This window comes from Nelumbo nucifera, chromosome 4, assembly GCF_055504915.1.
Source record: "Nelumbo nucifera cultivar China Antique chromosome 4, China Antique-T2T, whole genome shotgun sequence".
Lineage (NCBI taxonomy): Eukaryota > Viridiplantae > Streptophyta > Magnoliopsida > Proteales > Nelumbonaceae > Nelumbo > Nelumbo nucifera.
Genome location: NC_142652.1, coordinates 81,079,300 through 81,151,388, shown reverse-complemented (window position 1 = coordinate 81,151,388; position 72,089 = coordinate 81,079,300). Strand labels below are relative to the sequence as shown.

The window sequence follows — 72,089 nt, the reverse complement described above, 5'->3', positions numbered from 1 at the left end:
AACTCAAAGACTACGTAGGAAGTTGATGGCCAACATACTAAGCAGCTCTACCAACTTTATTTCAACTCGGATAAAGCCTCATCAGTCCGCTCCGCAAGGTACCCTCTACAAACATGAGCTCTTCGTGTCTTCCACGAGAGTAGGCAGTCAACAGACTGTATGGACGCCCCTGCTGGTCGAGCCTTCCAAGGCTCCCGTGCGAGCTGGTGACCTAAAGTAAGTAGTGTTGCCCCCGTAAGTCAAGCTCCTAGTAGCATCTTGTAGGAGTGGGTAACCGATGTCACTAACGAGGCTGATGCAGCGCAGCCCTGGCACAGGCGCATCCTGGTGGCCTGGCCCTGGCCCTGGCCCTGGCGCGACTTGGCCTTGGCACAGGCGTGAGCTGGCAGCCTGGCACAGGCGCGACCTGGCGGCCTGGCCCTGGCGCGGCCTAGCACAAGCGCGAGCTGGTCAGCTCGGCACCTGGTCAGCTCGGCACTATAATCAGCTCGCCACCTAGCCTGCCCAGCTCGATTCCGCTCGGCAGCCAAAGTTCTCCACTTCGGCCTGAATCATCGGCCACTTGGAAGCAGACCAAATGACGAGGTACTTAACCAAAAAATCGGTACATCAATAAAAATTGATCCATCAATTGGCGTTGTCTGTGGAAAATGCTACAAAAACTTAAGTTCTCATCCTCCGAAAGGCTAAGTCCTCTTCTTCCAGAAAGCGAAGTTCTACTAAAAGCTCTCACTTTCTAATTTCCATTTTATATGAAATCAAAGACTATGTAGGAATTTGATGGCCAATAGACTAAGCAGCTCTACCAACTTTATTTCAACTCGGATAAAGCATCATCAATCCTCTTCGCAAGGTACCCTCTACAAAGATGAGCTCTTCGTGGCTTCCACAGGAGTAGGTGGCCAACAGACTGTATGGACTCCCCTGCCGGTCGAGCCTTCCAAGGCTCCCGTGCAAGCTGGTGACCTAAAGTCAATAGTGCTGCCCCCGTAAGTTGAGCTCCTAGTAGCTTCTTGTAGGAGTGGGTAACCGACATAGGCTGATGCAGTGCAGCCTTGGCACAGGCGCGTCCTGGCGGCCTAGCCTTGGCCCTGGCCCTGGCGTGGCCTAGCCTTGGCACAGGCACGAGTTGGCAGCCTGGCACAGGCACGACCTAGCAACCTGGCACAGGCGCGACCTGGCGGCTTGGCCTTGGCGCGGCCTAGCACAGGCGCGAGTTGGCAGCCTGGCACTGGCGACCTGGTGACCTGGCCCTAGCGCGTCCTGGTCCTGGCACCGACCTGGCGGCCTGGCATGGGCGCCGACCTAGTGACCTGGCCCAGGTGCGAACTGACGAACTAATAAAAGACCTCAACACTACGATAAGTCTCAGTCATCTCCTCAGCATGGGCAGACAAGTCCCAGTTGCCTCTTCGGCATAGGCAAAATCAAAGATCAAGGAGAGTGGACTACGAGTCGCTCCCAAAGCCTAAGGTCTAAAATACCACATAAGACCCAGTCACCTCTTCGGCATGGGAAAAATCAAAGATCAAGGAGAGTGGACAACGATTCGCTTCCAGAGCCTAAGGGCCAAAATACCGAACCAGTGAAGACCTCCTCACCATGTAAGACCCAGTTGCCTCTTCGGCATGGGCAAAATCAAGGAGCGAACTACGAGTCGCTTCCAGAGCCTAAGGAATTGAATCGACGCTTACGATCTCATCGAATTATTCATTCTGGGCCAAAAGGAGAAATCTACTCCATTCGCCGAATTACTTTCGGCTTGGGAGTGGGGGGGCAAATGATGAGGACGGATTTGTCCCTCCAATGATATTGTGACACATGGCACCTCAGAACAACTAGGTGACACCTAGAACCACTTTGGCAACAACTTGCCTTAGCCAAGTTGCTGGTGTCCCACCACAGGCGCGGCCCGGCACAGGCGCGGCTTGGCATAGGTGCGACCTGGCAAAGCCGCGACCTGGCAACCTGGCACAGGCACGAGCTGGCAGCCTGGCACTGTTGTGACCTGGCGGTCTGGCCCTGACGCGACCTGGCAGCTTGGCACAGGCACGTGCTGGCAGCTTGGCCCAGGCGTGGCCTGGCGGCTTGGCCCAAGCATGACCTGGTGGCCTGGCACAGGCGCCAACCTGGCGACTTGCAAGACGTGCTCGTCGACAAATTCGGCATGCATATCCTAACATTCCCACAATCCTTGGAAATTGGCCCACGCGCCGAATGATCCGGAGAGTGGTCAACGTGCATGGCGGTTACCTCCAGGAATCTCGAACCACTTAGACGACCTCGTAGAAATCTCGAATATGGTGCGTGAAGCCCACACCAAACAATGCCTATATAAAGGCACCAACCCCAATGGCAAGGGGGCGAACAAGCAAGCAAGTAAGCAAGTTCTAGCTCTCAGACTTTGTGATTTTTAGCTCGCAGTCTACTATGAGAGTATTGACTTAAGCATCGGAGTGACCTCATCGGGTTAGCCACCCCGGGTCCTCTGACATGTGGTTCCTTGCAGGTCTCAAAAGAGCAACGAAGCTCATCAATTCAGCTCGCCGCCAAGCAGCTCGCCACCTGGTCAACTCAGCACCTAGTTAGCCCGGCACCTCACAGGCAGCTTGGCACTATAATCAGCTCGCCACCTAGCCTGCCCAGCTCGATTCCACTCGGCAGCCAAAGTTCTCCACTTCGGCCTGAACCATCGGCCACTTGGAAGCAAACCAAATGACGAGGTACTTAGCCGAAAAATCGATACATCAATAAAAATCGATCCATCAGATTCTTTATCGGATCATAAAAACCCACTTTCCGAATATCTCTTCCTTCTCTTCGGGATTGAACATCAATTGCAACGATTTGATAGATGGCTCATTGGGATAGATGTAGATGAACAATGCTCCTTCTAGAAACGTATAGGAGGTTTTCCCCTCATACGGCTCGAGAAAGAATGATTATATCGGCAAACAAATTCATAAAATCATCAAATCAATTAGACTATTATGATTTGAGTAATTTTTTTGTTCTGTTCTTCCTTCACGAAAAATAAAAAATAAGAAAAGCATTCAGTGGGTTATGGCCCTAAAGTGTTTTTGCCCACCTCCGGCGGTGCTGGTGGAGGCAGAGGTGGCGGTGCCTCCGCCCACCTCCAGCAACGTTGTCAAAGGCGGCGGCGCCGATGAATAGATTGCAAGAGGAAGAAGATGAATAGTGTTTTTTCCCTTAACTAATATTATTTCTAAAAATTTAACCTATTTTTGAAATTTTTTAAAATAATATTTTTATTGATATTAGGGCCTTAAACTTGCCCTTATCTGTTATAATCCCAAAAATAAATCGTACCCGAATGGCGATTGTATAACCCACTAGGATTCACTGGGTCTAATTTTCACAAAATCAGGACCCCGCAATGAAAGCTTACGACATGGAAATTACTGAGACTAGAGTTAGGTTAAATGGTTAATTGAGCTTGGTTTTTCTCTTTTTTTTTTTTTAATTTGCTTTTAGGGTATGTTTGATTTTTGGATTTTGAGAGGGGAAAGTTGGTCAATGAATTTTGGTTTCCAATGATCAAGAAACCCATATCATTTTTTATGTATTATTTATTCAAGTAAATGATACATTTAGTGGATAAATAACTTTCTTACCCTAGATAAAAATTACTAACACTTAGATGAGACAAAAATATTTTTTTTAATAATAGATTTTTTATGAATAAAACTTTTTTTTTGAAAGAAGTCCATAATCAGAATTCCATTAGTTCGATGAAGAGTCCATTTCAATAATATTACATAAAAAATGTGGAATAGTAGACCAAGTAAAAAGTATAGACAAAGATAAAAGGCTAGAATGAAGGTTAGATAAAAGGCAACTAAATGAGCAGCAACATTTGTTGTCCGTCGCACACAGTTCATCAAGCAAGAATGAAGGTTAGATAAAAGGCTCTTGCAGGCAGTAATGATGTGGATCAACTGCCACGGTGGATGGAGATCATCCATCAACATGAGTTTGAAAATACTATAAGCATCACCTTCAATAATAACATATGATAATTGCATCTCTTGGACTAAAAGTAGACCATGATAAAGAGTCAAAGCTTCGGCCATAATAGAGCTTTCACATTTACTAGCCAAAATTCTTTCGAGAAGAAAATTACCAATATGATCCCGAATGACTAATTCAACAAAATTCATACCATGTTTAAAAGCAACATCAACGTTCACTTTTAAAGAATTTACAACAAATTTAAACCACACTTCCGCCAATCCAGGGCTAAGAGTGTCGAAGTTGCAGATGACTAAAACGGTTATTGTATTACTTAACTGAATAAATAACTTAGGGAAAATCAAACAGGCGTTAGTTTTACTCCTCGTTAACTTTCTTTTACTCACTTTATTTGTCTAATAACGAGCCACATAGAAAAAGTCAAAGGTCTATTGTGCCCCTTTTTTTGGACATCTGTGATAAATAACTGAAAGGTCTAATAAAAAACCCCATAACTTAATGAGGTGGTAAAGAGTAACATAGTCAGGTACCCAAGTGGGAAGTGTCAAACAATATATAATTTCTAATCCTATCGATGGCAACTCATCCAAGTCTATGCAATCTGTACGTAGCCCTAGGAGAAATACATTCCTTTGAAAAAAAACTGGTCATTTAGAAGACATGCATGGCTAGACAATGGGCCTGCTTGGGGTTGGAGAGAGGGAGACCCTCAACAAACAATATATAATTTATGTTCAAGTAATTAAAGGGAGTGAATATGGAAATTAAATTGTTTTAACCAAGGTTCAAAGTATTGACATGTATCGGTCCATATTAGTTGATATGTATCGTTCCAGGACCCCTCCAATATGTTCATATAGTAGATGTATCAGGCGTATCGATATTTTGAACCTTGGTTCTAACTCATACCTTAGCAGTAGGGCTGTCAATGGACCGATTTTGAATTGGATTCATTTAAATCAAAATCAACTTAGATGGATTTGACAGACCAATAAAACATTTAATTGGATCAATCCAGATTTAATGACAATAAGTATTTGTTGGATTGGATTACACCTGGTCCAACCATAATGGATTTAGGGTCCATTTGATTTGTAGTTAGAATTGGAATCAAAATATTTTGGAATCGGAATTGGAATGACCTATTCCCATGGTCTCTTTGGTTCAAATAAGAATGGAAATGAAAATTGGAATAAGTATGAATGTGATTTCACTCCCAAGGATAAGGCAAGGAATTGCCATTCCCTCAAATAAGAGAATGTCATTTCAGTAAGAATGAGAATAGAACTCCAATTTCACCTAACCAAACAATTAGAATCAAAATAATTCATTGCGATTCCAATTCTAGACCCTATTCCTGCAAACCATACGGGGCCTTATATTAAATTGGGTAGGATTGAACCAATATCCAATCCATTGATAGATGATCATTGATAGATGTTTGAGTTGTAACCAATCTAAACTAAAATCAATTTGAACAAATGGGACGGTTCAGACATTAAATTGTACTAATTACAATTGACCAGTATATGTATTATATGTTGATAGGTCTAATTGGCAACTTATATATAATTAATTAGATTGTTAGTTAGTCCCATTAATTAATTATGTACGTAGGATCTTACTTCTTATGTGTGTACTCTATCTAGGAATGTATCATGGCATTGCACGTGGTGCATATGTTGGGAGTTCAATGAAACCAACAAAAAGTATATTCTAATCAAATTCCATTTTATTTTATATATTTAATTAGAGGGGATTCATTTGATACATGGTCTTTGTTAAAATAATTTGAGGCAAAAAGAGTTAAGGTGTAGATTGAGTACGTCTAACCCGAGTCCAACCCAACTCAATCAAAGATTTTGAATAGGTTGGGTTTGAGTTTTCAATCTTTAACCTAGACTAAAACTAAAAAACTGAAGTCTAATCTAAATTCAGGCTGAGCTTGGGTTGAGGGCATGGGTAGCCTGAGCCCCATTTGATCAATTTGGTCCTGCCCAACATTTTGTGATATACATATCTACATATTATCAATTAATGTATTCTACCTAGCTAGAAAGTGGGACATAAAACTCAATACATCCAATCCTAAGCCCAACCCAAGATGTTGGGTCAAAGTTCAAGTTAAGGCCAGGTTGGTAAGAGAAAAATTATTGGTAATTTTCAATAATTATTGATAATTTACTAATATATAACAAAAATAGAATGACAATAATTACTGGTAATTTACTAACCCAAACCCTGGTTTAACAACCCAGAGTTAAGTCCGTGCTTACCAACTTAGGCCCAATCCGAACTTAACATAACATCTTAAGCTAGATTTAGACTTGGGCATATTGAGCTATATAGCCCAGTCTATTATAAAATGTTGGCATGAGCTCAAATGGGTCGGATCGAGCTCCAACTATCTGAGGCATCAACCCAAGCCCAACATGAGTTTAGGTTAGCCTTTAGTTTACAACATCTAACAGTAACATAATTGATTAAAATTAATGTATTAAACTAACAATTTAGTTATTTAAAGTCAACAATTCATCAAATAGCTTTATATCAAACCCTACATTCAAATATAGATTAAATAAAGTAACAATGAGAAAAGAGAGACGCAATAAAAAATGGACAAAGAAAGGATTTGGAACTTAATTAACTTGAAATGTAACAAGAGCGTCAATTAAAGAGGTTGTTAAGAGCTCAAGATAAAAGAGCAATGTTGAGTAGGAACTAGATGGGAATTAATGACTTTGACTGCGTAATGAGTTGCATGCATGATGGTGAACAGTTTCGATCGAGCATAACCTATTGGATTTTAATTCCATTAGAGATTAAATCTAATGGGTTTGATTGGTCAATTATATGAGAAAATATACCTGTACATTTGTTTTGGAAAATAGCTTTTCTCTTATAGAAACCAGTTTTGAACTTGTTACACATTAGAAAATTATAAGTTTTGTTTTGGGTATTTTAATAGGAATTAATTTACACTCCTTAGAAATAGAAGATGAGAGTATGGAAGATTACTACCATGCAACATGCGCGTACACGTGTGCGACACAATGAGGCACTTTAGAGGCGCACTTTGTTCATACCCGCGTGGCTTGCGAATGACAGCTTTGATTTTGGTGCAATGTTAACAATCACAATGTCTGAAATTATGACTGTTCAAAGTACCATTCTTTGAACTAGCACCTTCCTTTTTTTTCATAACTCTTCAGAAATTATTTAAGGAACATGAATAAGACATCTCACACACAATAATTTCAAAACTATTTTGAAATTGTACTAGTTGCAGATTCTCGTCCAAGGCTCTATTGTATTCTGAGAACGGACTAGACTATAACCCAACAACAAACTCAGTACAACTGAGTGGAGGCAAATAACATCCTAAAAATAGTATCTTCAGATATACCTCAAAACTTCTCCTCTAAGTTTCAATGACCCTATTTCCCAACACAACCATTTAGTACCCTACATAGAGGGTACCATTTAGTACCCTACATAGAGGGTGATGATCGTATGAACAAAAATTAAAGAGTCTTCACTCGACACATATGTAGTGTTATTTTCATAATTCTAAGCGACTACAAATTAAACAAAAGAAACACTAATCTAATGAATGCCGGATCATTCAAGTTTGCACAAAATTTGATTTGATTGTCAATAAAACAAACTTTTCTTTCTAAGAAATTAAGATGACGAGTACTATTTATCCCAGTGGTATACTTTGGATCACGAGTACTATTTATCTAATACGCCCAAAGTCAAACTAATTAATGTTGCTTATATATATATATGATCTATCATTATCATGTCTCCTCTCCCTCTCTCATATTGACATCTTAACATGCCCGTGCCTCTCTTTTGTCCGTTATTTTAACAACTCTCTCTTTTTCTCTCTCTCCTTCTCGCCTCTCTATCTCCTGATGCATTATGCATTATTGTGTGTAGGACTCTTACGCATAAAACACTTTTAGAAGCTTAGCTTCTAAATAGTTTATTTCTCATTTCCTATCAAAACAGTATAAGCAGAATATACACCCAAGCAAAGCTAATGATTCTGTAAACAATTGGCGTCCCATCTCATTCTCTATTACTCTCTCCACATTACTTTGCGGGTATGCTCCTTCCTATCGAAACAAATGCAATTAGGTAGAGATGCATATAAAATGAGATTCGAGTCTCTGACACGTATGCTACCGCGCAAGAGATTGTTAGGATTGAATTGAGAGTTTTCGGGATCAGGAGACTCCGCTGAGTTAGGACCGAATTAGGAGTAGGAGTTTTAGTTTTGAGTTTGAATTCCTATAAATTTAGGAGATTTGATGTCTGTGTATGGCTGTGTATATATATCTGAATCTTCAATGAATGAAAACAAGAAAAAGAAGAAACCAGAAAAGCTCTGGTTTTACATGGTATCAGAGCCAAGGCACTCTGGAGATCAGTGGCGGCAGCAACGATTATTTGGCGCCGGCAAAGGACCAGTGATCAGCGGTGACACTCCTTCGGTGATCAGCGGCAACACTCCTTCTCGTTTCATCGGGGTCGCCTGCACCCGTGGTTTCTAAAGTATCACTGTTCATCGTCTCCTTCGGTGAACAGCGGCGGCACTTCGGACAAGTGATCAGCGGCGACACTCCTTCTGGTCTGCTGAACTGCGTTTTCCTCCGAAGGCAGCAGTTGATGTATGGTCCGCTGAATTGTGTTTTTCTCCGAAGGCAGACTGAATCCCTGTAGCAGAGCCAGATTGGAACCCCCAAAATCTCCACCGATGTTCATGGGCTGATTGAACGATTGGAGGGCTGCCAAGGAAGGCAAAAACGACCCTCCACTTGGGTAGTTCACGGAAGACGGGTTTGGTACCAACTGAGGCATCGGAGAAGAGATCATCGAGTCTGCCTCTTTGGTCCTCATATTAGAATTACTACCAGTGGTGGTCATGACAGTTGAAGTGGAGGTCGTCGTGGAGCTGAATTGTTGCTGCTGTGATGATTGCTGGGTTACCAACGGGGAGTTGACTCTGTAGATTATCGGCCGGAGAAACTTCCTGTACCGAGCGAAATTATTTCCGTCTTCTTTAGAAATTTTACCTTCCTTTCTCGTGAAGAAGAAAGGTTTGATTCTTCAGAAAAAAAAAAACCGGCTGTCTTCTCAATTTCTTGTCGAACAGAAAAGGTTTGATTCTGTTCCTTGTCGAACTGACTCGAACAGAGAAAGGTTTTGTCTTCTTCGCGTAGCGGGAGAAAAAGGTTTTCATTCTCTGTTCCTGACGAATAGAGAAAAAGGCTTTCGCGGGACAAAAAGTTCGGATTTTCGCCTCACCAGGTAAGAGTAGAGAACTCGGGGGTTCATTCTCGATCAGAACGTCCTGATCTTTAACAGGTTTCCAGCGAGTCGAAGTTCTGTGGCAGGTATTAGGAAGATCCGAAGATCGGTTCTCTGTCTTTTGTGGCGATTCTGCCACCAATTGTGGGTTTTTAGACACAATAGTCGGCATGACTGAAAACAGAGAAAAAGGAGCAGGGGTTGAAGGAAAAGGTCGTGGCGGCCAAGTCAAGGCCAATATAGCCAAAGCCTCTGCGCAAGGCAATGCATCTCAAGGAGAATCAATTGATCCAACCAATACTGGGTTAAATGGACTAAGTAGTGAGCAGTGGAACATATTGATCAACCTTTTGAACACACAGAAAGAGGGGAGTCAACGACTAAGTGGTAAGCAAAAATTGTCAGAATGGATAATAGACACAGGGGCCTCTCATCATATGACAGGAAGCCTCCAGTCGATGAGAGACATAAAGAATGTCATTCCGTGCTCTGTCGGGCTACCAAATGGGAAAACGACAATAGCAGAGAAAGAAGGCATAGTTGCACTGGACGATCATCTGAAACTGACTAGTGTTTTATATGTGCCTAGTTTGAATTGCAACTTACTTTCTGTATCGCAATTGATCGAGGAATCAAATTGTATTGTCTAGTTCACTAATAAACTCTGTGTGATACAGGACCGCACTACAAGGATGCTGATTGGAGCGGGTGAGCAGCGAGAGGGACTCTATTATTTCCGAAGCATTGCATCAACAAGAGCAATGAAGACTACAGAGTGCAGGACATGTGATATTTGGCATCAAAGGTTAGGGCATCCTTCTTATGGAATTGTTAAGTTGGTGCCTTTTATTAGTACTAAGAATAATAATGATGACAGTATTAAGGGTTGTGATGCATGCTTCCGAGCTAAATAATGTCGAGAAGAGTTTGTTTCTAGTAATAATAAAGCATCCGATATTTTTGAGTTAATTCATTGTGATTTGTGGGGACCTTATAGAACTGCAGATTCTTGTGGTGCTCATTATTTTTTGACCATAGTAGACGATTTTTCTAGAGGCGTTTGGATTTAACTTTTGGTTGATAAGACGGAAGTGGGACGAGTTCTTCGAAATTTTTTTTCTATGGTTCAAAGGCAATTTAACAAACTTGTAAAGGTGATCCGTACTGATAATGGGACAGAGTTTGTATGCTTGGCTAGTTATTTTGCTGAAAGTGGTATTATTCATCAAACCACTTGTGTCGGGACCTCTCAACAAAACGGGAGGGTTGAATGCAAGCACCACCAGATACTCAATGTTTTCTGAGCTTTGCGCTTCCAAGCCAGCTTACCTACTGATTTTTGGGGGGAATGCGTCCTGACCGCATGTTATTTGATCAATCGGACACCGTCCATTCTATTAAAGGGAAAGACTCCCTATGAAATGTTATTTGGGCGACCTCCTTCTTATGATAATGTGCGAGTCTTTGGTTGCTTAGCATATGCGCACAATCATGGTCATGGAGGGGATAAATTTGTTAGTCGAAGCAGACGGTGTGTTTTTGTCGAGTATCCTTTTGGGAAGAAAGGATGGAGCTTGTATGATTTAGAGTCTGGCATGTTCTTTGCTTCCAGAGATGTTATTTTCTTTGAGCATGAATTCCCGTATGCACACAAAGATGATGCACAGCCGAACAAAGCACAAGATTGTGGAATAAGTGGGACAGATGAGATGTTGGTACCATCCACTTATTCACCTGGACTAGCAAATGGCGAGATGGAGACTAACCAGCGAGGTGAACTCACAGAAGAAGGAATCAGTGTAGAAGAATGAACCCACGTAGACCCGAATGCCAATATTAGTGAACCCATGCATTCTTCTGACATCACCACAGAAAATGCAAGCGAAGACAGTCCTGACGTCAAGGGGGTGGTGTTGAGCAACGACAACACTCTGATTCTCATTTAGGGTGTGGGCATCAATAGAAACAACAGTCCACAAGGTTAAGGGACTATGTGCTTCACACCACATAGTGCTTGAGTTCCTCTCCGCGTCCCTTTGCAAGCTCACTCGGCCAATCACATCCTGCAGGTAGTCCTTATCCCATAGATAACTATGTGAATTGTAACAGTTTTTCTTGTTGACTTCATGCTTTCTTGGTAGCTATTACTATAGGAGTTGAACCTACTTCTTTTGCTGAGGCCGTAAAGGATGAAAAATGGAGGGATGCAATGCAGAAAGAAATACAGGCACTTGAGAATAATCAGACATGGACCGTAGAGCCTTTGTCATCCAGAAAATGAGCCATAGGATGCAAATGGCTATATCGAATCAACTACAACGTTGATGGGACAATGGAAAGATACAAAGCCCGTCTCGTGATTTTTGGGAACAAGCAAGGGAAATTGATTATAATGAAACTTTTGCCCCAGTTGCAAAAATGGTTACTGCCCATACCTTTCTTGCAGTCGCAACAAAAATTGGGAGTTTCATCAAATGGACGTATATAACGCATTCTTGCACGGTGACCTTCATGAGGAGGTCTACATGAGAATGCCTCCTGGTTTTCAGTCAGATAAACTAGGTATGGTGTGTCGATTGCGAAAGTCTCTGTATGGCTTGAAACAAGCGCCAAGATGTTGGTTTGCTAAATTAATTGCAGCCTTGAAGACATATGGGTTTCAGCAATCAGGTTCAGATTACTCCCTATTCACCTTTCGTCGAGACAGGGTACATGTGCTTGTCCTCGTGTATGTGGACGACATTATCGTGTTAGGTAATTGATCGTATGGCAATTCAAGTCTTCAAGAAATATTTGAGTGACTGCTTCCATATGAAAGACTTGGGACCATTGAAATATTTTTTGGGCATTGAAGTTGCCCGAAACTCAATCGAAATTTTTCTGTCTCAACGAAAGTATGCTCTGGATATTATCACTGAAGTTGGATTACTTGGTGCAAAACTTGCTCATTTTCCTATGAAGCAAAATCACAATCTGGCCTTGACAGATGGGCCTCTCTTATCTGATCCTGAGCGATACAGGCGCTTAGTGGGCAGGCTTATTTATCTCTCAGCAACTCGTCCTGAGTTGTCTTATTGTGTCAATGTTCTGTCCCAATTCATGCAGCAACCGCAATAAAGACATTGGGAGGCTGTATTGCGAGTGGTGCGCTACTTGAAAGGAAATCCTAGTCAAGGAATTCTCTTGCGTTCAGATTGTGACTTGCAGTTATATGCATGGTGTGATTCAGATTGAGCAAGTTGTCCTTTGTCCCGACATTCCCTATCTAGGTGGTTTATTCTACTTGGGAAATCGCCGATTTCCTGGAAAACTAAGAAATAACACATTGTGGCTTGTTCTTCAGCGGAAGCAAAGTATCGGTCTATGGCCACGGCCACGGCCACGGCCACGTGTGAGTTAAAATGGCTGAAGGGATTGTTATTGGCTCTTGGAGTGACGCATTCGAACCCAATGCGATTATATTGTGATAGTCAGGCAGCCTTGCATATTATAGCAAACCCAGTGTTTCATGAGGGTACGAAACATATTGAAGTTGATTGCCATTTTGTTCATGATGAGATTCAAAATGGTTGCATTCGTCCTGCTTATGTGTCGACTACCGTTCAGCTGGCTGACATTTTTACAAAGGCCTTGGGTCGCAGAGAATTTGAGTATTTTCTCCGCAAGTTGTGCATTCACAATCTGCATGCTCCAACTTGAGGGGGGGTGTTAGGATTGAATTGGGAGTCTCCGGGATTAGGAGACTCCACTGAGTTAGGATCGAATTAGGAGTAGGAATTTCCGTTTTGAATTTGAATTTCTGTAAACTTAGGAGATTCGATGGTTGTGTATGGCTGTGTATATATCTGAATCTTTAATGAATGAAAACAAGAAAAAGAAGAAACCAGAAAAGCTCTGGTTTTACATAGAAACATGAAGTTAGTACAATTGCCGAGCTCGGGAGGAATGGTAGAATTGAATTCGATCGATTTCAGGGAGATCACTAAAGCATCTTGAGTTGATTTGAGAGAAGAAGAAATATGCCCACCTAACGAATTCTTATGTACGTAACTTGTGAATTTGAAGTCTGGATCTGGGAGAAGAACCAAACTCTACAGGTGACGTAAATCTTTGAGCTGCACAAGCTTGGTAAGGTTTACGGGTAATGGTCCTTTCAAACAAATTATGAGTAAGATTGGAAACTAACAGTTGTGGTATAAGACCAGTCGGTTTATTGGTGGACAAGTCCAGGTATATCAGATTCTGGCAGTCGACTATGAATAGCGGAAACTTCCAGTTAAGTTAGTTATAGAAAAGATTAAGGTATGTAAGATTAATTGGACATTGTAGAGACTCGAATCCTTGACAGAAAATATAAGAAGAAAAATCTAGGCATTCAATTTCAAAGTTATGAAGCGTTGTTAGTGGGAAAGGCCTCAAGAAAAATTAAAAGATGCATATCAAATGAGATGCTGGGTGACCCGTCAGACACGCTACTGTAACCGCTCTGTCAAGCATTCACTGTATTAGCCTATCGGGTCACGAAGGTGAACTTGCTTCTTATTTGTGTCGATGGGTCGGGTATTGGATCAGTGGGTTGAATCGCTTTAAGAGTATATTCGATTGTTTAAATTTAATTAACTGAAGTTTAATTATTTATTACTCAATAGTAATTACTGAATATTAAAAATGTCATAATAGATTAACAGCGCACCTCAAACCGACTTCACAGGCACATCCCACCATCTATCAGGAACATCTCCCATACTTTTGTGTTATTATTCATATGAGATATCTTTAATGTACGGTGGGATGTATCTATGAGGTTGGTGTGAGGTATATTCTGGTAAGAGCAAATTCCAATTCAAGTTCCTCATTGGATACTCGAATCCCCAACAATTTTAATTAAAAGTTCATTTTTGAAAAAAATAAGATTTATTTAAAATAAAGGAAAATATAATATATATATATATATATATATATATAATCAGAATTGGGGGCGAGGACTTTATTCCTCTTCCCCGTTTGGATAACCCTATTAATCCCCATCCTTGTCCTTGTCCATATTAGGATAGTCTCCACCCCATCCCCGTGGGATTAGGAAGGCCAAGTACTTGGTGAGGATGGGGAAAATTGTAATCCCTAATTTAAATATTATTTACATAAAGAACATCAGGCCCACAATAACTAAATTGAACTGGCTAATTAAATAGATCCAAGGTCTAAACATGAAAATTAGTCGAATTAAGTATATTAAATAACTATTGTAGTTATTAAGTTAATTATTTCAATTAAGTATAATTAATTAATTTCCAATTTAATTAAACATTTAAAAATTATTAAGTTTTTCAAAGAAAATAACAAATTGTACTCAGGAATTAGTGAATTAGTTAACATAGAAGATCCCTTTATTTTCATTAAATTACAATAATGCCCTTAATAATTAGTTACTAAATAGATTAATCATTTAATAATTCTTTATATAATGAGATTATTATATAAAATAATTATTTGACATTTGTTTATTTATCTTAAAGTAATATGTAAAATACATAGATTATTATTTATATATTTAATTTTGATTAACTTTAATTAAATTAGATTAATGGATAAATCAAGAGACCATGAGGGTCATCTAGATCCAACACTATAACCCATATTTTACTTATCGTGTGATAGACCTAGAAATCGTCCAAACTCACCGATTGACTGGGCAAAATCAACTTAGCGACTGGTTTAGTTATCTAAATACATTGTACTAACCAGATTCAATTAACCCAATTGTAGTACAATGTAGAAGAACCAAGAACGGTCAAAATGAATTGTTTCATTGAATTGAATCATTTTATTAATCAGGTCCATTATCCAAATACTCTATTAAATGAAGCTTCAATTCAGTTCAAATATTCCAATTCTACTTACAATGTAAAAGTTCCAAATACCGTTCAAATTAACCGGTTCAGTGGGTTGGTTCACTTTGTTAAGCAAAATTTAGACAAGACTCAATAATCTTATGACATTCTTAACCAAAACAAGCTAATCCATTAGTCCAATTTGAATCAACATTTACCATCATACTCAACTATTATGGATTCATTACAATAATAACATTTTTAAATAATAAATTTAATGCCTACCTTAACCCAATGCACCATTGGTCCAATTAATCTCAAATTGTTTAACATAAATGAACATGATTAATCAAACCCAGGCTGTTACTGTTTACAGTTTACAGTATTTGCTGGTAGGGGGTATATGAGATACCGGTCCGGGGCAACCACCTCAGACCATCGATGAAGTAATCTACCGAAAAATAAAACACGGTCGATGCATCATTTATGATATGAAAACCGGGCCACTTGACCCGTCGGGTTGGTGATCCCCCCGGTCCTTCACTTTTGTATTCCCCGTAATACAACGTGCTCAGCGCAAAGTTGCCCGCCCATTCCAGCCAACCTTCCGGCCGGACCATACTTGTCATGTATGTCTTCATGAACACAGTCCTTGAATATTCCTTCCATGGCCTCCCCAAGTAGGTGGGTCGGGTTGCCAGTACCCTGCAGTCTTGTATGGAGAATCCCGTGCTCTGGGTCGGGCTTTTCCTGCCTTGGGCTGTGATCGTCACCTTCTGCAGTGGTAATGGCTGTCTCGTGTAGATATTACAGTTCTGAAACACGGCTTGTCCGTTGCCGAATATGAAGTCTATGGTACCGTAGATGTCGCAATTCCGGTAGAATTGCCGGAGCGAGTGGGAATACAGGGTGTCTTGGTATCCTTCAATGCTGCATTCATAGAACGCCGACCGATCCGAATCAACCCGGAGCGCCACGGCTTGATGGTTTTCGGGTCCTGCCGTGTTACGAAATGTCATATATTTCGCTATGAACCCTCGTCCCGTTACCGCTGCAAACATGTTTGTATTATGTATAATGAATCAGTATATATACACGCATATACGCAATATTATGTATACATTATATGTTACCATGCATCAATGGACTGGTTTAGGGTTGAATCCGTCCAAATCAAAATCAATTTGAACGGATTAGATGGACCAATAAGGTATATTGAATTGTTAACAGTCCAGACTTAATGGTGTGTAACTTGGTCCATCCATAATCCGGTCCAATAGACACCCCTACCAGTAAGTAAATAACAAGGAAAGGAAAGTGATTAGCCCATTAAAATTTATAGGCGCGTGGCACTCACCAACGGTAGGGGTTCGGAACGTAGTCCAGCCTTGTCCGAAATTTCGGTTACCGGTAACCACTGTGACACCGATCCCATCACCTACGAACATGATATTGGTCTTTTTCTTCTTCACCTCTACGTTCTCTTTATAGATTCCCTTCTTCACGTAGATAACGTACCTCCTCCAGCTGTAATCAGGAGCTTCATTCACAGCCTCCATGATCGACCTGAACTGCCCGCTCCCGTCCTGCGCTACAATGGCGTTCACTTTTATGCCCTGTGGACCCGCCGCTAGAAAATCACCGTCTGGGTCGACGTCCGCCATCCACGTCGGAAAATCCAAGCTTCCGGTGACTTGTGGATCATAAAACGGCGGTTTCAAGGGAAGACTATGCATCTTATGGTACATGGTCAGTACATTGTAAATGAGTTGAGTGACTTGGTTTATACTCCCCTTAATGTAGTTGAGTATGCGACCGTTGGTGCCCTCGAAGCCTTCGATACATGTGTCTTGGTTACTCAGAGCTGCACTCAACCACGCATGGAGGTTTGATTCAGAATGAACATCTTTCACCTTAGAAGATCGGGTCTTGTCCATCTGCGCCAAGGACCACTGCAATTCGGACACCGAGAAGTCGAGGAGTTCCTTACAGTCTTCAACTGCCATTTGTTCACGAGGATTCATCGACAAAACCGTGAACTTGTTAACTACTTCCATGGCTTTCTGCGCTTCGTTCATCGACGCCTTGATCGCGGCGCCGAGGACTGCAGCTGGACTATGCCTGTCCATTAGTTCATATTCGGCCCGGAAGTTGGAAAAGCAGGTTTCGGGGTCAGCCATGTCCACACAAACTTGTTGAATCATGTCTCGTATTGTGGTCTGGTGATCTTGTGGAGAAAAGGTTGAATTAGAAAGAGCATGGAAGGAAGGAAAGGAAAAAAGGAGGAGAAAGAAAATAGTTAATGACATGATGAAGGTAAGAGTACTGTGAAACGAGAGAGAGAGATGAAAGAAATGGATAGAGGGGTGGTGTCTTTATTGGAGGAATTTTTGGTTGCCTTGAGTTGTAGATTATGCTTTTCCGTCCTGGGTTATGTTGCATGTGTATGGGTTGTTATTCCATGCTTTTCTGTGGCTTGGTAGGTCATTTTAGTAGGAATAAATCTAAGTAGATAGGCATGTTCCCCAAAATTGGAGGCCTCCGCCCTTAGCGGCACAGGCATTCCATGTCAGACATGGGCCTCATCTTCATGCCACGTTCGTTCCTCCAGCATTCCAACAGATATTAATCAGATAACAAATGCAAATTAGTTAACCAACAAAACGGGCTACTAGTTTACTGCCATTTTTCACTGAGTCTAATGAATCTTTACAATTTAAAGCCCATTACACAAATGGGCTGACACCATATTTTCTCTGGCCCAATACGAGCTCTTTCCATCTGCATCCCCATTTGGGCGGACCCAACCTAAGCTTAATATAATTTGGGTGATGATGCATGCCTGTACAAAAGTGTATTCCTTTGTCAAAACCAACCAGTCCAAATTTGACCAAGCTTGGATTGGTAAAATCTAGGTTAGTGTTTCTATGAAAATTTTGCACATTAATATTAACTAGTGTGACCATCAAACCAATAATTTAGATAAATTTCCATATGCATGGTTTGAACAAAAAGTATTTATTTAAATCCCTTTGGGCAGAGGCTTATGATGGAAGGCTTCATAGCCCAGTTTCAAAATAGTGATGGGGCTCAAAAAAGCACATTTGCCCAGTTAGAACTTATTCATTTGGTCGATATTTTTTATCAGCTTCTTTTATTTTACCTTTAAAAATCCTTTTAAAACTAGGTCCATTCAGTGCCTAAAAATTCAAAACATATAATGCTTAACAACCCAATGCTTGAGTTTATCAATGGCCAGAAGAAAATAAAACGCAATGTAATATGAGGGTCTTCCTTTCAGCCAAAAGAAGAAGATGCATATCTCCAAAATAAAACCAGCATAAGGTTGCTTTAGCAAAACCTAGCTTGCAAGGATTGAGGAATAAGGGATCCAGACGGTGTCAACTGCCATGCCATACACCCGTGATTTTCTTTTTTAAAGAATCAATGAGTTGGTTTGGGCTTTAGAGAAATAATGGAACATCATCATTATAAGGCTTGCTTTTAGGATTTATCAAAAAATTAAAAAAAAAAGGCTTACATTGGGAAATGATGAAACCAGTTTGTATTCTCTATCCACATTTACCCACATGATTCACAGCCATACATAGGGAACGTCTCCTGTACCTTGTATATTATTATACACGGTGAGATGTTTCTTGATGCACAAATGTAGTGTTTTGTGAGTAGGTGTGGGTAGGATATCCGGAGTCTAATGAAACAGACTCTTTAGAGATCAGGTTGGCACCCCACATGCACATCTTGGCATGCATTGGGAACATCTCCCATATTTGTCATGAGTAGATGTTTCCAATACATGGGTGGGAGGTGCTGTGAGACACTTGTGGGGAACCAATCTGATCTAGACTCCTTAGGCCTTGGGCCTTAGGCTATATTTGGGAGTGCTTAAAAACATATGCCTATTCGAAATAAGTGCTTATTTGGGTCAGGACCACACCATTAAACACTTATTAGTGTTTGGAAAATAAGCCCAAAATAAAGGCTTATTTTTAAACCTAAATTTCCAACTCTTTTTTAAGTGCTTATACAATAAACACTTGTTTAATTTTTTTTTTCTTCCAAAATTGTCTCCAGTGACTTTTTGGACCAAAATGACGACATACTGCTTGATGAATCGCCCAATGACCAGTTAACCACAATGAAAAGATTCGGACTATTACATGCGAATGACAACCAGAGAATGACAAAGGTTTGGGCTATCACATCCATTCCTAGACCAGAATGGTAACCGAAGAATGGCTGCAATGAAATTAGGACCTTGTTTGGTTCATTGCTCTAAGCCTCGTTCTTTTAATTCTTGCTCATTCTAGGCAAGAATGGGCCAAAAATGAATTACATTAGTGTTTGGTTACAAAATTCTTGCCATTGGTCACATTTCTTTTTAGAATGAAAAAATCAGCCCCATAGCACAAAAATTGAGTAGCCTGCACATGAAAAATAATCATCCCCATCTTGCTCATTTTGATTCTTTAAGAAAACTTTGCCTACAAAATTGCTGTCATAAATGTTTATTTTTGCGAATGTAAAATACTTTTACATAAAAGCACTTTTATAAAAGTAATTTTACACGAAAGCACTTATACAAAAACAGTTTTATAAAAGTAAATTTATAAAAAGTACTTTTGCAAAAGTAAATACAAAAGCACTTTTATAAAAGTGCGTTTACATTAAAGCACTTTAATAAAAACACTTTTACAAAAGCACTTATATAAAAGTACTTTTACATTAAAGCACTTTTACAAAAACACTTTCATAAAAGCACTTTAATAAAAACATTTTTACGAAAGCACTTTGATAAAAGTACTTTTACTAAAACACTTTTATGGAAGTACTTTTACTAAAACACTTTTAGGGAAGTACTTTTATGAAATCACTTTTACAAATGTACTTTTATAAAAGCACTTCTACTGTAGTAATTTTATGAAAGTACTTTTACAAAACATCTATGCCAATTGACAAACATTGACTATCGGCCATCCACCGGTAAACATCTATACCAATTGTTTTAGAGACCTAGGCTGGCAGTTTACAAATACCAGCACAATTTTTTTTTTTTTTGAAGAATGAAAACGAGAAACATAGGACACTTGTCGGTCTGAAAAGAATTCATTCTTAAGAAAAAATATTTAGTTCATAGCAATATTTTCTCATTCTGCCTATTTTAGATATCGATCTGACTTCGAATCCTTGTGATTCACAACTTCTGAATCTTGGAAGGACTGGAAAAAGGACCCCTAGTGAAGTTAGGTTCGCCGGTGGAGTTTTGGAATCTTCTACGACACCAAAGGACGCATAAAAGGATACGGGCTATCATAGCAATGAAGGCAAGGACGAATATGACAAAGAGTCTGATTCCTAGGTTGCTTAGACCGTTCATCTCCGGAAGTAGTCTGGTTTTATCTCAGGCATTAGCTAATTCAAAAACTAGTCGTTCAAAGATGCATTTTTTCTTAGAGAAAAAAGGCAACAATAGAGCTTTGATTTCTTCAAATTTTCCGTGTTACAGCTCCAGAGAGAGATCATCTATAGGATATATTTTGAAAAATTGAAAAAAAAAATAAAGGATAAAAGAGTCACAAATGTTTATCGAAGAGAAGACCATTAAATGCCCAATATAAAATAATTACTTATTTTTAAAATAAGCACTCCCAAACATGGCCTTAACAATGTGGGTGGGGCGTTCCTATAATTGCAAAATACCCTTCACTTTCCCCTCTCCGTTGCCATTTGATGAATGTTTCTTTCTGTCCAAAATATGCTCATTGTCTCTTTTGTTGTGTTGAGTTGTAATTGTAGTGCAGGTCGTAGTTTGATATTGTCAGCAAAAGCTGTGTCCGTTGGAAATATTTTTGGACATTGACATGTTATTATGAATGTAGGGTAAGAGTAATTGCCCTCAATACTCTTTTAATAAAAAGACAAATAGGGGATTGAATGGGTTAACGTGTCAATGTACCAGAAGCTTTCTATAGCTTAATTAGGAAAAGCTATCGATTTTACCCGACTAAAGAACCTTTTACCATAGTCATAAGAAAAAAAGAAAAAAAAAACTTTTAGCTTTATGTAGACGAGTGTCTCCTTTTGCTCTTCTCCTCTTCTCTCCTCTCCTCTCCTCTCCTCTTCTCTCCCTTTAGTGTCGCAGACGAGACATCTCTTCTCCCTCTCTCTCTCTCCCATCCACCTTGCGGCGACTTAACAACCATCACCGCCGACGACAAACAATCATCACCAGCAGCGGGATCAACCTATGCTAGTCAAGTCCTAGCACTAACAAGAGGCGAGTGAAGCGATATCAAGTGTGGTGGCATGATCACCTCTTCAAATCTCCCGGAGGTTATTTTGTAGCCAACTCTTGTTCTTTACAGGCACATCAACTTCCTTGGGATGAAGCATGAAGTTGTGAATTCTCCACAGAGCCACTTCCATAGTTCCACTGTCCATATTTGCAAAGCATACTCTGAACCAACCAGGTTCTGTGCAATGGAAAGATGAACCAGGTGAAACATTGAGCTTAACGTCATTGATAATCACATGCCACAACTCCATCTCTACTTCGACAGTTGGTTCTTTGAGGAGACCCCTCAAGTCCATCCAACAGGGCAGATCGGCGTTGCTAGCCTTATTGCACTCTCCTGGATGAAGCTCCCAACAAACTCGTTATCTGACAAGATGGATAAGATTAGGTTTTGCGTCTGCGTGGAGACGAGTCGACCGCTGTTCACCACGCCATCATTATATGAGTACACTATGCCGATCATGAAGCCCGCTAGTCCCATGTCCTTAGAGAGACTATAGACGATGTCAATGAGATCATGATTGCACTCGATGTCTTCCTCTATTATCTCAGAGATGCTTATGAAATTGGTAGGATGGCTGAAGACAGTTCCTGTGTATATCTCATCGGAAACTAGGTAGATGGTCTTTTGGTAGATGAAGCCTACTAGGGTTTTTAATGTATCTCGATCTAAGATTGTCCCTAGTGGGTTTGATGGATTTGTAACAATCAAGCCCTTTACTTTGATGTTGGCCTCTTGGGCTTTCTTATATGCCTCTAACAGTGCACCTCTACTGATATTGAAGTTAGAGCTGTTGCAGATGAGTGGAACAAAAATGCCCTTCACCTTTAGGTTTTTGTTCCAAGTTATTTTTTCTTTTTTGTTAGTCGAGAAAGATGAATGTGGTTGGTAAGGTTGGGAAACTCATATCACAAGGTGTTTACTCCGTTGCCACCCTATTCCATCCTTTCGGTGGGGCTGATGATGTTATTGTCGTCGAGCAGTAGGGTGGAACCTACCATAGCATGCCTTGGTATGTTCACTTTGATAAATTCCAAGGTGTTCTTAAAGGTACTAAGAAGATTGTTCACGTCTTTGTAAATGGTATTGAAGCCGGTTTCCATATGTTTCTTGATAACTCGGGTGAGTCTTGTTTCATAAGAGAGGTGGCGTCTGGCAAAGATAACAAAACAGAAGATGCTATTAAGGATTTTGAAGCTTTTGAAGCTACACCATAGGATAAGAACAATAATGATAATGGAGGCATAGATGATAATGATAATGATGATACTATTAGTATTTTTCTGAATTAGAGTACTGTATCCATTAATGGGGAGGTAGTACAATTTTATGTTGAGTCTGTTTCATCAAACATGGACCAAATTGAGTGTAGTGAATCTGGTAATAACTCATATAAACCCCAAGATAAGCAGTCTCCTAGAGATTTTCATATTGATAGCATTGAAAGAGATGAAGTTGATAGGATTAGTAGGAAGGAGATTTTCAGCAGCCACTTGAAACTTTCAAGATAAACCTTACGCATTAGAGGTGTAGATTCACAAGGTGTTGGTTCTCCTGGCAAGAAATTGATGACAAAAAAGGGCTCTGAAGATTTGGAAGAGAATAGTCTTTCCAGCCATTCAGCAGAAGAGCAGAGTGAAGTCACGGGTGATCTTAAATTTGAGAATGGTGCTGAGTTCTTTTCTCCTAGTTCAGATTTTCTCAGCAACATGAAATCTAAAATCTTAAGTATTGATATTGAGGCTTCCAAGGACAATCCCGAAATTGAAAGTTCATATGGCATGGTTGTCCAATCTTTAAATAGAGATCCCGGGAGGAAACTAAGATGAAAAGTTTGGTTTTGCAAGAGAAGATCAAAGTACACAAAATGGCCTTAGAAGACCTGAACCAACAAGTATGCAATAGAAGGGAGATGTCACAACATCATATGAAAACACATAATTCTGAACCTTTAGCTGAAGGGATAACATCTGGTCAGGGCATGGGTAAGGAACTCCAAAATTTTGGTTAAGGTTTGTTTCAATTCTTCTTGTCAAATAGATAGATGGGGAAGAATGCCATCAATCCAAATTCTTGGTTTGTCGTTATTTTACAATTTTTATTTTCATTTTTAAAATCTTTTGTTTTTATTGGAACATGCTTTGTTGGCCGTCATCACTGGTTTGGATATATGCAGTGGGACATAATCATCACCATCATCGTAGCAGCAATCGGTTTAGTCTCAAGGTAGAAGACAATGAACACTGTCTTCTTTTGACGGGTAGTTTTGACATTTTAAAAAAAAATTTGCACATGTCATCACATGACAAGATAACTAACGTACTGTAAATGGTAGGGATTAAATTGATTGTTTTTGGAAATTTAGGTACTGCAGTGACATGATTTGAAGTCCGGGTACTAACTTGATGCTACCCGTAAAGTACAAGGTACAAATCTAGAATTTTCCCTTGATTAAAAGTTATTTTTTCTCTTTTATTCATCTTTTATTAATTGTAAACAAAATTAACCTTGTGTATATTATAACTAGAACCCTCAAATTTGGACTGGAGTAGATGATTTAAGTGATCTCATGAGCATTCTAGGTCCCGGTCATTTGACAATTCTCATAGACAAACCAATTGATCATTGATATAGTCCAAGAATGAGAGAACTAATCCATTTGTGACATTATATCTATCTATCTATCTATCTATGTGTGTGTGTGTGTGTGTGACGTTCCATGTCAGCATGTCTCTCATTTGAGAGAAGTTATTTATCTATTTTTTCCATTTTTTGTATTTTCCTATTTTCTTTTGTTTTAAAAATATAAAAAAGTAATCATTATCTATTTTGATTAAATCAAAAAAGTTGTACACTATTAGTGAAAGAGAATAGTAATACAACATAATAAAGTAAAATATTAATAAGTCAAATAGTATAAATAAGTTGAGGTTAAACAATCAAACATAAAACAACAAAAAAATATTATTTTAAAAATTATTAATTTAAAAATCCACCAAACTTCCACTTTAAAACTAATAAATATTAACAAAAGTTAGTAAAAGATAAAAAATTTCAGTTCCACATAAAACGTTCTAAGGTTGTATTTTATTTTGTTTATTATTTTTATTTTATTAGATAAGTTTGTATTAAGGCATTTTGAATTAATTAATTAATTAATAATATTATTATTAAAATGAATATTTTTATGACTTGAAACCTTTATTGTGCATAGTACCCATACTACACAATAGACTTATATAAAATAGATGACCCATTAAAAATGATATAGAAATAAAAAATTAATGAAAATTTAAAATGCAAAACCTTTTTTATCACTCAAACATAGAAGCTAAATGCATGGGAGTGTTGACCCAAATTCAAAAACAGTTCTGATTCGTCTAGAAACTAGTAACATGTGATATACGACATACAACAACAACAACAACAACAATAATAATAATAATAATCTATATATAATTTGAAACCTAATAACCATAACTAGTAAAAAATACTAAAAAGTTTAATATATAATTATATTAAACTTTAGCAAGTTTTTATCTATCAACTATTAAAAGTTAAGAAATTAATATTAATAGGATAATTAAAATTAATAATAAAAAGTAAAAAATTATGAAAATTAATAAAACAAACCATTTGCATTCCATATAACAATTATAAAAATTAATTAAAATAGTGTGGGTAATAGGGTTGTCCAATTCAAATCAAATCTAGCTACATCCACATCTAATTATTATGTTAGATTTTGAATTTTAAAGTATAAATGCATATATGTATAATTATACATAATATCTATGTGTATATAATAATTATACTACATATACAAAATAATAAATTTTTATTAGATGTGAATTTTAATCAAATTGGATGGTATTAAATCCACATTCAATCAAATAATTAATCAGATGCAAGTTCTAAACCTGGGATAATCAGATTCAAAGTTTAATTGGGTGTCGAACTTTTAGAGTCCAATGATGGACTTGACAGATAAGGCCCAAGCTAAGCAATCCCTTATAAACTCAACTTGGTAGTTATGTATGCATATATGATAAATATTATTATATAATATTTAGATAACAGATTTTATATTAATATATATAGAAATACTATATATTTTTTATACTATACTAGAATTAAATAAAATTTTTAATTTTTAAAAGAACCATAATTTTATAATTAACGTGGCAAGCTTGTAGGCCTAGACAAATATTATTACACTAAAGGTGTGGAATGGGCTAGACCAAGCAACCTTAAAAACTACTAATCAAAATTTGCATTGGACTACACAATGGGGGTAGTTCATCCTTCACAGCTCCCTTGGCTACAATATTATCTAAAAATAGTTAAAAAAAAGACCAGAAATAATGCATGCATTGGTTGCACTTGGTTTGGTTAGTCCAATGACAAATATTGCAATGTGTGCAACTTGGATTGGTTAGGTCAGGATGAGGATCAATCCATGCCTAATCCAAAGTCTTAAACCTTAAATTTGGACTTAGATTAAATTTAATTATGACTATAACCTAATTTGATATATTTATTGATCTTTAACTATTTTAAATATTTAAGTGATATTTACAAATAATTGAAACATTTAATCATTAATAAAGTAAAATAAATAAATAAAACACTAACAAATAATATAGAAAAATAATTATTTAGCAACAATTTATTATTTTTGTTAAAAATTATTAATATAATTAATCTAAATTACTAAATTAATAAAGCACTTTTGCAACAAATTATTAAAATAAAGATTTAATTATTTTAAACAACATTGCATTCTTTCCTTATTTATAAGTTTTGGTTATTTCATAAATACCTACACAGGTCTCCACTAGTGTATTATAAGTTGAAGAAACCACAAAGGCAAAGGATAACCGAAAGAAAAAACTTGGTTGAAATAGTTATCATTCATTTTCATTTTTTTCTAACGAACTTAGATATTAATAATTTAATAATGGATATGACAGTAGACGAAGTGAAATCACGAAACATGACTATATAACTGAACTAATGTCAGATGATAATGACTAAAGGCAACGTGTAACTCTATAAGCAAGGAATGTTTACAAGCATTAATCTTTTTTTTTTTTTATAGAAACAAAAGTGCTACACAAAACGAGGGGTAGGATGCCCCACAAAACCAATAGAAGCTAAATCACTAGGAAGGTACAAAGATTGGGAGAAATGACACCACTAGACAAAGAATGAGCCTTGTTCACCAGCCAATCCATTATTTGGTTTGCCTCCCAATACACGTGCCTATAGAAAATTCTATCTTCCATCTTTTCCTTCATTTGCTAGCAGCTTGAAATTACGTTCCTAAGATTCCAAGGAGGAGGGATCAAACCTTTGAGACAATTTATAACTAGATTAGAATCCCCTTTAATAGTGGTTGAGAACTCGCTAAAGTTCATAGCCAAATTATGAGCTTCCCACGCCGCCATGCCTCTGGTGCATTAATAGAAGAATAACCCAAGTTATAAGCTTTATAATCCAAAACCTTGCCCAAATGGTTTCTTACAATAGTTGTAATAGTACATGCAAGAGCCATTTCTAGCGCAAGACGCATCAAAGTTAATTCTAATTTCACCCAGATTTGGGGGAACTCAAGAAACATTTTTTTTTTTTTTTTTTCTTAACATCTTTTCTATTGTCTGGTTCCCCACTAACCAACCAAAACTCATTAAGAGATTTAAAGGCCTTGTTGAGAATAATTTAAGGGAGGTTCTCCTTATTGTTGAAGGTTTTTTTATTCCTATTCTTCCAAATAAACCAAAGGATGAAGGCACATTATTCTTTTAGATGAGTCTATTCAATTACATCTTTATTATGGATTTCAATCCACCACTCTTCCAAATTCAAACTAGCCCAATCTAAGCTAGCAAGGTTAATATTTGACATCTCCCAAATTTGTTTTGAGATTGGGCAATCAAAGAAAATACGATGGATGTCTTCCATAGAACCACACCAACTACAATCCCCATCAGTGTTGAGACCTCTCCTTCTAAGGAAATCCTTTGTTGGAAGTCTGTTATTTAGGAAGAGATATATATATACCTTTATTTTTGGAGGACTTTTAAGGTTCCAAACTAATGAGTTCCAATTCAAGGGGTTAGCATGAGGGCAACTCGCCCCACATCATAACTTGTAAGCTGATTTCAAGGAGAAGTTCCGACTGAGGTTCAAGTACCACACTATATTTTCCTCCTTATTGTCCATAGGAATAAAAATCAATTTGATTTTATTCCAAATATCAAGAGGGACCACACTTTAAATCTTATTCTCCTTCCACACTCCTCTTTCTTTAACAATAAAATCACTAATAAGATCATTTTCAAGAGAATCCTGAGAAGGGTTTCTATAATTTAATAAGGTGAAACCGCCAACCCAAGTTGTCTGTCCAAAACCTGATAGAGTCCCCGTTACTAGCAACCCATTTGAGACCCAATTTTAGAAGCTCTCTAGCATTAAGAATGCCTCTCTAGGCCCAAAAGGATCCATTCCTTTTCTTAACCTCCCACAAATTTTCCTTATTTAAATAATCTTCCAACCTAACTTAGCAAGGCTTGTTTCATTAAACCACTAAGGATTCCTTAACCCTAGGCCACCCCAGCTTTTAAAAGTATAAACTTTTTTCCAAATCTTTAAATGAAAAAGGATTTTTACCCCTTGAGTTACTCCAAAGAAAATTTCTCTAGGCTTTTTCAATCTCCTCAATAATATTGTTGGGGAGCCTAAAGAACCTCATAATGAACTAAGGCATCATAGAGGTTACAAAATTTAAAAGGGTTAGCCTCCCAACAAAGGATAGGGTATCTTTTTTTCCATCCAACAAGTCTTTTACTCGCTCTATCATTCACAAAACAAAAGATGCTTTTTGTGACCCTTGAGTTAATAATTGAAGCTCCTATATAAAAATTTGATTCAGACCGAATGTGGATCTTTAGAATCCGAGCAATTATTTTTTGAAATCTATTAGGAATATTCTTAGAAAATTGAATTGTTGGCTTGTTGAAATTTGGGCTTTGACTCGAAGCCCTAGAAAACTCATAAAGAATTTCTTTAATCCTCAGGCCTGTAGTAATTGTGGGTTCAACAAAAATAATGCAATCATCCACAAATTGGAGAATAGGAATTTTAGGGCAACCCTTAGCGGCTCTACACCCAATTGGGTTCACACTAGTCTCCACTTCTTTCCTAAGCTTTCTATTTAATGCCTCAACTCACAAGACAAAACTGTAAAGGGAGAGAGGATCACCCTGTCTTATACTTCTAGAAGGGGTGAAACCTCTAGAGGGAGCCCCATTTATCAAAATTTGATAGGAAACAATTTTGACGCATTCCATAACCCATCCAATCCACTTCTCGTGAAAGCCAAATTTCCTAAGAACTTCTTCAATGAAATTCCATTCTAGCCTATCATAGGCTTTTTCCATGTCGATTTTACAAGCCATGATTCCTTTCCTCCTTTTTTTCTTTCTCACAAAGTGGAACATCTTATGAGTAATCAGAATATTATCATTTATTTGTTTATTTGGAACAAAGACACTTTGGAAAGGAGAAATAACATTACATAAGCTGATTGGTCTATAGTTGCTAACGTTTCAGGATTATCAATCTTTGGGACTAATGTTATGAAAGTTTTATTCAAAATGGGACACAATTTCCCAATATGAAAAAAAGACTTCACTGTCCCACAAAAATCCTCTTTAATAATATTCTCAAACTTTTTAAAGAAAAGAGCATTAAGTCCATCAGGCCCAGAGCTTTAAGATCTCCAATAGACTGAAGGGCATCATAGATTTCTCTATTTGTCACATCCCTAATGATGCTCTTGTTTTGCTTCTCAGATATACTCCTAGTGGCATCTTCGATAAAGTTATCAACCCCAAAAGTACCTTCACTTTTAAATCTATCCCCAAATTCCTTACAAAAATAATTTGCAATAGGAAGGTGATTTTCGATTTTCTTTCCATCTCTATTAGTAATATAAGTAATTCTATTTCTTGCTTTTCTAATAGTAACCGTACCCTAAAATAACCTATTAGTTTTATCCCCAAGCTTAATCCAATCAATTTTGGACTTTTGAGCCCAATAAGTTTCCTCCTCCCTCATAAGAATATTATTTAATTGTTTATGAAGGGCCTTATCCAAATTATTCAAGGCTCTATTGTTTCCATCATCAACCAACCTCATTTGCACTTTTTCAATCTCCCTAACAATTTCTTGTTTTCTTCTTGAATATATTACCAAAGTGCATTTTATTCCAATTTTTCAGATTTATCACTAAATTATTCCTTAATAAATTTCATAGCTCTAGAACCATCCGTCTCTACCTTCCAAGCCTGGTCCACCAAATCCTTAATATTTGGATCGGGGTACCACATTGCCTCAAAGTGAAAGGGCTCCGGCCCATAATTCTTCTGACAATTGGTAATCATCAGCAAAGGAAAGTGATATGAAGCCATAAATGGGAGGTTTTTGAGGATGGCTTCAGAAAAAATTACTCTCCACTCCTCATTAGCAAGAGCCCAATCCAAATGCTCCCATGTAGATCTATTTTTTCAAGTAAACGGATATTCTTTCATTTAGGCAATTACAATTAGAATAGGCAATTTATCCAAGTTTCTAACTTTCTATAGTCTTTTACACCAAATAGGCAACCCATTAGGCAATTACAATTAGAATTCAATTAGGTGTCCTTTTGTACAGGAGCAAAACCGAAACCGACCGAAACTGACCCAACCCGACTCAAACCGATTAGGTCGATTTGGCCTATCAATGAGTCGGTTTCGGTTTCCACCTCAGGTAACCCGACCAGGTCGGGTCAGTTGGAAAAACCCCAATAAACCGACCCAACCCAACCCGACCCGTGAACACCCCTACTTTCATTACAATTTCCATCAAATCGTAGTAAAAAAGGAGGTCACTGAATGGGTTTAACTTCTTGACCTCCTTTCTTTTTCTCACTAACCCTTAATAAATTAAAATCACCTATAAGCATCCAAGGACCATCATACAATCAGCAATTTCTCTAATCCAATTCCAAACTATTTTTTAATCAGTTTTATTTGGAGGAGCATAGACAAATGTGCAATTCTAAGAAAGGTTAGACGAAACTTCTTTTATGTTAACATGAAAGATCCTGTCATTAGTCACAATAATCTGGAGATTACAAGTATTTTTGTAAATTCATTAATTGACAGAAGCGGCAAATGAGCGGTGTGGGGTGTCTTGACTCTGGAGCTATGGGGATGGGGTAACGTGTGTTACGAGATGAAGGAATCGTGAATCCATGGTCTGACGATATTTGTTGAAATAAATTCATTAATTTATTCGTAGGGTGATGAAAAGCACTCGAAGCAAGCAATATTAATATTGTATCAGAACCCAAAACAAAGTTACTTTTAAACATCAATTATTTGCTCGTTAATTACTAAAATATTCATTTCAAGTTCAAGTTGACAAATTCACCCCTTCAACATTCGCTACAAGAGTTCAAACTTCTAACCCTGCAACCAAGTAAACAACCAACCACTCACCCGGTCGAATTAAACAAAAGGAAAGAAGGAAAAATTCCCATTGAACGGGGGAGGATATCTGACTCTGACTGCGTCAACAAAAATATTATATCTATGTGTTGAAATTGTGGCAAGACATCTTAATTAAATGGGACATTCCTATCCCTACCTGCAATTCAAACCGTACATTAATTCACCCCCACCCCCCTAATGCATCCCTCACGGCCGGAGATAAAAATGTACCCAATATCAGCATAGTCTGATTTACAGTGTAGTAATGGTGATTTTTTTTAATACATATCATTTCTCACCGTTCAAGTACATAGTCCATTTTAATGGTGGGTCCTGATCAAGGAAGCTTATGTATCCTATGCTTGTGTCCATAGTTTTCAGAGGATATATTCTATGCTTGATGATGTTCCAAGGAAGCTTACCCCATTAATTAAGCCCCTCTCCAACAATATTAATTCAGACAACACAGTGAAAGAGTCCATTTCTGCTCCTCTTTGTTTCTCTACTTCCCATCTTTCTGCTCCTGGCTCTCTCCTTCTCTCAAGACTGAAGCACCATGTTCTATCTCAAAACCATAACTAAAGTGCTGCTGTCTCTTCTCCTAACCCTCTTGACCCTTTTACTGATACTACTCTCCTCAGTAAATCCGATCAAAAAGGAACCAAAGTCCATCAAAATCCCACCATTGCACCTTCACAAACATCTTCAGATCGCCCATTCAGCTTGTGAAGGTACCTTATATCCAGAACTCTGTGTGTCAACTGTCTCTTCTTTCCCCGACCTCGCTTCGAAAACAATCCCAGACATCATCTCTGCTACAGTCCAGCACACAGTCAATGAAGTCAGAACATCTGCTTCTAACTGCACTGGCCTCCGAATGAAGCGCAGAACACTCGACCCGCTTCAACAGATGGCTCTGGATGACTGTCTCGAACTTTTAGACGAGACTGTCGCTGAACTTAAAAGCGCTCTGTCCGATCTGTCACCGAAAAACTCACCTTCGAGGCACTACAATGATTTGGGAACTCTGTTAAGTGCTGCAATGACGAATGAATACACCTGTCTTGATGGATTCGTTCACAGTAAGGGCAACGTAAGAGAAGAGATCAAGCAAGGCTTGTACAACATAAGCCACTCGGTCAGTAATTCTCTCGCCATGCTTAAGAAGATCCCAAAGTCGAATAGAAGCTCCAAGGCTGAGGTGTTCCCAGAGTATGGCAGAATGGTGGGTGGGTTCCCGAGATGGGTATCGCCTAGAGATAGAAAGCTTCTGCAAGCATCGACCAACACGACGAAGTTTGATTTGGTGGTGGCTAAAGACGGAAGTGGCAACTTCACGACGATCAGCGACGCGGTGGCTGCGGCCCCTAATTCGACTACAACCAGGTTTGTGATTTATATAAAGGCGGGGGCTTATTTCGAAAATGTGGACGTGGACAAGAAGAAAACGATGCTGATGTTCGTCGGAGATGGGATCGGAAAGACAGTGGTGAAGGCTAATCGCAGCGTGGTTGATGGTTGGACCACTTTCCGATCTGCCACCGTCGGTAAGTGTGGACCTTTTTCTGACTTTTTGTCTCTCTTATTTTCCTTTGTTTTATTTAAATTTGTCTTTAAATTGATAGATCGTAAATCACGGGGTCATGTTACCTGTTAAACAAGAATCCGGAGCCAAGGGGCTCCATCGCAAGGCCGCAATCGCTGAAACACAGTTGGAATCGTGTCGATGGAAGAAACTGTTTAATGACGACAGAGAGTTGGTGAGGGTCCACGTTATTGGACGAACCACTCTGTGCCGATTGTTCTAAGTCCCTTCCTAAAATCACGTCGTAGCTTAAAGTGGAGAACCACTTTATGGTAGGGTCCACGGCTTAACGAGTTAAACCACCATTAGGATGTAAAGCCAAGGATCAAATGATTTACTTGAAAGCCACGGTATAGCAATATATGCTCCGCCAGCCCTAAGGCCCAGCCCATTGTTTTTCTTCTACATCTATAGTCTTAAGTTTAAAACCTAGAACTTCAGATGTGCTTTTTTCTTTTTTTCTTGTTTTTTTTTTTTTGAAACTTTAGATGTTGGGATTTGGGATTTTGGAAAGCTGAACATATGCATGTTGCGAGGGTTTTTGGCTTTTCGTAGCACTTTGGCATGGAATTAGGTTGAGAAAGTAGGTTGGCCGGTCGAGCTGCAAGAAGAGTGATTATAGTGTTCGAGTTGTTTTATTCGGGGTGAACACTTCGATGCTTAAGTCAGTGATAAGATCTTGGAGAGCTATAAAGAAAGAGCTAGTATGTGTGAGAGGTAAATCACATGTACATTTTTTGTGAATGGGGATGCCTTTATATAGGCTAGCTGCCATGAGACTCACGAAGCGCATTCGAGATCTTTGATCTGTCTGTTTTGGAGGTGGTTTTACGTCTAGAGATAGACTCTGTGTAAGTGGATAGTGTCTATCCAGTTGCATCCGAAGCAGGTGGGGTGATAATCGGCTCCTCCGTCGTGGCGTCTTGATCTGGGGGAAGTCGGAGATGATAACCCACTGAACGAGGAGGTTGCCCAACATGTCAGGCAAGTCACTAGCTAAACTCGGGCAAGGTCGATGGAAGCCTGTTGCCTCTTACACCGACCTGAAGTCTTGTCAGCCATTAGAAGTTCGGTCTACTGAGGTGGTGCCGATGTCATTAAGGTAGGTGCAAGGTGACCGAGACACTCCCAAAGTCTGCTTACGTGGTGCTGAGATATCGCTTAAGTATTTTAAAGTGTCACGTGTCATCACATCACTAGAGGGCCAAATCGCCCTTAAAGAATTAGTTTAAATTTAAAACAACTATATTTTAATTACTTAAGGAATTAGTTTTCTTTTAAGAAAAAAAAAAAGAAAACAAAACATTACTGACGCTGGGGCACGAAACGTGGTGAGTGATGACCCAGGCAGGACACATGAATAACGCAGTTTTTGTCTTGGTATTTTCTAAAACTTTTCTTCAAATTCATCTCTCTCGGGAATGAGTTAATTTAAGATATTGCAAGTAGGAAGTATGTTCCTGGAGCTTTGAGAGGATGGGACTACGTGAAAACATCAGCACGTGGGTGTCGGTAGTGTTTCCCGTGATATGTATGAATGTCTCTGGTCCTTTAATAATAATACTTAATAATCTAATAATAATCACCGTCAAGAAAAATATATAATACAATAATAATATGCTTGTCAGTTGCCAGCTTCTGGGAGGATGCATTCTGCCCCCTGTAAACCACATCCTGCCCGTGAATTTGACATCAATTCACGGTCAAGATGCATTCCCCCTGTACTTTGGGCCTAGTAAATTTTGATCTGTGCTGATTGGTACTTCTCCCTAATAATAAATCTGTTGGCAAAAATGTATTGTCCATCCATCCGATTTCGTAATAGATTTTAGATTGAATTCGGATTTTTTTTTTTATCCTGTGCTATGCATCGTTACAACTTCCCCTTACCCTTTTTTCTCAAATTGCTACACAAATCAGTTAACACGCTAACTCAGGGGTGGGGTGTTCTGTAATGTGGATGAAAAATTGGTAGGTATAAAAAGTTTCATACCATACTCTGTGATAGGGGCTAATTCACACCACAGCATAGTTCATAGTTGTTCTAAACTGTAGATAAAGTTAGTAGACTGGACCAGTCCACACCTACAATGGCGTTTTTGTAGGCGTGGTGTGGACCAGTCCACACCACACTTTTTGATTCCATATATCTCATATATATTTATAAATAATCTACACCAACATTTTAAAAAATGACCCAGAAATGGAACCGTTCTGACCACTGATTTTCGGGTCGATGGTCCGACCATCCGATTTGAATGGACAGTCCATTCTGACATACAAATTAAAAAAATAATTAAAAATAAAAAATGGTAAAAAACCGTTGAACGGGTCTTTGGTTTGACTGCTCGGGTAAATGGGTTGTTGACTTTTTCAACGGTTTTTGGCCAAAAAGCAGGTTTGGGGTAAAATGGAACCACTTGCCTGGACAGTTCCCGGGCTGAATGGTCTGACCGTCCGGTTCAATGACGGTTCGGAAACCTTGATTTACATAGTTAATCATAAATAACTAATTTTTACATTTTATATGATAAATATATTGAAAAATGCATCAATGAATTAATATTAACCAATAATTAATAAATATTAGTTTTTTTTTATAAAAACAATAGTAAAATAATTAAAATTTTAAAAAATATATTTTAAATATTTAAAATATAACTTTATTAATATAACATTAAAATTAAAAATTAAGTAAAATAATTAATATTTTGTTGACAAAAATATTAAAATGTAAAACAGACAATAGGGTAGCCTTTTAGGGAATGTGTGAAGTAGGGGATCAAAAGTCAAGTGTGGATGGTCCCTAACCACGAGATTTTGCTGTGGATGAGAAATTGGGGTGTAGACGGGACCTGTCCACACTATATTGGGGTGTGGACAGGACCGGTCCCGTCCACACCCAGCCAAACGTGACCAAATCCCGTGGAACGATCCCGTTCACGAGATTTGCGCGGTTCCAAACACCACCTCAGTCCTCCGTTCGTTGATTGAGTTCGGATTAAACCGTATTCATATCGTCTTTATAGTCACTTGCAATAGTACATTGGGAATATTTTTGTGCTTGTATATTTTTATTAATGGGGAAATATTCTCAATATACAATTGCAAGTGACCATGAACATGGTGTTTGGAAGCGTGGGTGCCTTTTGGGACCGATTTTCAAGAAAAAATGCCTATGTTTCCAAGACCTGTTTTTCACAAAAAAACGCTTCTGCCATGTAGGCAGTGAGCAACACTATGCTGTTTGGTAAGGTGATTTTCATCACCGTTTTTCATGTATGTTTTGACGGGTAAGCACCACATATGATACACATTAGTCAACCATTGGGGAAAACGGTTCACCGATACATCGGTGGGGTCCCGATTTTTTAATAATCGGATAAACCAAACAATGAGATACATGGGTGTTTGTTGAAACGGTTATGTAGATCCAATGTGACATCGTTGTTTTGAAAAACGGCCACGGTTCCAAACATCCGCAAAGATGATGTGCATGGTTTTGTGATGACTGAATTTGATCTTGTTTAGATTGGCATCCCACAGGCATCTTACATGCACATCTCATTGGGAACATCTTTTTGTGTTTATCATGTGGAGATATTCCCAATATATGATTGGGATATTCTGCAGGGCATCCATGTCATTTCCCTCACACTCTCTTTTTAACATTTGCAAGTTGCAACTAGCTAATAACTATGCATATCCATATTTAGGGTGCATTAATTTTTTGGATTTTGAAAAAAAAAAAGTTGATCATTTGTAAAACACTGAAAGTTATAAGATTAAGAAAGTTTATTTTCCTCGGGATTTACCTTTTTTATTTTTTCCTCAACGTTTATCTGATAAATAAAAAGAGCATGATGTACCAACGGAGTCATGTTTGAAATGATATTTGCTCCTCATAATGCATCTCACATCAAACTCACAGTACGCTTCAACGGTGCATTGGGAACATATCCCCTTATACGACAACTTACAAGTACAAAACGATTCCAATTAATGTATGACTCCAAGGTATTGTGAGGTTGGTGTGAGACATTTTGTAAGGAATAATCTCCGCTGTATATTTTCACTCAAGAACCTCATTTATCCAGTGATACCCAAGGTAACTTCGTTTAGTTGTTCCATTGCACTTTAATTTGAAGGAACCATCGTTATCATCATCATCATTAAACCCTCATCTCAATTATATGTAATGAAAATTTATTCATTATTAAGGCCCCATTTGGTTCATAGGAATAGGGGTTTGGAATCAGAATTGGAATAGGCTATTTCCATTTCAATTGTCTGATTGGATAGAATTGAAATCCCATTCTTATTGTTGTTGGAATGGTATTTTTTTATTTGAAGGAATAATCATTCCTTATTCCTCCCTTGAGAATGAAATCTCATTCCTGCTAATTTTAATTTTCATTGGTATTTCTGTCTGAAGTAAACAGATTATGGGAATAGGTCATTCCGATTCCAAAAATTTTGATTCCACTTCCAACTGTAAACCAAACGGACCCTAAACTATAAACACCTAAATCATTTCTTACTATTTTAATCTGCCCACTTCCAACTTGCCACAGAGTAAAACATTTGAGGAACCTTTTTAGCTAGCTAATTAAGTCAGAGTTCCGGTGAACTGGACTGAACATTAGTTACAATAACATCACATAATTATTAATTTTACTTACACATGGGTGAGGCCAAGTGGCCAACTGAAGAAAGGAGAAAAGGGGGTTTCAAAAACCATTGATTTACGACTGATTTACCGCGCGTCTTGTTGATTATTTTAGAATGAACACTACATCATCCATCCCTTTTGATTTGTTTCTACTTTCTACAGCTGTGGTGGGTAATGGATTCATTGCTCGAGATATGACCTTCGAGAACTCGGCTGGACCCAATAAACATCAAGCAGTAGCGCTAAGAAGTGGTTCAGATCTTTCTGCATTCTATCGCTGTAGCTTCGTGGGTTACCAAGACACTCTCTATGTACATTCTCTACGACAATTTTACAGAGACTGCGATATATACGGGACGGTCGACTTCATCTTCGGAAATGCAGCTGTGGTTTTTCAGAATTGCAATCTGTATGCTCGTCGCCCTAACGACAATCAGAAGAACATTTTCACTGCACAAGGACGACAAGATCCAAACCAGAACACCGGCATTTCCATCCTCGACAGTAAAGTCACTGCTGCATCCGATCTCATTCCGGTGAAATCATCGTTTAAGACATATCTTGGTAGGCCATGGAAAGAATACTCCAGGACAGTTTTTCTACGTTCCTTTCTGGATGATCTAATTGACCCAGCTGGATGGTTAGAGTGGTCGGGAGATTTTGCACTGACCACCCTTTATTACGGTGAGTACATGAACAGAGGTCCTGGTGCAAATACATCTAGTAGGGTCTCATGGCCTGGTTACAGAGTTATCAACAGCTCTACAGAGGCAAGTCAGTTTACAGTGGCATCTTTTATACAAGGGAACGAGTGGTTATCATCTACTGGGGTACCGTATTTCTCTGGTTTAGCTTAAACGAGCTAGATGTCAAAATTTCAGGACTTGGGCTTCCCTTGAATGAGTGCAATCTTGAATCTTGTTCAGTTGATATTTGGACTTACATGGACAAGAGGGTTAAGTCTTTTCCTCAATAAAGTGATGGTGGCGGATTTATCGACTTTTACTTTGAAAAGGAGTGGAGTAAGCTACTCTATATGACCTGCGATCGAAATTTTCATTTTAGCAACTGTTCTAAGTTTTATATTGTTCAGTTCTTACTGGGTTTCCTTTTGTCTACTTGTTTTTCATTGAACAATAATCCAGATTAGAATTTTGCGACCTTCTGTTTGTTGATATTCGCTTAGTTATATTTTGCATGTTCAGCAATTTAAAAAATCCCCATTCCCTTCACTTCTGCCATCCTATATGCCCATTACTCTTTTTCTTCGTTGTAGACTAGAGCGAACAAACATCCCTCTCCATGGTATAAATCACTGTTTTTAAAACCGGACCGGACCGGATGGTCAGACAGGAAAAATCGGGAACCAGTCGCCTGACTAGTTTCGTTTTTCTCCAAAACCGTTTTTTCCCCAAAAACCGTTGATTTTGGTCAGAAAACCGCTGAACTGGTCGGTTAATCGTTCGAACGGTTTTGACCGTTTTCCAATTTTTTAATATTTCTTTTTGTCAAAACGGGCCGGCCATTCGGGTCAAATGGTTGGACCGTTTGAACTGGTAACCGGACCCCTAACCGGTTCGTTTTTAAAAACCATGGTATAAATTCAAATGGAGAACGAGAGAGAAGCAACAATGGCTCAATGAAGATCCTCCTTCTCCCATCTGGGGCCCGGATTCCCTCCCCATAAAACTCTGTATGCTCCTTCAGGCCCAACTTTACACTGTTTCGGGTTTGGTTCAAATTTTGGAAAAAGCCAAAGCCTGAGCCCGACCTATGAACAAGTCTAATTGAGAATATCTCTCCACAAGTATCAAATTCATGAGGAGATGTGCCCAATGTACAAGTGAACTCGTGTACAGAGAGTTCAGATCTACGCCCTACAATGTCCCTTAGCACATCTCCACCGTGTATTGGGAGCATCTCCCGATGATGACATCATCTGTTCTGATACTATCATCGGGAGATGTTCCCAATACACGGCGGAGATGTGCTGTGTGACATTGTGGGGTGCAGATGTGAACTCATGTACAGAGAGTTCAGATCTGGGGAGATGCTCCCAATACACGGTGGAGATGTGCTGTGTGACGTTGTGGGGTGCAGATGTGAACTCATGTACAGAGAGTTCAGATCTGCACCCCACAAGAGGGTGCCCCACAATGTCCCATAGCACATCTCCACCATGTATAGGGAGCATCTCCTAATGATGACATCATCAGTTCTGATACTATCATCAGGAAATGTTCCCAATACACAGCGGAGATGTGCTGTGGGACATTGTGGGGTGCCCCCTTGTGGGGTGAAGATGTGAACTCGTGTACAGAGAGTTCAGATCTGTGCCCCACAATGTCCCATAGTACATCTCCGCCATGTATAGGGAGCATCTCCCGATAATGAAATCATCAGTTTTGATACTATCATCGGGAGATGTTCCCAATACACGACGGGGATGTGCTGGGGGACGTTGTGGGGCACCCCCTTGTGGGGTGCAGATGTGAACTCGCGTAAAGAACCCACCTCCCCAAACAAAAAATAGTAAAACTACTATTAGTTTTATGGGTGCACTATGAAAGAGATCATATTGGGCCTAAAAGTTCAAAACCCATTTGTGGACACATTGAGCCCAAAAGTCTAAAACCAATATGCATTATAATAGGGTTTGGTTCGCTTTGTGGCCATTGCATATGGTAAGTTGGGCTCATGAGCAACAGTTAGGTTCAGATCATGGTTTTCAAAATCGGATTGGATCGGACGGTCAGATCGGAAAAACCAGTAACTAGTTATCCCCCCAGGTCCGGTTTTACTAAAAATCAAAAATTGTTAAAAAACATTGAAAAGGTCAGAAAACCGTTGACCCGGGCGATTGGACTGCTAAACCGTTCGATCCGGACAGCGGTTCGCTCCTAGTTTGAATCCCCTCCCTTTAGCTTTAGGGTTAGAAGTTCTAACCCTTCCTGAGTTCCCTCCTCTCAACCCTCACACCCTACCGACCTACCACCTGCGGCGGCCATCACCTCCGGCGTTCGATGGCGACACACATTGACCGATGGCAACCAAAGAGCTTGCAGCGGCAAAAAGACTCACTAGCACTTGTAGCGGCGCCCGACGGCGAAAAGACTCACCCTCACCAACACTTATAGCGGTGTCCAACGGCGAAAAGACTCACTAGCACTTGTAGCGGCAACTTGCAGTGGCGGACGATGAGCTTGCAACAGCTATCTTGCAAGTTTGCAGTGGCACTCGACACTCGACACTTGGCATTGGGCATTGGCGACCAAGCCCACTCTTTGTGAGTTGGAACAACACTTGTAGGCTTGCAGTGACAACTTGCGTGCAACCAAGCCTGACTGCCCGAGCCCACCAGTGGTGAACCCACTGTCACACCACCATTACCAGTGCCATTCTATTTCCAATAGCAATTACATTCTATGTCACATGGTGGTTTATACATTTTGTGGATGGATTTTTCTCTCCAATCTATGCCCAACTTGGAATCAACATCTTTGGTACGTGATCATTTTCCTGTTTTACCTCTATATTTTGTTTATTTTGGTGAATGCAAGGGGTTGGGTGTTTTTTGTAGTTTTGGTTTCTTGGGTTGAGAAATTTCCTACTTTACATGCAAGTTACATCAATGTTTTGATAATTTAGAACAGATGGAGATCTCTAACTATGGATGATCTGCATACCATAGTTTGAACTTTAATCTACAAGTTTGAAATCTAGTAATGGCCATGGAAAATTTTCTGTACTTTTTGGATTTTTTTTTCTGTATTATATTATTTTTATATTTAGATATTTTTAATTTTTCATATCTTGTTCTTTTTCCTGTATTTTTCTGTGTATTCTTTTATTTTATTTAAATTTTTATGGTATTTTTGTTATATATAAATATTTTTTGTTTTTTATTTATTTATGACATCACAGGTCAAACCATTTGACCCAAACGGTTGAACAGTCGAACCGGAAAAAAATGCCCAGAACGGTTCCATTTCCGGGTCGGTTTTTAAAACCTTGGTTCAGATAATATATACCTAGACTCAAATTCAATCTTAGTATTATTCAGATCTGAATCAAATCTTAGTATTATAAATTTATAATCAGAAGAAAGAACTAGAACCGACTTTGATACTATATGCTTGTATTTTGTCAGATTGAACCTAGGTTAAGTTTTGGAGGCTTAAAATAAGTGTTTATTACTCATTTTGGGCTGGGGCCACACCAATAAACACTTAGGGGGCATTCTCCCACCTAGAGGGAAAATTGCCAACACTTGAATGGGACAAAAATGCCCCTTTTAATAATTGATTTTTATGACTAAAATGGTCATTGCATTATTTACCTGAGAAATAAAAGAACATGGGTAAATACACTTAACCGGGTAAATGTTTCCCAACAAAAACTTACCTAGATAATTTCATTTACCCGAGTAAACAACTTACCGAAAAGCGAAAGAGGCCTTATTTTTGGGAAAAGCCCGAATAAATGCTTGTTCTCAGGAATTAGCACTTATGCGAGAAGCCCAAATTTTAGACTTATTTTAAATGCTTATTTCTTTTCCGACTTTTTTGTTCGCCTGTCACATCATTTTGAAAATACCTATACTATCCTTATTTGAAATAAGTAATTTTTTATCCAACACTCAATAAACACTTATTTTTAAGCATTTATTTTTCAAATAAACACATCCAAACTCTGCCCAAGTCGGATAAGAATCATAAGATTGAGGTAAATCCTACTTACTACTTTGGCTATGCAACAAGTTAAAAGGGTCCATTCAAAACAGTGATAGTTGGTAGTGATTCTATTAGTACTCAGAAGAAACTATTACTATTTGGGCCTGGTCTACCGCCCCACCCTTTAAGAGTCAGAGCCCATAACAAGCAATGTGTTGCATAGGATTTATCATTGGACGGGCTTTTTCACTTAAAAGGTGAGACGTGAGCCTTCTGCCTTATTAATTAAAAATTTAAGATGAGTATATATTCTGCAGTTCGTTTTTGTAGCACCCATGTCTCTTATGTTGACGGTTTAAAATTACACCACTATCCATGCACACCACCCATTACCCATGTCTCGTGAAATCTTTTTGTTCCTTTCTCTTTTGGGCCCAATCCATCAATACAAAAGCGCACTTCGTGATGTGAACAACATCTTTGTACACTAATAAATGGCAATTTGGCAAGTAGGCATTGGCAATCTCGAGCTGATACCATTCAACGGTGGATCCCAATCCTAAGCAGATAATGGACACGTGTGGCAGCCACGATGTGGTAACTGTGGTGCAACCGAAATTCACGGGGCCTAAAGCCCTAAATTGTTGAAGACTGAAGTCGGAGATATATAATGGTGATAATAAATTAATAATGATAAGAGGCAGTGAAGCAATGAGTTTTTTCCTTTTTTTTTTTAGGGTTGAAAGCTTTGATTTAGGGGTCTATTTGGTTTATAGTCGAAATCGGAATCCCTCGGAATATGATTTATTTTCATAGCTTGTTTGGTTTAGATGAGAATTGAAATGGAAATTGAAATTGACTGAAATGGTATTTAATGGAAATGAGATTTCAGTTCTACACTTTACCTATTTCAGGTAAATCAACGGAAATTAAGATTGTATTTGATTTAAAGGAAAGATAAGGAAACCTATACCTTACTTTTCCCTTTCTTTTACTACTTTTTCCTTCAAAACAAAGATAGTGTAATTGTAAATATAAGTGGGATGGGCCGTGGGAGAAATGAATGAAACCCACCACGACTCACACCATACCCTCGATTCTCGATAAAACAGCGGTATATCCTCTGAAGTCTGACCTCTGCAAACAAGCACGGAGGCACGCTGAATTGCAGAGCTGATCAGCCTGTTACAGTTTTAGAACTTCCTTTGTTACAGGCTTAACTTAACTGCTCCTCTCTCTCTCTCTCATATGTGTCTGTGTTTTTGCATGTGAGGCATATCAGAGCCGCACATGAATCATAACCACAGGCATACGGTCAAATCTGAGCCATTACTTTCTGTCAAAGCAGAAAAGAATGAAAATAAGATGTAAAGAGTCAAGGCTTGGATTATAATTAATTATACATTGTCAAAGATATTTAATCCAATCCATTTCGGTATGTTTCATCAACTTTCAACACAACTTTAATGTGGTCTGACAAAAAGAAAGCCACTTTTTACTGACCGGGTTTCCCAATTCCCGACCGACCGTCTTTCTTATTATTCTTTGGCTTTTTTATTATTTTATTTATTTCTTTTTTAGCAGCCTCACATTAATCAATTAGGTAATTACCCATGCTGCCTTACCCTTTCCTCCCCATGCTGTTTTCTTTTTCCTTTCGTTTTCTTTTTAAAGCGTTTCTCTGCTATTTTCACCCACAAGCACAATAAGCTTCTTTGAAAGAAAGATGTTTGGAATCGTGGCCATTTTTCAAAAAAAATGGTGCCATGTCGGATTCATATAGGCGTTTCAATAAATGCCCATGTATTTTATTGTTTGGTTCAGCCAATTATTAAAAAATTGGGCATGCCTTGAAATGTCAAATTTGGTATTTCATACATCATGAACTGTTTTCCCCAACAATTGACTGATGTATATCCTATGTGGTGCTTACCTGTCAATACATACATGAAAAATGGTGATGAAAATCACATACCAAATAGCATAGTATTGCTCACTGTCTATGTGGTAGAAATGTTTTTTTGTGAAAAACGGGTCTTGAAAGCAAGGCATATTTTCTTGAAAATCAGTCCCAAAAAACGCCCATACTTCCAAACACTATGGAAGAGATTTGCTTTAATTGATGGTTTATTGAAATTTCTAAGTCTTCAATGCAACTAGATCATTAACTTAGGTTGTGTTTGGTATCATATAGCTGTTTCTTCATGAAATATTTTAGGGTTGGTGAATAAAAGTTGGTATTAAAATATGTGTTGTTATCTCATATAATCAGCAACTCTTTGGATTGATCAATACAAATTGGTGTTGTTACTTGAAACATCAAAATTTGATGTTTTAACTCTAAACGGCAATGATCAGTCCCTACATGCATTTTTTCGGTTGAAGCGACTCTTGTATGTAAGTTACAACTCATCTTTCTCATCAATTTCTAATGAGGGTCAATTTATCGGACTCTGATCTTCCTTAAGAGCACCTCAACAGATCGACCTATCAGGTAGGAGTTTGCATCCAATTTCATTATATCACGTTCCCGACTTACTTCTCTGACTTGGGCTACCTGCGACCTGAGGAAACTCTCCAACCTCAACATACCTCTGACCTACGTGTTACACTCACTCTTTCAGAACCGGTTCAGAGGGGTTAGTTTAAGCCCCGACTATCCTCTGAACCATGGCCTGTCCCAATATACCCCTAAAGCCCCGGTATGGGTCAATACGTAACAATATTTTGAACCTTGCCCGTAGTGCCATGTGGATACACCCCAGAAGCACCTGACAGATAGACACTATCAGCCTGAACTTGCTAAATACATCACAACCGAGCCTCAAGGCCTATATAAGGGTGAATCTTCACCCACAGGAGGTACACTCACATACACTCTTACACACATGCTCTTACTCTGATTCCTGCTTCATTGTTTTCTACTACCTTGGAGAGCTTGATACTGACTTGAACGTTAGAGTTCCTTGCCTGGGGAATCTACTCGAGCCCTCTGACATCATCTTTCTTGCATACTCAACTTCCAATATTGACACCAGGAATCCTGCACCTTTGATCTTCATCAATTTCTATTTTTCATTCTCAAAATGTTGCATGAAGAAATTGCAATGGTATCAAAAACACCCTTAATTTCGTTCTTTATTTGTCAAGTTTTTTAGTCAATTGATGGGATGGTTGGGGAAAATAATTTTTCTAGGGAAAATCTACGATACCTGAAAGATATATGGTACCTGAAGAGTTTTGACCAATCAAAGCACCCTCCCTGGGTTTTGATGAATACCACCTGATCGGTCACCTCTTTTATAAGTTTTTCGTTCATGTCTTCCAGTATTATAGTTGAAATTTTTTTATATTTTCTATGAACTTTTGCATCCTTTTCTTTTTCAATCGTTTGCTCAGGCGGATCAACTCATGATATCATAAGTAAAACAATAAAATAAATAAATAATTATAAAAATTATAAACAAATTTCAAAATATGGATATATTTCTAATATGGTACATGCATTAGGAGGGGGCTTGGGTTGGGATTTTGTCAAAATTAGAATGGGCCCAAAAACTGAGCCATTGCAATGTAAAATCTTAAAATTGGGTACCTGAATTGAACCACTATCCATCATATCAAGCGAAAAAATGTGTAATATATGAAAAATATTATCAAAGATAAAAATGGTTTAAAAATATAGAAAAAAGAGATTTAATATTTAACATATAACCAAGATTCTTGATATGCAAAATTTACAGATAAAAAATTTATTTTAAGCAAAAATCTTACTTTTGCTTATATGACTAACTAATCAATCAAGAATTCATATACATTACAGAGAGATTATGGGGTGGGAATAGAGGTGAATGTAAAGCCCACATTGACTTTATTACTGTGAGAGCCTGTAGAGTCATACATATTTGATCCCTCAACCCTCACCTCCATATTTGAAGGGATGCCAATAAATAAAGGCGTACTTGGAATAAGCGAGCTATATATATGAACTACAAACTGCGAGGCATGTGGAGACATAAAGATGTCACACCCTCATATAAAGATGCCACTTGATTTTCAGGGTGTATACATGATTTTTGCTTTTAGGACATCCCATCTCTCTGTGCCCATCATTCTCTCATTTTGTCAATCAATTTCAAATTGTTTTTTTTTTTTTTTTTTTTTTTTTTTACACATCCCATCTCTCGGTTAAGCATTTGAACCGTTTTAACCATTTTTCAATTTTTTTAATTTTTAATTTTTTTTTGTTAGAACGGGCCAATCGTTTGGGTCAAATGTCGGACCGGTAATCGAACCCCTAACCGGTTCAGTTTTAAAAACCATACTTAAACGTGAGGCATAAAAAATTATCTTAGTTGTATTAAATTCTGGTGGGTTCCAAATGATGTGCTTCCATTGCGGGAACAAAGATTTTTTTTTACTGAAATTTTCTTTTAACCTTTTACTTGTGTTTTTTTTTTATTATTCTTTTACACCTAAAGTGGGCAATAAATTGAGAAAGAGATCACGTGCTTCGGCCTTTGTCATCTTCATTTTGAAATGTCAATCCAGATAATGGAGAGGGGCAAAGTGTTGAAATCTAAAAATTTAGGAGGTCTTTCTCACAACTTAAAGTTCAAGGGGCTAAGTGTCACTATAAAAGTATAAACTGGCAACTTGTAATTTAACAAGAAAAAAGAATATGAATGAAAAATTTGTTAAACACTCTAGAAAATATAAATGATTTCAAAACACATGCACATACAAATCATAGTTTTTAGGGTAAATTGCTTAAACCTCCCTTGAAGTTTCAAACTGTTGTTGAAATCTCCATTGAAGTTTCAAATTGTTGTTGAAATCTCCCCTGAAGTTTGGGAATTGCAATCACCTTCCCTAAACTTTCTGATAAAGTTGCAACTTGCAAGTAAACTTGCTTCATTAGAATACTCTGACAAGTTGCATGAAAATGTCCAAAATAATCATGTTTTTACTATTGAGGTTGGTTTCTATAGAAAAAATAATACAAACTTTATCAACAATGACAACAAAAAAAAGTTTAAAGTTGCAATTTTACCTTTGAGTGATTGATATGGAGGAAAATTTTGGAAAATAGATCAATTTTGGAAAAGATTGAAAGGGTTTGGGGTAGCAATTGATACGAAGAGAAGAATTGGAAAATAAATATGTCATTGGTCAAAAGTAATTATAAAGGGTATTTTGAACATTTTCATACCTAAGAGGATTCTAAGAGAGGGGGTTTACTTACAGTTGTGCCAGAAAGTTTAGGAGAGGTGATTGCACTTAACAAACTTTAGGGGGAGTTTCATCAATTTACCTCATTTTTTAAGATCCCTAAGTTTAGGTAGAGGGGCAGCCACCTTAAGATTTATTAACCATTATCAAAATGGAGGAACAATAAATGAGTCTGCATCTCTTGCCCACAAGAACTCTGCCCACGTTTATCGCAGCCATACATCGAGAACATTTTATCCTCTGCATAGTATTATGTAGGGGAAGATGTTCCTAGTTCACGAGGGGTAGTGTATTGTGGGTAGGCGTGTGCAGAGTTCTTATGGGCAGGAAATCCAGAGTCACAATAAATAGGGGAGGACATAGCCCGAATTGTGCTATAACCCAATACAACTCACCATCCCAACCCTGCCAAATGTAAGACTCAAACAAAGCAAAAAAGTACATGCCATCATACAAGACTATTAACCCATACGAAGAATAAGAATCCTCAAATAATCTTCATGAAGCATTGTCTTGATCTCTCTAAGAATGCCTTATATGGTATGATAAATTTGAAATCCTTCTCATTTGATATTCATGTTAGTTAGGGGTGGTCATCAAAATTGGAAAACTGAACCGAACCAGTGAAACCAAATTGAAAAATTTGGTTAACCAAATCCATTGGTTCGGTGTTTTGGAAAAACCAAAGGTATCATTTCACTTTCGGCTAATCAGTTAACCAAACTGATTGGTATTATGTATAATATAACACATATTATTTATAATATAATATATTACATTATTTCTAGTATTTATATAATTATATATTTATTGATAGTATATATTATAAATTCAAAATAAAATCGAAGAATTGAAATGATCAAAAACCAAATTGATCAATCAATTAATTGATTGAAAACTGAAAAACTAATTCTATTTTCAAAAAAGGTCCATGGGTCGATTAACCGAACCGTGAACATCCCTAATGTTTGTAAGGAAATCAACACAATGGTTTTCTTTTTCTTTCTCGAATATGTTTTGCGAGGTCTACGACAGCTCACCTATATAAGGGCATCATCTCCAGCCTTATAAGGTAAGCGTGATTTAGTTTTGCTCTCTTACTCACAAGCAAATCAGCTTGCTACAACACTCCTCCCTAACTTAAGCATCGGAGTGCCCACACCAGGTAAAGCACCTCAAGACCTCTGATACTGTTTTTCTTGCAGTTCGACCAACCACATGTTAGTCTAATGTCTGAGCTGCCTTCTAGCTAGGAGCAATCGGATTGCGCATCATCATTTATTACACTTATTTTAGTTTAATGTGATGAATATATGATATTAGAGATGTATCCAAATTTTTCTATACTTTTATATTTTTTATACTTTTGTGCGTTTTCATCTTTTTTAATTCTTATTATTATTTAATTATGACATCAACGATTTACAGATTTGACCCAAAAATGTTGAATTGTTGACTCACCACCAAATAGGAAAATAACTCCATTTTTGGTTAAATTTTTATTTTATTTCTATTATCAATAAAACAACTATTCTTTGTCACATTGATATTTTGAACATGATCAATTAATGTAAGATTTAATGAAAAAATGAAAATTAATACCTTAAATATAAGGCTTAATGAGAGAGAAGAGGATAAATGTAGTAGTTTAAATGGGATTCATTCAGATGACGTTGCATTATTAGAAGAGGATAAAATGTAGTAGTTTTTTAATTAATGCCTTAAATATAAGAGCTAAATGAGAGGGATTAGAATGAAGATAAAAGTGGTTACTGAAATTACATTTCTATCCTTACAATGAGAGAGTCACCAAATTAAAAAAATTGAGATATTTTAGTCAAATAAAAGTTCCACACTCTAATTCACACTTTTAATAGTAGTATAGATTATAAAGAAATTTTTTAATTTTTTAATTATTATTAAATCATTGCATTCACACACTTGTATAAACACATCGAATTACTGCCAAACCAACAAAATATTATAAAGATGAAGTTAGAAACTATGAACATTGACATAAATAAATTGACAAATCATGAATAAATAGGTTTATAACCAACAAAATGATAAGAAATAATTAGGTATAAACAAACATGTAGACAAAGATGATGAATTCCAAAGAAATATTTACCAAGATTTTTAAATAAAAATTTGCTCTATACAAACTTATAAATATTTTTTCTCTAGGGCTGTATTTGGAAACTATGCAAATAAGTGTGAATGCAAATATATAGAGTGTAAAACAGTCCATATAAATTGCAAAGTTGGGTTAGTTTTGCACTGACAAATTTACCTTCTTACCAAACAAACTTTTAGTAGTAATGGATGCAAACACGAATTCCAACAAAGCATATGCCTTTTTTTATCAAAAGCCATTTAAATGCAAATTTATTTTCTTTTTTATTGATGCACTTTTACTAAATATGCATTGGAAAATGTGTTTTCTGTCATTTATCAATGTATAAATGTAATGGAATTCAGCTTCCATCAGGACAAACTTTGTGATGGAGGGTGATTTGGCTTGACCTCGTAGTGCAGGGACACGTGTGCATGACCTGGCTCAACGAACAGCTCAGCTTGACAACACAACCGTGACTCGACAGGAGAGACACGCCGAGTCCAACACAGGCCACTCGACGTGTTAAGCGACTCGCTGGGAGTAACACCTGGCCAACCTTGACTCCCACCAAGTGTAGGAGATCCTGAGCTCCTCCCAGGGCCCGAGCTCCCCTTGAGACCCGAGCTCCTCCTAAGGGGCTCCAAGCTCTCCCTTCCTAAGAAGGGAGCACCCCGGTTTTTGGCTAAGTGTCTCGAGGGAGAAGCACCTCGGAGCAACACCGCCTCCAATGCAGACACCTCGGCACCTCGGTGCTGAGACAAACCTGCCCCAAGTGGTCCAGCGTACAATAGCTCGGCAGGTTGCAAGGAAATTTGCCTAACATTCGTACTTGCCGGATCCGGTGGCAGGGCTCTGATCCCTTGCCAGGCGGCGTTCTGTTTGCCGTCTCTAAAAAGCGTGACACGTCTGTCGAGTCCGTACCTGGCAATTGCAGTTTGTAGCCGCAACCTGCACCTGCCACACTTGCCCTGGCAGTAACGGCTAGGGCAGTGGCAGTTATGCCAGGTGTGACCGAGCTCCGACATAAAAGAACCCCAATCCTCATGAATCAAAGGTATTGAAGCTTAAGCACTTTCAGCATTCTTACTCTCTGTTCTCTCTTTGAGATTTCTCCAGTTCTAACTTAGCCATCGGAGTGTTCCCACCGGGAGAACTCCCCGGGAACCCTTCACCTTCCCCTTTCTCTCAGGTGCCGTCCGTTCCAGCCAGAAGCCAAGTCACAGCCAACTAGGAGTGCCCAGATCGTGCAGCATCATTTGGCGCCGTCTGTGAGAATACACTTCAAAAAGCCTCCCTCTAACTTCTGTAAAACTTCCCTCTCTTTGACTCATCAGCACTGACACCCATGGCTTCTTCTAGCAACTCTGGACACCAGAATGACATCCTAGAGGAGCAACTCCAACTGTCCACCATCTGCATCGAGCAGTTCACCTTCCCTCTCTCTACAGACGGAGTTCCTAGCCTAAACGTGCCTACCGCGGTGGCACCCGTGACTGTTCCACTGCCCCCTACAGTCGGGATGACCTTCGCCGAACCAACCATCCCCCTTCCAGTGGCCAGCCAAGGTCAACTTGAAGACCTGATGCAGTGCATGCAGGCCCAGATGCAGCAATTTCAACAACTTCAGTTCCACCAGCAGCAAGTGCTGCACCAAGTATCCCAGTATCAGTACCAGCAACAATTCCCGTCACTTCCTCCACGGCATCCGACTGCACAACCAGCTAAGCCTCATCGCCATAGTGAACTCCCTTCCCGCCGGGGAGAGACTTCGACATCATCTCATGGAAGGAAGGGAAGACTCCCTAACCCCGCCACATGGCCTGCAGTCAGGTCGGGGGCTTCCCAGCCGGTTAGGCTGGCATCGCCTCAGCACTTGTAGTTCGAGACTCTGCTTGGGGAGAACAGGTTTGAAGTGCTAGCCGATGTCCTGGAACAAGGTCCTTCTGTCTGCAGCTACCGACAGCCATCTCTGCCTCCCCCTGAGCCCATCGAGCTCAGCAACACTGAGGCCAGCAGCACCAACGCCGAGCCGACCAAGAGGCAGCGGAGACACCGCCAGGCTCGCCGAACTGCCACAACCCACGACCTGTCCGAGCTCAAGGGCAAAATAGAAATAAGTTCGGGAGAGGTAAGAGCTACGCCACTTCTCTCAGTCCCCTCCCCTCTGTCTCCGGAGCTCCTCGCAGTCCCCATGCCCAGGGACTTCAAGCTCCCACCATTGGACAAGTACGATGGGTCCTTCGACCCCAACGACTGCGTCGATGCCTTCCAGTCCCAGATGCATTTGACCAGGGTCAGTGAGCCTTGCATGTGTGTGACCTTCTCCACTACATTCAAAGGAGTAGCCCGCACCTGGTACCGAAACTTCTCACCGGGCTCAATAAGGAGTTGGGCATAGTTCGTGCAGGTCTTCACCTCCCACTTCGTCACTAATAAGAGATGCCCGAGGACTCAAGAAAGCCTCCTCAGCATAGTCCAAAGGGAGGGGAAGTACATCTGGAACCACATCAAGCGGTTTAATGACGCTTGCCTGCAGATACCCGACCTGGACCCTACAGTTTGTGTTATGAGCACCCGTACCACACGACAGCAGTTGAGGCAGTAGCACGCACACGACAAGCACCGCATGGCAGCGGCACCATGAGCCGCGCGCAGCACCGCGCGCACGCACCGCACGGTAGCGGCACCACGTGCAGCACCGCGCGCGCCGCGCGGCGGCGGCACCATGAGCCGCGCGCACGCACACCACCAGCAACAGCAGAGCGGGGCCCTCACGATAGCTTATAGGGTGGGCCCACCCTTATCCGGACACGACAAGAGAATGCGCCTTATCCCTTATCCCTTATCCCATTCTCCCTTATCTTATCCCCTATTCTTAGAAGGAATTGTAGTACCATTAAAAGTAAGTAGTCTAATTAGAAGTAGGAGTTTTGAGTCCGTTTAGGACTAACCTAGCCAAATCCAACAAGGAACCCTCCTCTTGTAATCTCCTATTTAAGGAGACGCTATTATTGAATGAGGATATCGAATATTCAGTCAAGAAAGAGAGTAAAGGAGAGTTCGGTGATCTCTTGGACAAATCACCCCTGAGATAGTCAAAATAGGGCCTGTACGCAAGGCCAAGGGCAAGGAAAGATCTGAGGTTCCTGTGGTGGAGCGACTCGTGACGCGATCCTATGCTCGGGCCCATAACATCTTGGTATCAGAGCCAACCGTCATGGGAGAACAGGAGCCGCTGTCTTTCAGAGTCCATGAACTGGAGCATAGGCTCGCAGAAACCAGTATGGAGGTCCGAGAGGTCAAAGATGACGTCCGGGAGCTGCGTCGCCTGTTAGAAGCGTTCCTCTCCAACAAAGAAAAAAACTCGGAGGGACTAGCCTCTACCAGCAGTCGCCGCACGGATGGGACAGAATCAGCCAATGAACATCAAGCCATAGCACCGATGACTGCAGTCGTCCCCAAGTACAGCCGACTTGAATTTCCATCTTACGACGGCACCAGAGACCCATTAGGTTGGTTGTACCGCTGCGAGCAGTTCTTCCGCAACCAGCGCACAGATGACAGAGACAAGGTCAGCCTGGCAACCTTCCACCTTACGGAAGAGGCACAACTCTGGTTCTACCGCATGGAGCAAGAAGAACCCGGGCTCAGTTGGGAGCAGTTCAGGTCCTATTGCCTCCTCAGGTTTGGACCCCCGATGACGAGCAACCCGCTGGGTGAGCTAATCAATCTCAAGCAAATGGGAACCGTGGCTGAATATCAATGCCAGTTCCAAACGTTGCTTGCCAGAGCGGCCACGGTTAGACCAAATCAGCAGGTGGACATGTTCACAGCAGGGCTGATAGAACCCTTAAGGGTAGACGTAGAGATGCAGCACCCCCCAAATCTGGTTACGGCAATGAACCTCGTCCGCGCCTTTGAACGAAAGATGCAGCTTACTCAGGGACCCTTTAGCATTAGACGGCCAGCCACGACTTGGGCACCGTCAAGACCAGCGAGAGTGTCTACCCCTGCGCCCAACAGGGAGCAAAGGACCCACACCGGTAACCCCTCCAGATCAGTATCACAGACAGGGAGCAGCAGGGTGTCACCCCCCATCCGGCGTCTGTCCCGAGCCGAGATGGCAGAACGGCGCAGGAAGGGGCAGTGCTTCAATTGCGATGATCTATACTCCGTAGGGCATAGATGCAAGAAACTATTCTGCCTTCTAGTAGACAAGACTGAAGAGGATGAGGAAGAGCCGTCACCAACTAAACCCGAGATCTCACTTCATGCAATCACAGGGATCAGAACCTCCCAGACGATGCAACTAAGGGCACTAGTGATGAGGAAACCCGTGCGCATTCTGGTAGACTTCGGAAGCACCCACAATTTCATCAGCAATCAGGTGGCCCGCAAGTTAGAGTTGCCCATGGAAGTCTGGCCACAACTATAGGTAGCCGTGGCAAACGGGGAAAGAGTCCACAGCCTCGGTATCTGCAAGAACACCAGAATTCAGGTTGAAAAAGAATCCTTCCAAGCAGATTTATTTGTACTGTCCTTGGACGAATTTGACATCATCCTAGGCGTCAAATGGTAGATCACGCTAGGCCCAATCCTGTGGGACTTCGCTGCCCTGACCATGACCTTCCACTTAGATGGCAAACCGGTTACCTGGCAGGGAACCCGGACAAGGACCAAGACACAACTGCATGCACTCTAGGGGAGAATTCGCGCACAACGGATGTGGAGAGACTCCTCACCGATTACTCAGCCATTTTCCAAGAACCCAAGGGCCTCCCACCTCCTAGAGCCTGCGACCACCGGATCCCTCTAATTGTAGGGTCAGACCCAGTCGTTGTTCGGCCCTATCGCTACCCCCACCAATAGAAAGATGAGTTAGAGAAGCAATGCGCAGATATGCTACAACAGGGGATCATTTGGCCCAGCCACTCCCCTTTTTCCTCCCCAGTTCTGTTGGTGCCCAAACAGGATGGGACTTGGAGATTTTGTGTAGACTATAGGGAACTCAACAGTCAAACCGTCAAGGACAAGTTACCGATCCCCATCGTAGACGAATTATTGGACGAACTCCACGACGCACAATTCTTCTCGAAATTAGACCTCAGGTCAGGCTATTTCCAGGTCAGGATGTCTTCCGCAGATGTAGAAAAGACAACCTTTAGAACGCATCATGGCCATTTCGAGTTCCTAGTTATGCCATTCGGGCTCTGCAACGCCCCTTCCACATTCCAGGCCCTGATGAATGAAGTCTTCCATTCCCACCTCCGTAAATATGTACTGGTCTTCTTCGACGACATCTTGGTCTATAGCAAGACGTGGGTGGAACACATTCAACACCTGTGGGTCGTGCTCGAGCTCCTAAAGCAGCACCGACTCTTCCTTAAAAGATCCAAGTGTTCCTTTGGGGAACACCAAGTCCTTTACCTTGGACATGTAATCAGCGGGCAAGGTGTAACTGTGGACAACTCCAAGATTCAGGCCATTAAGCACTGGCCCCGGCCACAGTCCGCCAAGGCCCTCCGTGGGTTCCTAAGGCTAACAGGGTACTACCGAAAGTTCGTACAGAATTACTGCCTGTTAGTAGCCCCGCTTACCAACCTACTCAAGAAAAATGCCTTCCACTGGGATAGCACAGCCAATGCAGCCTTCGTAGGCCTAAGGGAAGCCCTCTCTTCCACACCAGTCCTCCAGCTACCAAACTTTGATCTTGAGTTCACAGTCGAGTGTGATGCTTCTGGCACAGGTATAGGAGCCATCCTTCAACAGCAAGGGCACCCGATAGCCTTCTTCAGCCGCAAGCTAGCTGACCGCCATCTCAAATTACCCGCCTATGAACACGAGCTCATTGGCCTAGCCAAGGCAGTACAACACTGGAGGCCATACCTGTGGGGCAGACCCTTCGTCGTCAAAACAAACCACTATAGCCTCAAATACTTGCTGGAACAACGACTGACCACCTCCCCACAACAACATTGGGTCAGCAAGCTTTTGGGGTTCGATTTCCGAGTGGACTATAAGGCAGGATCCTTGAACCTTGTAGCAGATGCCCTGTCCTGACGAGAAGATGATAGTATGCTCCTCCATGCGATCTCCCAACCACGAGCCACCCTGCTAGAAGACATTCGGAACACACTACCACAGTCATCAGAATGGAACAACCTAGTCCTACAAATACAGTCGGGGTCTGCTAACCCGAACTGGTCTCTCCACGATGGGCTAGTATTTTACAAAAAGAAGATCTACCTACCCGCCGATTGCCCCCTCATCCCCTCCATCATCGCCAACATACACCACTCGACACACGAGGGCATTCAAAAAACGCTGCATCGCATTCATGCTGACTTCCACTAGCAAGCTATGAGGGCCTCGGTACGGGACTTTATCCAGAACTGTGCAGTGTGCCAACAGCAAAAATGGGAAAATCTGCACCCCGCAGGCCTGCTCCAACCCCTCTCCCTCCCAACGTAGATCTGGGCCGATATTTCCATGGATTTCATCGAAGGGCTGCCCATAGTCGGGGGGAAGTCAATCCTGTTCGTGGTAGTGGACCGGTTCTCCAAATATGCTCACTTCCTCCCTTTATCCCATCCTTATACCGCAGTCTCGGTCGCCCATACCTTCTTCACCCACATTTTTCGCCTACATGGTCTCCCTAAATCCATCGTTAGCGACCGGGACCCAATCTTCACAAGCACATTCTGGAAGGAGCTCTTTAGATTACAAGGCACGGCCCTCGCCTTCTCCTCAGCCTACCATCCACAGTCAGACGGCCAAACAGAGGTGGTGAACCGAACAATTGAGATGTACCTTCGCTGCTTTGTGGGTGACCAGCCGCGCCGCTGGGTGGAGTACCTCCCATGGGCTGAATACTGCTACAATACATCCTATCACTCCTCCCTTGGAATGACTCCCTTCAGAGTTGTGTACGGTTGAGATCCTCCATGCCTTCTGTCCTACGAGCCGGGCTCAACGTGGCTGGAAGAAGTGGACTGCAGCCTCCAAGCTCGTGATGCCCTCTTGGCCGAAGTCTCCTTGCGCTTACAGTAGGCGCATGCACGTATGAAACACGCCTACGATCAGCAGCACCGCGAAGTCACCTTCGAACCAGGGCAGTACGTTTGGCTGAAACTCCGACCATATAGGCAGCTGTCCCTCAGGCGCTGGGGGCCCCCTAAGCTGGCCCCCAAATTCTACGGGCCCTTCAAGATTCTAAGGAAGATAGGAAAGGTAGCTTATCAACTCGAGCTCCCGGAGCACAGCAGGATCCACGACATCTTCCATGTATCCCTCTTAAAGCTTTATGTTGGCACTCCTCCCGACCATGTGCCTCCCCTACCCCCTTTGCAGGAAGGCAGACCTATCCTCCAGCCCCGTGCCCTCATCTGGTCCCGCATCCATCAAGGCACCTTCGAGGTTTTAGTCGAATGGGAGGGACTACCCCCAGCAGAGGCGACCTGGATTCCCTGGACCGACCTCCACAACGCTTATCCAGACCTCGAGCTTGAGGACAAACTCGTAGTCCAGGAGGGGAGTGATGTTATGAGCACCCGCACCACACGGCAGCAGTTGAGGCAGTAGCGCGCACACGACAGGCACCGCACGGCGGCAGCACCATGAGCCGCACGCACGCACTACGCGGCAACGGCACCGCGCGCAGCACTGCGCGCACGCACACTAGCAGCAGCAGCAGAGCGGGGCCCACATAACAGCTCATAGGGTGGGCCCACCCTTATCCGGACACGACAAGAGAACGTGCCTTATCCCTTATCCCTTATCCCATTCTCCCTTATCTTATCCCCTATTCTTAGAAGGAATTGTAGTACCATTAAAAGTAAGTAGTCTAATTAGAAGTAGGAGTTTTGAGTCCGTTTAGGACTAACCTAGCCGAATCCAACAGGGAACCCTCCTCTTGTAATCTCCTATTTAAGGAGACGCTATTATTGAATGAGGATATCGAATATTCAGTCAAGAAAGAGAGTAAAGGAGAGTCCGGTGATCTCTTGGACAAATCACCCCTGAGATAGTCAAAATAGGGCCTGTACGCAAGGCCAAGGGCAAGGAAAGATCTGAGGTTCCTACGGTGCAGCGACCCGTGACGCGATCCTACGCTCGGGCCCATAACAGTTTGACTCACCGCGGCCAAACGAGGCGTCACCCACAAAGAGTTTAAATGGCACGTGGTCGTCAACCAACCCAAGACCGTGACCGAGTTCCTCGAGCTCGCAGATCGGTTCATAGGGACATAGGAGGAGTTCAACCAGAAGGGCGAACACGCCCTCGAGAAAAGAAAAAGGGAACCGGAACCCCCAGCTCCAAGTGACTACAAGAAGAAGAAGGACCAAGCTCGGGGGGCAAAGCCAATCTAGCCTTTCCGAGCTCTGGTAACAGAAAGGGTGTTTACGCCCCTCAACACAAAACGGACCGAGATCCTCATGGCAATCAAGGACGCCCCGTATGTAAAGTGGTCACCTCGACTCAAGGCCAATCCTAATGTTAGGAACAAAAACTTGTATTGTAGTTTCCATAGAGATCACGGTCATAGTACCGAAATTTGTAAGAATCTCCACGATGAGATAGAAGAACTCATCCGTTACGGATATTTGAGGAATTTTGTACAGCATAGCAATAATAATAATAAGGCATGTCGGCACGGGGAGAAGAATAAAGAAGCCCCCGAGTCCAGCAAACAGGTAGAGCAGCCGCAGAGGCAGCCTCCAGACGAGAGGCCAGTATGGGGAACCATCCATGTAATCATCGGAGGATCGATTGTCGCGGGCTGCACTTCGGCAGCAGCCCGGTCATCAGCCCGCGAAGCTGCATGAGAAGAACTAAACCCCCCAAAGCGGCCAAGGGTGGAGGAGCTGATCTTCTTCACTAAAGACGATACGCGAGGGGTCCACTACCCCCACGATGACACGCTCGTCATCAAGATTAGGATCAACGACTTCGAAGTCAAGCGCATCCTAGTAGACTCGGGCAGTTCGGCGGATATCCTCTTCAAGGCAGCCTTCGATCAGCTTCAGCTCCCAAAAAGCGACCTGAAGCCCGCGAGTGCTCCACTAGTGGGATTCAACGGCAAGGAGGTCATGCCTTTGGGGAAAGTCACTGTGCCGGTGGAGGTCGGTACCTGGCCCAATGTGGTAAAGCTCAATCACGAGTTCCTGGTGGTCGCGACCCCCTCTCCATACAATGCGATAGTAGGACAATCCATCACCCACGTCCTGCGAGCGGTAGTCTCCACCTACCATCTGGCGATGAAGTTCCCTACAAACTTTGGAGTTGGAGTAGCACGAGGCGATCAGCTCAAGTCCCGCAAGTGCTACGTTGCCACCCTTAAAGGAAAGGCCAAGGTAGCTGACGACCTCAAGCTAGAACGACCTGCAGAGCAGTTCGCGGAGCGAGCTATGCCTACCGAGGAGACCATCCACATCCCGGCTTCGACAGATGATCCAGCTCAGGTACTTCATATCGACGCTTCTATCGAGGAGCCCCTGCGGTCTCAACTGGTAAGCTTCTTGCTCGAAAACTTAGATGTTTTTGCATGGTTAGCGGCAGAAATGCCCGACATAGACCCCAACATTATCACTCACAGACTTAATACTAATCCCGCAGTTAGGCCCGTTAGACAGAAGAAACGCAACCTAGCCCCGGAGTGATGGAGGGCAGTTGACGGGGAGGTCGAGAAACTCCTTGCAGCTGATTTTAGCAGGGAAGTCCATTACCCGAGCTGGGTGGCCAACCCCGTTTTGGTGAAAAAGGCTAACGGTAAGTGGCGCATGTGCATCGACTACACCAACCTGAATCGAGCTTGCCCAAAGGACTGCTTCCCACTTCCCATGATTGATCGTCTAGTGGACGCAACCTCGGGGCACGAGTTGGTGAACTTCTTGGATGCCTATTCGGGCTATAACCAAATCAAAATGGACCTAGCTGATGAGGAGAAAACCGCCTTCATAACCGAGTTCAGCTTGTACTGCTACAAGGTCATGCCCTTCAGGCTGAAGAACACTGGGGCTACTTTTCAAAGACTTGTAAATAAGTTGTCTGAGCCACTCGTTGGCAAAAAAGTAGAGTGTTATGTAGACGACATGGTCGTCAAAACCCAATTTTCACATGAATTAATTCAAGATTTACACTCAGTCTTTGAATCTTGCGTAGATTTAATATGAAGTTAAATCCGAATAAGTGTATCTTCGATGTCACCTCAGGTAAATTCCTAGGGTTCATCGTTAACCGGCAAGGCATTAAGGCCAACCCAGACAAAATCAAAGCCATCCTAGAAATGAGACCACCCCGAAAGCTAAAGGAGGTTCAGAAGCTGAACGGCTGGTTGGCCGCCTTAAGTCGCTTTTTGTCCAAGTCAGCAGATCGTTGTCTGACTTTCTTTAAGGCCATAAAAAGCAAAGGCTTTGAATGGACCAAAGAGTGCCAGCTTGCATTCGACGAGCTCAAAAGGCACCTCGCCAGCGTCCCAGTCCTAACCCGACCCGAAGTGGGTGATGTTTTAGAGCTATACCTCTCGGCAAGTGACGAGGTGGTTAGCTCGGTACTAATAAGAGAAGTAGATCGGGTCCAATGACCCATCTATTATGTTAGTAAAGTGTTGCAGGGAGTAGAGACGAGGTACTCGGAGATAGAAAAGTTAGCCTATGCACTGGTTATAGTAGCCTGAAAGCTCTACCCATACTTCCAAGCTCACACCATCGTTGTCCTTACCAATAAACCTCTAAGGCAAGTTTTGCTCAAGCCCGAGGTCTCGAAAAGGTTGACAAAGTGGGCCATCGAGCTCAGCGAGTACGAACTCCAGTATAAACCGTGAACTGCTATCAAGGCCCAAGCCTTGGCAGATTTTGTCGCAGAGTGCACCTTTAGCTCCGAAGTCCCCATGCCGGTGGAACTCGAAGCCCACAGTACAGGAGAGCTCAGAGTTCCCGAGCCGGTTGAACTCGAGCGCCGTGAAGTAGCAACCAGCGCAACATCTCTCCTAGTTAGGCCAAGCCCGAACTGGGATGAAGAACTCTAGATCCTTCACGTAGATGGCTCGTCAAATCGGTAGGGCAGTGGAGCAGGGATCGTTCTGTACGGGCCAAGCAGTGTCAAACTAGAGTACACACTATGCTTTGAGTTCGTGACATCCAACAACGAAGCAGAGTACGAGGCGCTTCTAGCCGGGCTGGAACTTGCAAAGGAAGTGAAAGCCAAGCACATCATCATCTGCAATGACTCCCAGCTCGTGGTCAACCAGGTTTTGGGTGAGTACGAAGCTCGCAAACCAACCATGGTAGCATACTTAGCCAAAGTAAGAGGGACTCTGCTCAATTTCCGGTCACACTTCATCCAGCAAATCCTAAGATCAGAGAACGCTGAGGTCGATGCCCTATCGCGGTTAGCCAGCACGGGAGATAACACCATGAGGACTGTGTATATAGAAAGCTTGCCTCGGCCAAGCATTCTCACGGGGGCAGAGGAGGTCGCTCCCGTCGTTCAAGCAGAGCCGAGCTGGATTGATTCGCTCACGAGCTTTCTGCTACACGGGGCCCTCCCCACAGGTCGTAATGCCGCCAGGAGGGTAGAGCGCCAGGCAGCCAAATACATCATGATAGACGGACGGCTATACCGAAGATCCTACACACTCCCCTACCTGCACTGCCTGCGACCCTCGGAAGTTGAGCTCGTCCTCCGCGACACTCATGAAGACCTGTGCGGTGGACACTTGGGGGTAGGGCCCTCACTCAAAAAGCACTATGACAGGGGTACTACTAGCCAACCATGAAAGCAGATGCGACTGAGCTTGTAAAAAAATGCGACAAGTGCCAGAAGCACGCCAACATCCACCACCGGCCTACTGCCGACCTAAAATACCTCACTAGTCCATGGCCATTTGCACAATGGGGGATTGACCTACTCGGTCCATTCCCGCCAGCAACAGGACAAAGGAGGTTCCTAGTGGTGGCAGTGGACTATTTCACAAAATGGGTCGAAGCTGAACCTCTCACAACAATCACGGCTCGGAACGTGCAAAACTTCTTTTGGAAGAACATAGTGTGTCATTTCGGATTACCTCGGGTACTAATCTTTGACAACGATAAACAGTTCGAAGACATCAAGTTCCAAAACTGGTGTCGAGACATGGGAATTCAGCAGAACTTTACCTCGGTGGCGCACCCTCAAGCAAATGGCCAAACGGAAGTTACGAACAGGGCTATCCTTCGAGGACTAAAAGCACGCCTGGACCGAGCTAAGGGACTGTGGGCAGACGAGCTGCCCAGTGTACTATGGGCCTACCGTACCATGGAAAAAACTGCCACTGGAGAAACACCCTTTAACCTTACATACGGCACTGAAGCAGTCATCCCAGTTGAGATTGAAGTCCCCTCGCTGAGGTTAGAAGCATATGAAGATAGAGCAAATGAAGACGAGCTACACACCAACCTCGACCTGCTAAACGAAGTACGGGACCTCGCATACATCAGGACCGCGGCCTACTACCAAAGGATAGCTCGGTACTATAACGCCAGGGTCAAAAAGTGGACTCTCCGCGTTGGCGATCTGGTTCTTCACAAGGTTATGGTGCCTGAGCCCGGCGTTGGAAAGTTTGGTCCGAACTGGGGAGGACCCTACTAAGTAAAGCGAGTACTCGGGGAAGGAACATATGAACTCGAAAGCCTAGAAGGGAAACAAGTACCTCGGGCGTGGAATATTGTCAACCTAAGACAATATTACCCATAAATCACCAAACTGGGTAGACTGCGAGTCGCTCTTAGAGCGTAAGGGCCAATTCTCCGAGCTAGTGTCGACCTCGGCAACACGAGATCCAATCACCCCCTCAGTAGGGGCAGACTTTAGGAAAATGGACCACAAGTCACTCTCAGGGCTAAAGGGCCAAAATGTCGAGCTAACAAAGACCTCGGCACAATAAAACTCCGAGGTGCTTCTGTAACGTGGATAAATTTTAAGGGGCTACCACAATACATGTCGTATCGAGGGCGCAAGCAGACTAGCGGATCCCGCGACACTTAGCTCACCTCGGCATACAACCAGAAGACAATTCGGGCACATGCACTACTATGCCTTACTTAGCCTTACTGTGTCTTACTACAACAACATTACCCATAAATTACCAAATTGAGTAAACCACGGGTCACTCCTAGAGCCAAAGGGCCAATTCATTGAGCTAGCGACGACCCTGGCAACACGAGACCCAGTCACCACCTCGGTAGGGCCAACGCGTCGAGCTAACTGAGGACCTCGGCACTATGCATGACTTAACCGTCTCGCCAGCATAGGCTCAGTATGACAAGGACAAAAGGAGTCTCCGGTACGAACTCCCTAACACTTAGCCTAAATCGATATACGCTGACAGGGGTAAACACCGACCTAAGTAGCCATGTCAGGCACGCACCTTAGTATGTCCCCCTCAGGGTATGTTGTAATATCTTTTGGTCACCCCTACCAAGTACAAAAAAACAGTTCGGGGTGACAACGGTAAAAGGATGCCCACCTCGAGAACTAAACTCGCTAGCTCGATAGCTTGGGATAAGACAAACACTTCGGCAAAAGAGAATTACACAAACACTTCGGCAGAAGAGAATTACACAAACACTTAACAAAATATGCACTCTCATTACACAACAAACGTTTCCATTGCAAAAAACCTCAGTACAGGGGATCAAGAGAAGGAGAAAGTAAAACTGAGCTCGCAGGCCAAGGGTACAAGGAACACACAACTACTTCGAGGGCTTGTCGACCTCACTCAGAGTCTTCGGGGGTGTTAGCCAAGTCGGTAGCACCAGCCTCCTCATTGCCGCCCTCCTCTTCTTAGTCCGGGTCATCCATGGCCTGGCGGGCCATGTCATCTGTGATCCTCCAGGTGGTGATGGCACTTGTGTCCAGGTTGGGGTAGGTATGCCTCATCAACCACCTACTGAGCTTAAACCCCCTACGGTAGACCTGCAACATCACATCGTCAAACTTAGATGATTTGATGTAGTCGATGACGGCCTGGACCTTCGTCTCCTCGAGAGCTTGATCGAAGTTCTCGGTCTTCTCCTTAATGTCAGCCTTGAGGTACTCCACCTCGTGCTCCAGGGGCCCCTTGGCTTCCTTAAGCGCTTGCGCCTCGATCTGCGAAGCCTTTTGACCCGCCTTGAGGCTCTCCACTCAAGCTTTAAGGCCTCTTGACCTACTCTAAGCCCATTCACCTTAGCTTTCAGCCTATCCCTCTCGCGGGCTAGCTCCTCCTTCTCTAACAGCAGAACTTCAGTAAAGCTCTTCTGAGCTACAACGTCACTTTCCAACTGATGAATCTTGCACTGAGCTGCCCTCAAATCTGTAATGAGCTGTGCAAGATGACTCCTCAGCAGCCAAAGCGCGCCTCAGGTATTTGTCAGACTGAAAGGCCAACGCGTGCACAACAATGTTCACCTGGCAAAAGGAAGTCGGTCAGTACTAGAGAGGAAAGAACGAAAGAATGGGAAAGTAGTGACCCTTAGAGTGCGAACTCACCACCATAGCGTGGGTTGCAGTTCGGGCCCCGAGCTGACCAGGGTTGAGTTTAGCCCAGTCTATAACCTCTGCGGAGATGATAGCCCCTTTACTTCTTTCAAGGCTGACTTGGGAGTTCAAGATGCTCTCCTCCTCCTCCTGGCTCCCCGAGCTGGACGCCGCCGTCTCTCCAGCATGATGAGCCGATCCTTCGGAAGCCTCAGCAGCAACCTCGACAAGATTAGGAACTTTGGCGGCAGCCCCAGCTAGCTCAACAACCGGCTCTGTCGCCACTTTAGGCTCCCGAGATGGCAAGTCCCCCTCCAAATCTATCACTAGAGGGGCACTAGGGAGCTCAGGTCCCAAGATGGGAGCCTGTGGGAGCTCGGGCCCCGAAGAAGGGACCTGCGGGAGGTCAGATTCAGGGGCGGGGGTATTGGGGGCTCCACGCATGCCTTCTTGGCGGCTCGTTTTTTCCTCTTCTTCATTTGGTGAAGGAGCCTCAGGTCGGTAATCCTTTCTTTCTCCATGGGACCTGCAATAGAGCTCGGCGTCAGTAAGCTTGAAAATACTTGGCTGATTAAGCAAGACACTAAAGTAGAAGTAGACATACCTGGGCTCAAACCGGCCTGCATGAGCTTCTCCTCAGCAATGTAATCCCTGTGATCGAACCCGACCTGAGCCCATGAGTGGAATGTTTTCCTCGTCTTCTGGTCAAGAGTAATGCTGGGGGCTTGGGTAGCCACCCTCCAGCTGATAAGGAAGGGCCATCCCGTGCTGCTCCGAACTACAAAGTAGTCCCACTTCCAGGCCGGGACCTTGCTTGGGAATTTATGTAACATTTTGAACCCCGGGCGAGGGGACAGATAGTAGGTCCGCCCGCGCTCGGGGGGAACGCCCGAGGCACTCTTCTTTATTAACAGAATGGAACAAAGGATGTTTGCGTCTAAGGGAAAGTTATGTGCGGAACAAAGGGAGATAGTCCCGACCATATTCCGAATAGAGTTTGGGTGGAGCTGGTCCAGTGTGATGTTGAAGCGTCTCAACACCTCGGGAATAAGGCGGTGAAGAGGGAGACGAAGCCTGCCAACGAGTTGCTCCCTAAAGATCACGATCTCATTCGGATCGTGCTCCCAAGGGAAGTTACCGGTAGGAAGACTATACATGTACTCCTGAGGCAGGTTGAAGTGGTGGATGAGGTGTTGAAGCCTCTCTAACATCATAGTAGATGGACCGAACTGATCTGGCACCCGACCTTGGCGGGAGGTGGACACCAGCCTACCCGAGGTCACTCGTGCCTCGTGAGAAGGCCGAGCAACAGTAGGGTCACCTTGACCCGAGGTACCCACCTCGGGTTTGTCTAAAAGACTGTCCCCGCTAGACATGGAATGAAATGAACTGAAAAAGGAGAAAGGGAAGCTCGGGGACTCACTGGGAAAAAACGCAACCGAACTAGACCTGAACGAACTAGAAGAACCGAGCTGAAGACTCCAAACGCGAGCTCAAGCTAGACGAAAGATACTTAGTGGCAAAAGAAAATGACCAAGGTCCCCCATTATTTATAGCCGTTGGGCCCGGGCACCAACGGTCAAGATCGAAGCAATCTAACGTTCCTCAAGAAAACCGGCTGCAAGACTCTCAAGGCGAAATCAGTTTAGCGCATTTTTTGGCGTCCGCGAAGTCCAGATCGTGTGACGTCCGCGCGTAAGTTGTACGCAACCCAGGTTTCTCCTCCCGAGTGAACCAAACACCAGACTGGTCTGACCAACGAGTTGCCCGACAGTGTGGCATAAGTACCGAGCCAAATCCACCCAGTGCATCGTGAACTCCCCGCGCTGGGTCACCACCCCCAGCACGGAGAGTGGGGGGTAATTGATGGAGGGTGATTTGGCTCGACCTCGTAGCGCAGGGACACGTGTGCGTGACCTGGCTCAACGAATAGCTTAGCCTGACAGCACAACTATGACTCGACGGGAGGGACACGCCGAGTCCAACACAGGCCACTCGGCGTGTTAAGAGACTTGCTGGGGACTAACACCTGGCCAACCTTGACTCCCACCAAGTGTCGGAGATCCCAAGCTCCTCCCAGGGCCCGAGCTCCCCTTGAGACCCGAGCTCCTCCTAAGGGGCTCCGAGCTCTCCCTTCCTTAGAAGGGAGCACCCCGGTTTTTGGCTAAGTGTCTCGAGGGAGAAGCACCTCAGAGCAGCATCGCCTCCAATGCAGACACCTTGGTGCCGAGACAAACCTGCCCCAGGTGGTCCGGCATACAATAGCTCAGCAGGCTGCAAGGAAACCTACCTGACATCCATACTTGCCGGATCCGGTAGCAGGGCTCTGATCCCTTGCCAGGCGGCGTTCTGCTTGCCATGCGGCGTTCTGCTTGCCATGCGGCGTTCTATTTGCCGTCTCTGAAAAGCGTGGCGCGTCTGTCGAGTCCGTACCTGGCAATAGCAGTCTGTAGCCACAACCTACACCTGCCACACCTGCCCTGGCAGTAACGGCTAGGGCAGTGGCAGTTATGCCAGGTGTGACCGAGCTCCGACATAAAAGAACCCCAATCCTCACGAATCAAAGTTATTGAAGCTTAAGCACTTTCAACACTCTTACTCTCTGTTCTCTCTTTGAGATTTCTCCAGTTCTAACTTAGCCATCGGAGTGTTCCCACCGGGAGAACTCCCCGGGAACCCTTCACCTTCTCCTTCCTCTCAGGTGCCGTCCATTTCAGCCAGAAGCCAAGTCACAACCAACTAGGAGTGCCCAGATCGTGCAGCATCACTTTGTTCTAGCAGTCTTTACAACCTTCATTGACAATACCTCTGTACTCATATGCCTTATTTCATGAAGTATTCACACTACAAAGTTGCAAAACTTGGTTGGAACGGCGTGGGCATGAGCTTGCCCTAATGAAAGCTGATTTGAATCGTTTCCAAATGCAGCCTAAATAATAAACGCAATAAAAAAAAATATTCACAAAACAGAGTCGAAGGTTACAACGAGTGGAACCAAACAACCTGAAAAGATAACTGTTTGTCCTATCTGGGTAATTCTATGAGGTTCCCCACTCCTACTCCTATTTACATGATTAAACTTCATACAATCATAATAAATAGTAAATCTGACAGTGTCTAAGGCCTTAAACCAGGATTTTGACAGCCAATGATGGGCCAGGGCTGGACTAAGGAATCAACGAAGTAAACAGTTTGGATCCCTTGATCCATAGCCCAGAGTCCCAGACTGAAGATGTGAATAAGTATTGAACTTAAATAAAGTTAAGAGCCAATGTCCAATGATGTTTTTTTTCCCCACACCGTAATCATCTACCCCTTTTGGATCTCCAGTCAATTATGCAGTATTTATGCCAAAAAATTATAGTGAGAGACTTCAGACAATGCTTGCTCAAAAATTTTTATTTTGACATTAAGAATTTTTGGTAGAGTTTAGATGTGACAATTCAGAAAAGTGTTTTACTTTTTGACTTTTTCAATGGACCTCAATCAGATAACGCCCCATTATTAGAAAAGTCAAGAATGGTGTTCCTATAATCACTCATGGCGTTTATACGTAAACGATCCGCAGGAAACAAGACTGTAACACAATTTCAGGGTTGTTCTTCGTAGCATTCTAATCAGATTCGGACTCGTTTATGCAGCAGGAGAATGGTCCCTGACCATTTATGACTTATGACCCAAATTTTGAGGTAGAAAATTATGTAAAAGCAACCTAGAACCAGAAACCTTCAAAGTTAAAACCATGCGCAAGTGCAGAAGACTCAACTGTGAGAGGGTTATTTCATTGCATCTCAATCTAGCTAGAATGATTCATGAAAGACAGCAGCCGACAGTTAGGGATCGTTGCGTGTTGGGTAAGACCAGTTTCACACCGTAGTCCGTATCAAATAGGCTGTTCAATCTTCAATGTTCACCCAAGTGATCAGTTTCCCCATTGATGAATGTTATACTCTCCTTCCAGTCTGATGAGTCCGGATTTGCTGCTACCCCATCACTTTTCACCTTCACACCAAATCCCTAAAGAGATTTATCGCTTCAAGTAACCACCAAGGATTTTTCTTTTCCTTCTTTTTGCTTCGCCCTCCCCCCTTATTTTCTTCTCTTTTTACAAATATATGCATGCCAGACTGAAATATCCTTGTCAAAGGGAGAAGGCCCCTCCCTTGGCTTCTCCTTGGTTCAAATCTTTCACAAGCCAATACTTCTTACAACTTTAGATCTTTGTAGTCATCTTTTTGGCCGAATAACAGATTCTTCTACAGTCAAAACTCATGATGATACCATTTGTTCCTGTTTGTCTTGTGATCCTTTCAGTTTGGAGTTTAGAGGAGGAGGAGATGGAGGAGCAGCTAGGAAAATGAGTAGTAAATGGGTATAGTGAACACTCAAAAGACAAAAGCAATCTTAAGGAATTAGTAAGTTACAATTACAAAAATTGTAGTTCAGATGAATCGCAAGGTGTTAAAACGATAAATGTGGATTAAAAATACATCAGCAGCTTCATCTTCACATTACAAAATCCAGCTTCATGCCATCTTTTATCACTGGAATAACTGTCATCGTCCCTATTCCTAGTTAGCATTCATTGTCATCTCTAAAGAAATCAGCTTTTCCTTTGGGGTAATCCATAAATTCTACGCTGAGAAGAACTACTATGTTAGTAGGTTGGATTGATGTCATGGACGCATTAGATTTATAACTTCTATAAGTTAATTAATGGGTTAAACAGCTGAATCACCAATAGAAAACAGATTTTACTAGGCTGAATCATATGCTCCCATCTCCTGTAGAAGATAGATGTCCAGGGGGACGGGATTCTCTGTATATCTACAGTGATAAAGAGAGATTTTGGGTTTTTATGCTGTTTGGGGAGGGGGAAACAGGAACAGAGGAGGCGTCATCGGCCAAGGCGTTAAGCAAAATTTACAAGGGAGTGGGCAGAGCAAAAAGTAGAGCAGCAATCTAATTTCAGTGGGATTGCTGTTGTTATCTATTATTATTATATGGGTTAAAATCACAAAATAATCCTGTTTTTTTTTATTTTTATTTTTTCTAATCTTTCAGGATTACATGTATAAATCGTAGTTAATCAAAGACAATATCATGTATTAAACTACTAATTTGATTAGATTTCAGTTTTCGCTTCACGTGGTGAAGTAACGGAGTTAACTATCGAGCACCAGAAAGGAAGACAGTCAAAATCAATTATTATTAATAGAGAAGAGTTGGCATTAATTATAAGGGAGCAGTGGAACACCCAAAAGAAGGATAAGAAGAAGAAAAAAAAAAAAAAACAGAACAGAAAAAGAACAAAAGCAAAATAACGAAAGTTCAGAAATGCAGAGGCAGTTTTGCTTATAAATAAGAGAGCAATGTCTCAGAGGGACTTGCAGGTTGGTTGGGGCAGTTGAGTTGGTTAGGCAGCTTAAAATGGCTTTTTCTGTTCCCTTCCCCTCTTACTTTACTCTGATCCTCCTCTGTTTCTTTACCTCCCTGTTCCCCTGCAATGCCTTTCCATCCCAACAATACCACCACCCTAACCATCGTCACTTTGCTCGTCACAACTACAGAGATGCTCTCACCAAATCAATCCTCTTCTTTGAAGGACAAAGATCTGGGAAGCTCCCTTCTAACCAGAGGATAACATGGAGAAGAAACTCTGGTCTCTCCGATGGCTCGGCCATGCATGTAAGCTTTTCTTCTTTGTCTTTTCTTTTTTCTCTTTTTTCTGGAAAGTTTCAACTGGGTACCAAAAAATGCAGGTTGATTTGGTGGGAGGATATTATGATGCTGGGGATAATGTGAAGTTCGGGTTTCCCATGGCTTTCACGACCACCATGCTTTCATGGAGTGTTCTCGAGTTTGGTGGACTGATGAAGGGCGAGTTACAGAACGCAAGGATCGCCATTCGTTGGGCTACTGATTACCTTCTCAAAGCTACCTCTCACCCCGACACCATTTACGTTCAGGTTTTTGTTTCAGTTTGTGTTTATTCCCGTCCTCTGTTCTCTGTTTCTTTCCTTGTTGGTAGAAACTCTGGTTTCGAGGTTTTATGGAGGGAGTTAGTCTATCTTTAGAAATATCTCTTCTATTTGATTGGTATAAGAGGTATAGCAGAGGATCTGAAGGTGTTTTTATGTAATGTAGGTTGGTGATGCTAACAAGGATCATGCTTGTTGGGAGAGACCCGAAGACATGGACACTCCAAGAAGTGTTTTCAAGATTGACAAAAGCAACCCTGGTTCGGATGTAGCTGCAGAAACTGCTGCTGCTCTTGCATCTGCTTCTTTGGTCTTTAGAAGATCTGACCCCTCTTACTCCAGGCTTCTCCTTACAAGAGCTATCAGGGTAAAAATGAAAAAAAGAAAGGCTTCAACAAAATAAGCTCCTTATTTGTTAGTTGTAGCAAAGATTAGTAAACTCAAGTATCTCTTCTCTTGTGATTATGGAATACGTTGCAGGTGTTTGCTTTTGCTGACAAGTACAGAGGCTCCTACAGCAATGGTCTGAAACCATATGTCTGCCCTTTCTACTGCTCTTATTCAGGTTATCAGGTTGGTTCCTTTTCTTTAAACTTTTTGATCCATGGAACTTGTTTCCAATGGGTTGTAATAAAACCTTCTCTCTTCTATTATGTTGTTTGCTTGAACGAAGGATGAACTGTTGTGGGGAGCTGCCTGGTTACACAGAGCCACCAGAAACCGGGCTTATTTGAACTACATTCAAGTCAATGGGCAGACCCTTGGAGCAGATGAATCAGACAACATATTTGGATGGGATAACAAGCATGTTGGAGCACGTATTCTTTTATCCAAGGTTGATATCTGCTATATATGCATATTTTGTTTATTATATAGTCATCAATTTGCTATCCTTCTTCTTAATCTTAACGTGGTTGGATTTTCAGGCATTTCTTGTCCAAAAGGTGCAAGCCCTCCATGATTACAAAGGCCATGCAGATAACTACATATGTTCTCTCATTCCTGGGAACCCATTCTCTCAATCCCAATACACCCCAGGTGCTCCCTCTCTCCCTTCCTTTTTCTTTCTCTGTTTCTCTGTCTCTCTGTCCGTCTCTGCTGGTCTTAGTAACGTCTAGCTAGTTGTTTTGAGCAGGAGGACTGCTGTTTAGGATGAGTGACAGCAATATGCAGTATGTGACCTCCACTTCATTTCTTCTGTTAACTTACGCAAAGTACTTGACCACTGCTCACAAGGTGGTCAGCTGCGGTGGAATGACGGTCACCCCAAAGAGGCTCCGGACCATCGCCAAGAAACAGGTATGGGTACCGTAGAGTTGAACACAACACAATTAATGGGACGATATTTGGTTTCTCTGTTTATTTTGTTTCAGAGAGAAAGGAATATAAAATTAATGGCATGGGTACACCAACCAGGTGGACTACCTGCTGGGAGACAACCCATTGAAGATGTCCTACATGGTGGGGTACGGAGCAAGGTACCCACAGAGGATACACCACAGGGGGTCATCACTGCCGTCCATCGCCGTTCATCCAGCCAAGATCCAATGTTCCTCTGGGTTCAGTGCACTGAAATCGCCGGCCCCAAATCCCAACATCCTGGTCGGAGCAGTCGTCGGTGGGCCTGACCAACACGATCAGTTCCCGGACCAGAGAACCGACTACGAGCAATCGGAGCCTGCCACTTACATCAACGCTCCCTTGGTGGGTGCACTTGCATATCTAGCTCACTCCTTTGGCCAGCTCTGATGTACAAGACGTCAAGAGCAAGAGAGAAGCAAGCACAAGGCAGAAGCACACCATTTAACTTTCTTTGGCCTCTTTTAATTTATATAATTTTTAACTTTAGAGGATGTAATTGGATGGAGGGGGTTATAGATTATAAGTTTATAGAGTCCAGGTGTCTAAAGCCCCACTGCCATATCTAACGATATGATCCAGCAGACACTTAGACAAGGAATCTATTTTTATATATAGTTAACCATACTTGGTTATAGGATCGATGGATGGCTTGATATTGCGTGTTTGGGTTTGGTGCCGGAAATGGGAATGGCATTTGTTATTTATCAAAACATATATAAGTAATGTATGTATTGGGACTTGTATTTTGTCTGTATGCTTGTATTGTATTGTACGGCAGAGAGAGTGTGCACTGTGGAGTATGGAATTGAACAAGATATCCCTTCCAACTTGGAGGAGTTATTACTTAATTTGCCCCTTCCTTAATTAGTCCTTTCATTTCATTTCACACCCCACGATGTTCCTTGTATTCAAACAATAAACTAGGTGAGGAGGGGTAATTTGTTCTGAATTATTAATATCCCGACACGTG

General features: G+C 41.7%; 3 protein-coding genes and 2 pseudogenes across 3 annotated transcripts; 3 read left to right on the top strand and 2 right to left on the bottom strand.

Annotated features, from left to right (window-relative positions):
* Window positions 1–15,451: 15,451 nt before the first annotated feature.
* On the bottom strand, window positions 15,452–17,484 carry LOC104606203 (Plant invertase/pectin methylesterase inhibitor superfamily). The gene is made up of 2 exons (XM_010271293.3): window positions 16,501–17,484; window positions 15,452–16,194 (listed from the first exon to the last, which is right to left on the bottom strand). Exons 1-2 carry the CDS (start codon window positions 17,450–17,452, stop codon window positions 15,521–15,523), a joined length of 1,626 nt encoding a protein of 541 aa, XP_010269595.1. The 5' UTR covers window positions 17,453–17,484; the 3' UTR covers window positions 15,452–15,520.
* A 3,934-nt stretch (window positions 17,485–21,418) lies between these two features.
* LOC104606248 (1-aminocyclopropane-1-carboxylate synthase pseudogene) lies at window positions 21,419–22,291 on the bottom strand (annotated as a pseudogene).
* Window positions 22,292–22,335: 44 nt separating this feature from the next.
* On the top strand, window positions 22,336–23,471 carry LOC148800772 (uncharacterized; annotated as a pseudogene).
* Window positions 23,472–31,417: 7,946 nt separating this feature from the next.
* Window positions 31,418–38,431, top strand: LOC104606204 (pectinesterase-like). Its single transcript, XM_010271294.3, has 2 exons — window positions 31,418–32,546; window positions 37,419–38,431. The coding sequence occupies exons 1-2, from the start codon at window positions 31,556–31,558 to the stop codon at window positions 38,111–38,113; spliced, it is 1,686 nt and encodes a 561-aa protein (XP_010269596.2). The 5' UTR covers window positions 31,418–31,555; the 3' UTR covers window positions 38,114–38,431.
* Window positions 38,432–69,071: 30,640 nt separating this feature from the next.
* LOC104606205 (endoglucanase 17-like) lies at window positions 69,072–71,967 on the top strand. The gene is made up of 8 exons (XM_010271295.3): window positions 69,072–69,464; window positions 69,539–69,745; window positions 69,924–70,124; window positions 70,238–70,330; window positions 70,431–70,592; window positions 70,684–70,795; window positions 70,893–71,056; window positions 71,174–71,967. The coding sequence occupies exons 1-8, from the start codon at window positions 69,207–69,209 to the stop codon at window positions 71,504–71,506; spliced, it is 1,530 nt and encodes a 509-aa protein (XP_010269597.1). The 5' UTR covers window positions 69,072–69,206; the 3' UTR covers window positions 71,507–71,967.
* Window positions 71,968–72,089: the final 122 nt, after the last annotated feature.

Excerpts from the sequence above, each read along its gene's own strand:
- LOC104606203 (XM_010271293.3), bottom strand. The coding sequence starts at position 17,452 with ATGTCATTAACTATTTTCTTTCTCCTCCTTTTTTCCTTTCCTTCCTTC. Across the intron at positions 16,195-16,500 it reads GTTCCGAACCCCTACCGTTG|CGGTAACGGGACGAGGGTTC; the intron begins GTGAGTGCCACG and ends ACATGTTTGCAG.
- LOC104606204 (XM_010271294.3), top strand. The coding sequence starts at position 31,556 with ATGTTCTATCTCAAAACCATAACTAAAGTGCTGCTGTCTCTTCTCCTA. Across the intron at positions 32,547-37,418 it reads TTTCCGATCTGCCACCGTCG|CTGTGGTGGGTAATGGATTC; the intron begins GTAAGTGTGGAC and ends TACTTTCTACAG.
- LOC104606205 (XM_010271295.3), top strand. The coding sequence starts at position 69,207 with ATGGCTTTTTCTGTTCCCTTCCCCTCTTACTTTACTCTGATCCTCCTC. Across the intron at positions 69,746-69,923 it reads CCGACACCATTTACGTTCAG|GTTGGTGATGCTAACAAGGA; the intron begins GTTTTTGTTTCA and ends TATGTAATGTAG. Across the intron at positions 70,125-70,237 it reads TCCTTACAAGAGCTATCAGG|GTGTTTGCTTTTGCTGACAA; the intron begins GTAAAAATGAAA and ends AATACGTTGCAG.